The following is a 72089-nucleotide window of genomic DNA, read 5'->3' as shown; positions in this document are numbered from 1 at the left end:
CATAGCAGGGTGCCGCTCCGTCGCTCTACCCCTCCCCTCTCCATAGAGCAGAGCACTCATTCATGCATTGTGCAGTGCTAGTCGTTGGAAAGGATCGTGAAAGAGCCTTTCAAATGAATATTATTGCACGTGTGTATGCGGCTTTAGACTACAGTAGCTACGTCTCAGGTTCCAATCTTGGCCAGGACACTATCTGCATGGAGTATGCATAGGTTTTCTCCAGGTACTCCGGTTTCCTCCTCCTATCTAAAAACATGCAGATAGGGTAATTGTCTTCCCCCCAAGAATTCACCTTAGACTGTATTAAAAGATATATGACTATGGTAGGGTCATTAGATTGTGAGCTACTTTGAGGGGCAGTTAGTGACATAAGTATGGACTTTGTACAGAGCTGCAAATTATATGTCAGCATTAAATAAATACTGTGTAATAATAATAGTGAGGCCTCCAGTTCTACTGCTAGAGAATAAATTGTGTAATTATTTTCTCATCTATTACAAATAAAATTAATGCCTTATACTGCCTGAAATAAGTCCCTTGTATTAATAATTCCACATCAATGTACACCTAGAACTAGTCCTGCTCATTCATGTAAGGTCATGAGAAAATACAGAGGTACAGGCAAAATAAAATATTTCAGATATGCCACAGAGGCACATTCCATAACCACTAGACAAAAGGGAATAACACACAGCGGTGACACACAATAACTTCATCCTCTCCAAACCATGCTAACTGGTAGTACAAAAACCTGGTGATTGTATTAACCTCACTCTTTCTGGCTCTCACACATATGCACTAGAAAGAAAAACAATAATGAAATGAGAGAGATAGCCCCACATAATAACAGAAAAAACAACAAAAAAGATAAGGATACAAGACATTGAAATATTTTATTAAAGTACAGCTGTATTTATTAAACCTTCCAGAAGCTTCCCAACTGTGAAGAAAATGGTACATCTGTCTGGCCTTTGCAGCGCTTGGGTTTCAGGTTGAATTTGGGCCAGGACACTATCTGCATGGAGTTTGCAGGTTCTCCCTGTGTTTGTGTGGGTTTCCTCCGGGTACTCCGATTTCCTCCCACATTCCAAAAACATGCAGTTGGGTTAATTGGCTTCCACCCAAAATATGTCCTTAGACTGTGTTAATGACATATGACTATGGTAGGGACCTTGGATTGTAAGCCCCCTTGAGGGACAGTTAGTGACATGACTATGGACTTCATACAGCGCTGTGTAATACGTTGGTGCTAAATAAATACTGTAAAATAATTTAAAGAAGTCCTCTTTATTTACCCTTTAACCATTGTTGTCATTTAATACAGTCCAAGACCAGTGGTGACCTCTGGCTTTGGATTGTATGTGTTCCCTAAACAGTAAGTACATCCTTAACAAATTTTTTTTTTTAGCTTTAAGGAAAACAAATATGTGGTAGGTATTTCCATTAACTGCCGAAGTTGAGATGCCACCAGCTGGCATTATTCAACTATCATATTGTGAGCCCAGGCTGACATGGACATACCCTTCTTGGAGTGTGTCTTCGTGCAGTATTGGCTCCCAGGAGAATATTCCACATTATAACATGAATGCTGTTTTATCCAGCAGTGATGAACCACAATATCTGAGAAGAAGAGGAAAGACCTGTTTGTCACTTGACCAACTGGGAAAAACTAAATTTATTCTAAGTATGTTAAAATTTATAGGGTGGGCAATGTGTGCAGGTGGCAGGGGTACGTGGTGGTGGGAAGAAGCACAGAAACACAGATTGTTTATTGGATGAAATTTGGTATTATTAACAGGTGTTCTATTTTTGCTTACATCTGATAAAAAATTTGACAGTGTATGTCCAACTTTACACCCCCACCGTGAAAACATAATCGCTGTTTAAACCCTATCATCAGCCTGCCAGCAGACAGTGTCTGGGAACATCCCAGGGCTCATGTTGCAGTCAGCTTTCTTATTCATTGTTGGCACACAGACAAATGAATAGCTGCAGGCAATATTCTGATCTTCCTCATTGTTTTGTTACTCAGTATTCTCTTGTATGGAGGCAATACTTCCATAACACACACTGTATCACTATATAGCTCCAGTTACTGGGAAAGTTTACTTCAAGACCAGATTTAAGATTCTGCAGTGGAGCTCCAGCCTCCCAAATTTGAAAATCTATTGAAACAATGAATAAAAAAATGTACTGGAAAAGGCTCTTTATGGAAGAAATCTCAATCTGTGTAATTGAGGATTAAGATTAAGATTAAACATTTCTGACCAATAGGTTTGGGCCGTGGGACAAGACCACCACATCTGCTCCATTGAACCTCTTGTACCACACCCTTTAAAACAGAAGGAGAAGAACAGGGCAAGTATTGAGAACTGATTATTGAATAAACATTGCTAAGGGCTAGCACTCCTTAACAAAGTCAATGCACACATGTTAGATTAAAGTCACTACAAATGATCTTCCCTGATTCTTTGCTGTAACAGTAGGACGAACGAGCACTATTCAATTCTATGAAGAAGCTAGGTGACAGATCTCACATTGCTCTGCTGTTTTTACCAATGGATCTGTCTATTTACAGGTTTCAGTTATGATAAAAAAAGAACTCTTTGTTTTCCAAACAAATAGCCAATTTGAGCCAAAATAGTGTAGAGGGCTGAAATAGGCCAGAGACCTACCAGGGAACAATCACAGCTGGCTGCCTTATAATTTTTAATGAAAAAATATAATCAGAATCAAAATAAACATTTAAATAAAGTCTATCACTGATTTACCAACTTTTAATTAATTAATGAACACATTTTGGAGGCAATGGTTCTTTAAGAAAACCAGCAGGCTCCTTTTAGCAGATTTTGTGCTGATCTAATTACATAACAGTCCACATATGGGTGTCAGGGGATAATTTTCTTTTGTAAGTTCAATGCAATCCATCATATTACATCTCTGCAGCCTGCAGGCAGTGTGAATAGTTACAATTATCGAATATTAAAAACAAAAGGGAAGATAGTTAGCTTGCAAATATATTTTTTACAGAGCAGCATATAAAATGTTCACACTTGGATGAAAATAGCTGTAAAACAAATGTAGTTTTGACTAGAGATGTAATTATGCCAAAATATTCCAAAATGAGATAAAAAGAGAAAATAACACTTTGACTTGTCTGTAGCCTTGCAAGATGTAGCTGCTAGGCATACTGATAAACCCAATTATCTGACAATGAACACATTATTATTCATTTCTGCTGGCTGACATCATATCACTGAGCCTACAGATTGACATAGACAAAGAATGCCTGGTAGTCACCCAACCCAAAATGGCTTCGGAGCTGTGGTACAGGGCTGTGGGCTGTGATTTTATATCAAGATATTTGAAAAATGTAACACTGTGAACATGACATAGTTTAACAACAATAATTAGAAAAAAACACAAAACTGAAAGAATAAAATGTTCTTCTTGTCTAGTTCTGAAAACCATTACAAGAACCCTTACCATCAGCAGGTATATGACATAAGAATATTTTTCTGTTGTTCTTTCCATGTAGGAAAAGCTGTACCTTTTATCCACATTGAGTTGTAACTTTGTACTGTATGTCATGGTGCAAATACTGAGTATGGGTGGAGGTTGCAAGTACCCCATTACAGAATCAATTTAAAGGTAGTTATTTTGTATTATTTATATAAAAAAACACCCATGATATCCAAGGCAAGTATGACCATTCGGGCAAAAATTACCTGACATGTATAGGAAGCCTATAGCACTAATGTATCTTGCAGAATGAGTGCAATGAATGGCTCTTATACCTTCTCCCCCCATTTGCTCTTTTTAGATAGCCCTATGAGCAAGCAAGAGCCTAAAGGTAAACTGCCTATGCTCTCTCTCTAAAAAAAAATCATAATGTTCTGTAACAAGTGTCATGGTTGTATACTGTATTTATTAAATGTAAAAAATTTGTTTGTTTTACAAAAAAAATAAGTACATAAATAGTAACAATATATATAAAACATCAACTTTTCTCCAAAACATTAGAGTTTGCTTTTTAACATGTTTATTAATATTCCACTCACCATTCCCTGTGATCATTTGGCCAAAAATTGAGATGAAATTTGTTTCTTACTGTGGCTGTAATAAAGATCCCCTAATTTGTATCTACCGTATATAACTGAGCTAACTTTCACCTTCAGGCAATAATTTTGCACTTGGCTGATCTCTGAAGAAATGCAGGCTATTATTTTAGGTTTTTAGAGAAGATGCAGACATTCTTCAGATGTTTTCATGCATCTCTGCTCCGTTGTTCAGCACCTCAAGTGTTTCCATTAGAAAACCAGGTGAGCTTCACATCTTGCAAATTATCTCTGCCATGACACTCACTGAACCTGGGGCTCATGATAACTATCTCCTTGTGACTCTTTTATGTGTATCGGAGCCAAGCAGAGAATCTTCAAAGAAAATACACTTTTCTTATCATTACTTTATAACTGAAATACAATACAAATGTATATACATATTTATGTAGGAGTGCCCACAAGTGCACATACATTCAAATTTTTGGTATCTGTACAATATGTGTTTTACAACATAGAGCTCTGCTAGCTGCCATGCAACCTTATAATATACCTTATATACATATACACCATAAAAAACACAAATTGGTGATCTTTATTAATGTTTTCTACTATTTTACTAACCCACTTTTTATGAGGAAACCACAATCACTGAGAAAGACATCGGATCACTAAATAATGGTATTTTTGTGTATAAATAAAAATCCTAGTGAACAGCCTGTTCATCCTTATCAAAACAGACTTCTGTCTTATTTTGGAGATCCTATTATGAAGGAAGACCTAGGGTTTTCATCTCCCCAGTGTCACAGTAGCACCCTTTTACAACAAATTCATTTTTTTGCGGCAGGTTTAGTTCTAGGTTGAGAAATACCAGACCAGCCTAGTAATAGTTTTGGATCGTCCTGACATTGTACAGTCAGAGAATTTTCCTTGATGCACCTGGATTGGAAACATACTCATGTTTCTGCTGTAAGTCATCAAAGGGACATTAGCCCAGAGGTGATAGGTGTCAGGCTGACTATAAAACCTGTCTGAGTGATTTGTATGTAACTGGGTTACTCTCTTAGCTTTTACTGCCAAGCTTTTACCATGCATTTGTTAGAAGTTAAATTTGTTTATTTATTTTCGGTATGCATATTATGGAGGAATTGCTCTGAAAAAAGTTAAAAGTAAATCATTAGGACCCATTTGCAAGCTTCCAATCCTGTGTGTTTCTCTACAGCAGTGGGCCTGGTAACATAGTATAAAATATTGCCAAGGCCCGGTATATGTACAGCTTACACTACTCTGCTAATCTTAGCAGCTCGGCTTCCTGTCAGCACACTAGCTAAATATTGTAAGAGAGCTGGGGTGCTGTCAGGTGGCAGAGCTGCCGGGAATGGCAGAATAAGCCTTACATACATTGCTCTGCCATTCTCAGCAGCTCCCGAGTAAGCAGTGTGAGGAGAGGGGCCCGGGCTGCCTCTAGTTGGGCCTTTGCTGTCACATTGCCTCTAGCTTTAGAACAGTGTATAAAGATGGCTTCCTTTGCTCCCACTGCCTGCACTTTTGCCTCATGCCATTTGTGGCCACCAACTCACCAGCCATAGACTGGCAGCGGTCCGTTGCTCGGGGGATGGGTGCCTCTGCTGTAAAGTATATGCACAGGGTGTGTTATAGCACATGTCTTTTGTGCATGGGCTTTAAAACCACCTATTAATTGTGAATGGAATGTCCATGTGCAAGAATGGGCTGAAAATGGACATGCAGCATTTTGTGGTGCATTTGTGTTGTGCGCCAATCAGACCTACTTTGTCCTAGTGCACTGGGGTGCCATTCAAATACATGTGCCAAGTACAAATGGAGCAGTGGATTCAATGGGGATACAGACTGCAAAAAAACCCTGAACAGAAGGTCTAACATGTCCTATCCACTCTATCCAAAACTAAAAAAAAGTTTGACTTAGAGATACACTTTAAGGCTGGTGTAATGTCACTTGCTGTGGATTGCAGTAATTTATAATGACCCCCCAACTAATGCACATGTGTTGCAGCACACCACAATGCACCCTTGCAGTGCAGGACTTTGCATTTCCAGCCCATGAACGGAAAATGAACCTGGCCTAAATGTAGGAATTGTTGTTTAGGGAGGGTTAAATATGTTCTAATAGGAAACTGTAATGGATTTTGATTATCATTTTCATTTTAAATTTAAACAGTTACTTTTTATGAACATATACTTTTATAATTTCATCAGTTTCATCAATTTCATTTAGAATTAATCAGTTCCAAAACATACAAACATAGAAATACCTTCCTCATCATTAAAAATTGCAGTGTACCTAACAAAACTTAGTTGTGGCTGTTGTGCTAACCAGGATGTTTTTTTGAAAAGTTGAGCCCCTATTTCTGTCTCCAACACCACCAATTCACTGATGTATATGGAGTAGAGTAGGCAATTCAGAGGGTAAATTTCCAGTAGAAAGATCTGTTCATGTGACAATGGTGGGATTCCACTTTCTTTTAGAAGGGCTTATCTTAATTCATGTTGCATTTTCCAGACAGACAGTGAAAGAAAATCTTTTGAATGATATAGACAGCACTAATTCCAATAAATTCTTTTTTTATTGACATTGCAAGGTTTAAGCTGGAGTTTCAACAAGATTTTTCCAAAAACATTACCAAAATGCCTAAAAATCTGCACCATGAATCTGTCACAAAATGTTTGTGTTGTCAGGTGATTATTATTCATAATATAAAAATACAAATAAGAGCGAAACAATGACAGTCACCACTTCATAGTGTGAATGCAGAGCATGTCAGTGAGCTGTACAACCAGATGTGTGCACCACAGAGAAAATATGATTATTACTTCTTTCATGTTCAAACCTGCCTGTCCCTCATAGCATAATGGGATTTTTCTTTTAATTACATTGCAAAAATGAGATGTAAAATGGTATGGTAAATGCTTCTTCTCTTTAATGCTTACCGCAACTTTAATTATGGATGGGACAACCATACAAATGAATTTTTTCTTGATAATATTAAATTACATTATATTGACATTGATTGAAACTACTAATTCTATCAAACAAAAATATTTGTACTATGAGAATTGATTTTGATGTTGGTTATGTGCTAACATGTGAACCATTTATTAAAATTATGCTCAAGTCTACCTGGAGGGCAAAGCTAATACTTCCAATTCTATAGAAATGACTACGATTGAATAGCCTGTGGCCTGTTAGAAAGAACTTTTGACAAATATCTGGGTACAAGTTGATATCAGGGACTTAGTACAAGAACACACATTGCACATGTTGATAATGCACTGTCTTAAACATTTTTTTCCAAGCTAAAAAGAAAATGAACATCATCACAAAAGAATTCGGGGCAGGCTGCAATTCCTTTAGGGTGTTGCAGCACACATGCATTTGGGGCACCATTCACAAATAAATTGCCTAGAAGTGTACCAACACACATACCATGTTACCACAAATTACCATAATGCAAGCAATACAACTTAAAGGGCCCTAACACTAAGGGCAAGGGGCACATTGATTTAAGTGTATCTCCAGAACAAAAATGTTTTATTCTAGTTTTGTTGTATATATTGTAATAGTGAACCATTCAGGGGGTTTAAACTTTTCATACTTTATTCAAAACTTTTTTTTTATAAGAGATAAACTTTATAGCTAATCTTCAATACAGATAATCACCTTCCATTCACAACCCCACTGTTCTGGCACTGAGAGTGAAAAGAAGAAGCCTTGTGTAAGCTCCAAGGTTTTACTTGTGGCTCGGGGATTGTCCCCTTAACTCCATGTGGGCCAGTTCTCTTCAGATCTGATAGCTCAATAGAACAATGGGACTAATAAAGTAATAAAGTATATGCCAGTGTAAAGCATTGTACACACGTCCAACGTTTCTCACCCGATAATCAGCTCAGGGCCATAATGGGGTGAGAATCTGGCGTGTGTACAGCGCCAGTCGTCCATCGTCCGAATGACCATCCTGGCGGATCCACAGACGATGGACGACTAACAATCCTAATGCAAGGGAAGGGGGAGAGCGTGCAGAATGGTGCTCTATGTACAGCACACGTTGATGCATTCTGCAGTGCTAGTCGTTGGAAAGGATTGTGAAAGATCCTTTCCAACGACTATTATTGCACATGTGCCTGCGGCTTTAAGCTATGTACACAGGTCAAATGATTCTCGCCAGTTGTAGGTAGTGAATTCTATGTACTGTGATATGTGCTAAATGTTGCCTCTATAATTTTTTGGTGTGTCAGTTGTGGCAGGGCCTTGATTATTTGAAAACAATTGGATGTCATGTAGTATGCTATTTGATGCATTATATTGCACATGTTATGACCCATAACATTACACCTTATAAAGGGTAAAGGTACCTGTGATCTGATCAAAAAGCCACGTTGTAAAGGTTCACAGACTAAAAGTATCATCCCTTGCCATAGTTTAGGCATTAAGCCAGGGTGGGCAAAGAATGCATAGTAATTTTTATTTGCACCAGGAAGATTATCATGTGATATGTGACCAGACTTGAACTACCCCCCAGGCAACTAGAGGACCCCTGCTTCGTACAAAGTAAGATCTGATGGTACATTGTTTCTTCTGTTGCAATAGTAATTCAGTTTTAAACATGTGAATGAACCGGGAACATATAGGAAAATATTGGATACTCTATGTAGTGATGTGTCTGTACTACATTTGTAGAAGTGGAAGATTCAGCTGGCATATAATAATAGAACTGGCTTAGACACATTTCCTTTGGAAAACTGGGTGGTACAGGAAGAGTTTCCATTATGTGTAGTACATTTCCTCTTGCAGAACAATACCTCGAAGACTAACATTTTTTATTGTATTCATATGATTTATAATAATAGATCAACCACTGTATACATATTTACAGAACAAAGTGACTTAATCTCTGGAAAACATATTGGGGTAAGAGTTACCTGAGTCATGATTTTGCCCACTTGGTACTGATTAGATGTGACAGGATACTTACATAAACACATGCTATGGGAGAAATACAGTTACTAAATTATATTTGTGTACAAATTCATTGTTCTCACAGTCACCTTCAACTGAAAGCCCCTACAGAAGATTTACTAGTTTAAGGCTATGATCAGAGCAGGATTGTCTGGCAGTACCACTGCGGTTAACTGCATTTAGCTGCCCCTAAAATTACTAACATTGCAAATAAGTGTTTTTTTATTGTTGTTTTTTTAATTTGCTGCACATGTTTTAGACTCCTTTAGGTTCCACCGCCAGGGCAAAAAGCAGTGGCAATGACAGGCACCCCTGCCTGGTACCCCTGCATATGGGAAAGTATGAAGAACAGTAGCCCATGTACCGAATGAAGGCTTTAGGGGAGGCATAAAAAGATATGGATATCTAAACTAAGAAGAAATCCTGGGGTATTAGTTTTCCTGGGCTGATGAACTAAATGCAATACCCTTGCATTTATCAAGGGTACTATTGTCAAGTCCTCCTCCCTGAAGAACTGTGTTAAACACATCTACCAAGTGAGGTCCAACACATCTTGGTACTATTTATAGTATGTTGCTGTGAACCCATTTGGTCCTGGACGTTTGTTAGGCTTGAGCCTCTTAATATCCTGGGTTACTTTTAGCAAACACACTCTTTCTATCCAGCCACGGGATCAGGGGGACATTAGTGTCACCACATAACACAAAAGTTCCTTGTGTATGTTTATGTAATATTTGCATAAAATGCATGAAAAATGACAGCTAGTTGTCATTGGGTGTGTGGTAAGACACCAATGTTATTTTAGCATTGTTTAGTTCCAAGCTCCAACAAGGATCAGAATTCGACCCTCAGGGTCAGCCACTCTAGAGTCTAATTAAAATGAAACAGATTTCTGGAAACCAATAAATGTGCCCCCTACATTTCACAGAGGCATTAGTCATGTACACCAAAGGATAGGAGGCGTGAAAATATCTTGGACAGGCTGCGTCCCCTGGAGACAAATTAGATCAGCTTTGCGTGCATGGAAGTACCGGAAGGACTGTGATCGCTTAACTGGTGAATTAAATCCCTGCACATTAAAGGAAAAAATAGTTACTACCATTTTATACATGACACAAGCGCCCATTACCACCATTCCAAAGACTATCAAAATCATGTAAAACATATGTTCCTGCCTATAGTTGGATACAAAGGAGAAAAACAAAAACAGGGGAGACAAACATGGCACAAATAAGACAAGACAAAAACACTATGCATTATACACAGGCCTAGAGGGCACAGGGTCGAGTCCTGCTCCTACCTGGCACCCTCCAAACTTGGTATCTCAAAAAAGTAGTGTAACCAAAGGTAGACAGGAAGACTCCTATCACCCCAAAGACATCACTAGATATATTCCCCCACAACAAAATAAATAGCGAGGGATATTTTCAGGTACTAGTGGAGTACAAATTTACTACTACACCACCAAAAAAAAGAACAGTAACAGAGACATCATTCAAGCGTAAGAATAACTCAGTAAAATTGCAGGGCGGTCTACCCTAATTTGAGTTTAGCATCACAGGTCATGTATAAATTAACAGAGTCTGTTTCAACTGAGCATATAATGCAAAAACAGGGTACGAGGAACCAAAAAATATGTAAACAGCAAAAAAACACCATTATTACAGACAGCAATTTGGCATCCAGAACCAACTGGATGAGCAGAAATCACTCAGGCAGTTGTTCCTACCAAGCACCCAAAGGAACCGTAGACTGTAAGTAAAAGTATAAAACAAGGTTGCTTATCTCAAAAATGGAGGTAAAAAGAGAAAAAAAGGAGAAAAATAGGCCAAAGTGTTCTCAGGTATTGCTTTGCAAGAATCTTAGTGGTCAAAGCGATGCAGAGGCAATACCCACGTTGGGACCCCCATGTTGATGTTATTGTTGGTGTCCGTGATGGAGAGGGACGAGATATGCCAGCACTGGGAAGCGTCTGATGCATGTGACTGGTCTGGAGCTAGTAGGCCCAAAGCATGAAAGCAGGCCTTTGCCTCCACTGGAGAAGCAATGGCTTGCATCTTGCCCCCATAGGAAAAAAGCAATTTTAAGGGGTAGCCATAGCCCCATCGATAGGGGATCCGCTGATTCTGAAGGATCTGAAGGAAGTGCTTCAACTCTCTGCGGCGCTGAATGGTCGCCATTGCTAAATCCACAAACAACTGATAAGTGTGTCCTTGGAAGGGTAACAGTTCCTTGGCCTGGGCTGCTCTCATCAGCATGTCTTTTGTATGAATGTAACTTGACAACAGTATCCTTTGAGGGGACCCTCAGGTTTGAGCCGTGCGAGAGTACGGTGTACCCAGTTGAGCTCCAATCTTTCTATGGGTATATCAGGGCATAGTTCTTGAAAGAGAGCAGTGATCATAGAATTAGGTTCAATTATAGACTCGAGCAATCCGCGTATAAGGAGGTTGGAGCGACGGGACCTATTCTCCAGGACTTTTAATTTGTGGTGTAGGAACAGTACCTCTTGTTTCAGATGCTCAACGTCCTCCTCATGACCCTCATGCGTCCCTCCAGTTGTACTGTAAGCTGGCCCAGATCCCTAAGCTCTTTAGTAAAGTGGTCTGTAATCTTCTCAGCTGTTTTTTTTTCAGAGCAGAATGCAGCATTGCATGCATTGGTGCTGGGATGATAGTGGGGACAGGGGGCTCTCAGTAAACAGATCAGGTTCACTAGATCTCTCCACCACATCCTGACTCATGGCAGGGGAGGAATCCATCATCTTGGTTACTGCGCGGGCTAAGGCTGCCTTCACAGATGTGCTACAGTTCTCGAGAAGCCTCCTGGGGCTGGAATCGCTGCATGATGTGCCGAAGAAAACCTGCTCTCGGTGTAGTGCGGAGCCGACTCAGGAAGCAGCCATCCATCAGCCCTGCGCATGCGCACTCCATCACTTAGTCATATTTGTTGGCTCATTTAGCACAAATAGACTTCTATCAGCATGTCCCCTTTTGTGATGGCTAAATTATACTTTTTTGTGTACTGAGATTTAGCATATATGGTAGTGGGGTGTAGGTGTTAAGGTGTCTAGCACAGTAAAACTCTGATTGTCCCTAAAGCTGCGTACACACGGCAAATTTTTCTCGCCCGATAATCGGTATCGGTCAATTATCGGGCGAAAATCTGCCGTGTGTACAGTCGGTCGTCGTCCATCGTCCGACGACCGTCCTGGCGGATCCATGGACGATGGACGACGACCGATCGTAATGAAAGGGAAGGGGAGAGCGCGCAGCAGGGTGCCGCTCCGTCGCTCTCCCCCTCCCCTCTCCATAGAGCATGAACGGTGCTGTATGTACAGCATCGTTCATGCATCGTGCAGTCTTTTCTCGTTGGAAAGGATCGTGAAAGATCCTTTCCAACGAGAAAAATTGCAGGTGTGTACGCAGCTTAAGGGTCAATGCCACTGACCACAAAGATAGCAGTTGGTATACAATCTCCAACAGAAACCTTAAAGTGAAGTTCACAAGACTTATTAAGTCACAATGGGTTCCAAGACCGGATCTCTTCTCCTGTATAAACGATTACATAAAACAAAGAAACATCTACATTTTAAAACCCAGATCCTGGAAGTAAAATGTTCATTAGAACCTGGTCATTTAGAGAAAATAACACATACATTATAATGAATATATATATATATATACACATATATACACACACACATTATTATTCCCTATGGCAGTATGAATTGCTGTTATGAACGTCAGCATTTAAAACTTTAGGTAATTTTTAATTAGGAAAAATAATGTTATGTTGTATGTGTATTGTGATTGTTTTCAGTAGATTAATATATCAATTGACTAGTACAGGCTAGACAAGTGGGATTACTGGTAGTAAGAGTAAATCATAATCATCTATAATCTCATGCAGCTGCATTTTTTTTTTTATCAGTTTACACTAAAACCCAAGTGGAGGAAGCAGGGGCCAGGGACCAGCACTATAAAAGAAGACACAATAGACCTGGAATGGAATGGATTTGTACACTACAATAAGTCTATTTACGCTATGTGACCTCCTGGTGTTTTTTTTATTTATTATCTGTCTACTCAATAATTGCCTGCTGAGTTGAATGTGGAATGAGACAGATCTCTCCAGGATACAAATCTGGGTTGTCTAATTGTCATTAAGAGACAGAGGAATCTGAGGACAGCTGTATGTAAGAGTCTACTAGATTTTCATTTTACCACAAGCTCTTTTTCTGCCTATAAACTTTATAGTAAAAGTATCATAGCCCAATGATTGTTTTGGTGCATTTCACAAATGTGTACATTTCAGATCTCTAAATTACCAAGGACCCCAAAAAAGACTTTCACTTTAAGGAAATGTGTGTTTGTTTTTTTATTGAGTAACACAAATGTGCAGTAAAATAATCATTTCTACAGCTTGGCTAATGGCCCCTTCAACTGTCCTTTTTCCACCTTGTGGGGAGTTTTTTTTATATAGATATTTCTGATGTCAGCAGCCCAGTGCTGTGCTTGATCAAAAATAAGAAAAAATGTCTGTTATATTGTTTAGATGTGCCCTTCCCTCACACATAACCTTCCAACGGAATAAAAGCCTAAAATCTGCTAGAATATTGCCATTGGAGACCTACCATTTACATATGTGTACCCTTAGTTCAGAGGTCCTTTTAAGGTAGAAGGGGTTAACATTCTAGAACATGCTAGAGAGTTTGGGACTCTTTGGTAGTGTTGGGTGGCTGCTCGCTGTAACAGGGGAGGAACTTGGCCTATGTAAGTATTTCAACTGGGTTTTTAGTTGTTTTCCTTAAAGCAGAACTTTAATTTAAAGAAAAAGAAAAAATACTACTTATTTTTTCTGGCATAGACGGGACAGCAGCCCCCACCATTGTCTTACTTCTTCTTCGCAGGCGCAAGATTGGGTGACGTTGCCTTTTGAAAATGTAAAAAAAAAATGCTGATCTCGCTGTGCATGCGTGAGATTGGCACTTTTTTTTACATTACTGGAAAACCCTGGAGCAGCCCAAAGCCTCCTGGGATTTGTCACATGACCACTACATTGACTGTGGCGGTAAAGATGGAAGGGGATGGGTCCTCAAAAAAAATAATCCTCAAAAAAATTCAAAATGTGATGATAGGTCTGCTTTAAGTTACGTCAGATTTTTCTGTATAATTGTCACATTAATACAATAGATGTTCACAGTAATAAGCCTTGTAATTTGACTGTCAAAGGATGATGAGCGTCTGCTTCATTTTATTTGACAGTTAAAATAGTAAGTCAGATTAAAAGGGGAAATTTGTCCATCACTCCAACAATTTATCATATCAGTCATTAGAATGTATCAAACTGTATGTCCTGCAGAATGTTTAAAAAATCAGAACTAACAATGCATTTTAGATCTCCAGTGGAATGGAGTATAAACTTTAGTAAACAGTAATATAAAGATTGAAATAGTCATAAAAGATATCTACTTTTTAAAACATATTCTCCCTGGTCAGTAGAGGAGACAGTTGCTGTTGACATTTTTTTTGGCAATAGCACTCTCCACTATGTGTATGAAAATGTGTCCATTTACACTTCCAGTGTCAAGGCAGACATTATTCCTGGCATGAATATTGGTGATGTGCCATCAGGGTATGTAACCAATGTCACCAAGAGACTTCCTAACTAAACACCACTGATACACAAGTTACTGACTGACACTGTACTTTCCACTGTAACAGTTTCAGCACCATCTACTGCAGTAACAGAGCACTCTGTTGTTGTGCTCTTATCTACTGATGCCAAGGGGCACTTTTCTACTAAACAAAAATTTCAGGTACCCCTGTCTACTGACTACCAATATGACCACTGATTTCTCCAATGATCAACACTGTAAAACATGTTCAAACTAGCAGTGTTTTACCATGGTGTTTACAGCCCCTGTACGCCTACTGTCAAACTCCTGGCACCTTTAAGCAGTATCAGATTGCCACTGCCATTTCATACACCTGTGCAGCCTACCAGAAAATGCATTTTTTTGTTTACCAAAACTGCTTGTACAAAATGTTTGCAAATGCATGTCACTGTCATGATACTATAAACACTGCAGTTTTCTAAGCATAATCTCTGTCTCATAACAAATAAAATGTACATCTACACAGAAACACATCTTCCAAATTAACCTTTCAGGGAAATGGCACTTTGTTAACTTAATGACAGAATAACAATTTAAACAGTTTATTAACTATTCGTGATTAACCTATTTTACCTGCATATTTATTGCCAGAGGAAAAGAAAATATCAGTAAATGGCCTTTGAAAAAGTCACATACATAGGGAAGATAGCGAACTGAAGTGCCTAAGCTTATGCTGCTTTGGAGGTTTAAAGACATTTTAACATTCTAATCAACTACCACTTAAGATTAGTTTTGAGTTATTCTCCCAATATGACAACTTTTTTTGCTAAATCTGCAAATTCCTGACTGCTATATGAGAGGGTAATTTCAAGACACACTGATGGTTAACTTGGAGAATAAAAAGAAGATCCAAGTGAGCCACAAGAATCAGAAAGCCTAAGCCACAGGGAGTGAGGCTATGTACGATCCGTTCCAATGACTAACAACTGCACGATGCATGAATGAGTGCTGTACATACAGAGCTGTTCTGCTCTACGGAGAGGGGAGGGGTAGAATGACGGAGCGGCACCTCGCTGCGCTCTCTCCCCCTTCTCTTCTGTTAGGATTGTTCAATGTCCATCGTCCCTGGATCCACCAGGATGGTCATAAAGATGATGGACGACAAGCCCTTTACACACGAACATTTCTCATCCGATATCAGCCCTGAGCCGATTATCGGTCGAGAACCATTGCACGTGTGTACCTAGCCTAAGAAGAGGGGTCTATTTACAAAGCAGTGAATCTAATCTGGTGGGGAATGTGCCAGATGCAGTCCTATATGAGAAAAAATAGTCTACGATAATGGGGACCTTAAAATGTGTTAAAGTGTTTCCAAGCCTATATACATGTCCTAAAACCAATAAGGGCCTGTATATTACTTTTGACGAATGTCATTTGGATACATTTGTCCCAATGTGTTTAATAAGAGCAAAATGTATCCATCCACTCTGCCAGAAAACTAGTTCATGACAATGCTGCTCCTCCATGTTTTCCCTTATGTTAGCCTTTACACAACAAATTAAATATTTAGACACTGCATGAAATATTTGGAGCACAAAAACATTAAGAAAATTAAAAGCTAATAGCAGTTAAATAAGTCTCTAAAAAGATATAAAATTCACAGCTACGGAGGAAGAAAAGAGAGAACTTGTTCTGTAAGGAGAACAGTCAGGGACAAACCAAGACATTTGGGAGGTATAAAATTGATACCATGCAATGAGTGTGTCACCCTAGGAAAGGAATTGTGTTATTTGCAAGAAAAAGAAAACAAATGCAGCTACTACTTCTAAAAATGGAAACTAATACATTTTTTGGGGAGTTTAGATATGCTTTAAATTGCCAGTTTATTTCTCTTTTATATTTCTCAAAAGGGCTTTTATGACATTTTCAGACACTCAGACAGGTCAATTAAATGATGAATATTTCAATGTTTAAATATCTTTTTTGTTTCTTTGTAGAAAAATGGGCACAGTCTTTTCACTTTTATACTAATCATTTCCAATACAGTCCTAGCTGTCATCACTTTGTCCTTATCCCTATCACCACGCATCGCTTTTTACAAAATTCCCAGAACCTCTTATCCACAAACAAAAACTGGCATGTTTGCTTTCACAGAAGTCATTTGCGAATCTTTGCAAACGAATGAAATTATGAATGCGCTCATCAAACTTAACTTCCTACTGCTGGAAGGATTAAAATTCTTAGCAACAGAAAAATGATTGTAAGACCAAAGGTCAAAAAGAAAACAAATCACTCTCAAAAGCCAAATTTACTGCATTCCAGCCATACAAATAAAAGACTCATTCTGCACTAAATCTACTAAAAGGCTTAACTTGTTGTCATATTTCATTTTATATCTAACCTACCCTGATTCCAGGTGTATGTAAATCTATACTACATTTTCTATTACTACATCTCACAATATGGAAAGAGCCTCAAATTTGAGCAAAATTGACAGTAGTATTTCAGCCCATTTTTTTCTATGCCTAGGTTTTGATCATTTAATTTTGTTGCAGAATTATTGGTCTGATAACTCCTTATGAATCTTTTGGTGTGGATACCAGCTACACCATTTTGGCCCTCCATTATGATAGGGGTATATGTGAAAGGGGTAACCAGAGCTAAAGATGACGGCAAGCTGTTTTTCAAGCATAGATTTCTGGTAGAATAAAAAATATTTTTGACAGTATTGTACACTGATGTGGCTCAGAGTTGTATTCTAGTCTGTATTTACTTGGTGGTAAGCCAAAATTTTAATCTTTAGAAAATAAACCACCCCAATTTTCCAAAATTCCCCTTCCCTACCTTTTTCCCCTTCCACTGTGGAATTACCCTATAGAACAGGAAAGACCCCAGGCCCCGATGGGTTCACATTGATGTATTATAAACCATTTTTACCCCAGCTTACATGCCCCTTTTTAACTGCCTTTAACGCGCTCTAAGTGCCCAGATAACCGTTATACCTAAGCCAGATAAAAATGGTAAATTATGTGCAAACCACCGGCCGATATCGCTGTTGAATTGTGATGTCAAGCTCTTTTCCAATATATTGGCACATAGACTGACACCCATACTTCAGACCCTCATACACTCAGATCAAAGTGGGTTTTGCCCTTTGAGAGAGGCGCGAGATCACCACTGGAACGCTGAACTTAATACACCAGTCACCACACACAAATACACCGTGTTCCTTCCTTGATATTTTCGGCAGCTGCCGAAAAGGCGTTTGACCGAGTAAATTGGGAATATATGAGGTCCCTACATTTATGGGCATACTGGATTGTCTTGACTGGATTCAGGCCTTATACCGAAACCCTACTGCCTCTGTAAAAGTCAGTGGTATTCTTTCCTGTCCATTTTCCATCGCTGATGGAACGAGGCAGGGATGCCTGCTGTCTCCTCTACTTTTTGTTTTACTTCTTGAACCTCTCCTTGGGCGCATTCGCAAAAATCCAGACATCAAGGGCGTTAAAGTGGGTCCCATCGATCATAAAGTAGCTGCATATGCAGACGACCTCCTTTTTTATGTCACCACTCCCTAAATAATCATCCCCAATCTTCTCAAGGCACTGCCTCAATATGCTCAATTTTCTGATTATAAAATAAACCTTCACAAGTCAGAAGTACTGGATATTACCCTTGTCCCCCTCCTTCCCTTTTAAGTGGGCTCTGGGCTCTATTTGATATCTAGGTACCAATATTCCGGCTGATGTAAGTAAAGTGCTGTCCCGTGATACCCTTGAACCCTGCTTCCTAGCTAAATGGGAGAGGGACCTCAATACTCAGTTTATTAATGACCAAAAAGAAAGCATACTATACTATGGGCATAAGGTCTGGATTAGTAACCGGTATCAGGAGACAAATTACAAAGTACTTACTACATGGTATGGGACCCCAGACCGGTTAGCAAAAATTTATCCTCATAAAAATCTGGTGTGTTGGAGATGCGGGGAGAACAATGGCACTTTATTGCACACCTTTTGGAAGTGCCCTACTTTGTCTATATTCTGGTCTGGGGTGGCAGAGATTGATTTGAGATTAATTGGAATCCCCAAAACTGATAAACCAGAGCTAGCCCTGCTTCATGTGTCGACGTTGTCGAGGAAACGCTATATAACCTCTTTGCTACGCCACCTACTAAACGCAGGCAAGGTGTGTATCCCACCACTATGGAGACAATCTACTTCACCCACTTTACAGCAATGGATTTCCAGGGTAAATGATATACAGTATATAGAGGAGTTTATGAAATCAGGAGATCAGCCTACTGGTAGGCTGGTCCGTACCTGGTTTTACTTTGATGACTTTAAGTGTTCTCCAGATTATATAAAACTACTTCATCCCCCTGTCTAGGATTATAGTGCTTCATGGGTGTATCCATGCTCCCTCCTCCCCCCCTCCCTTTACCACTTTTCCTAACCCCCCCCCCCTTCTCTGCCCTTGTTCCCCCCCCCCTCCCCACCTTCTTTAATCCCACTATCTCTTCTTTTTATTCTATTTATTTCTTCTATTTCTCCTTTTTCTTTCTACTTTCTCTCTTTGATTTATTTGTCTTTTAGTTATTCAATATACTTGATAACTGAGACATTATCAGACGTTTTTATACACCAGTGATGGCAAAGTGTATTGATATGTCTTACCATTGTTCTTTTTCTGTACTGTTTACACCTTCTGTGGGGCCTGATGATGTATGTGTTTGTTCTGTTGATTACTTATAAAAAAAAAAAAAAAAAGCAAATAAACTAGCAAATTTAGCAGCTGTTATGTAGGGACAACTTTTCAATTAATCCAAAAACAAAAGCCCAAAGCCCCCCTGTATTTATTGTTCTTAAAGTATAGCGCTGATAGCTTGTTAACTTTACAAAAAAACATTTTTTATCAGGCCGTGCCCCTAATGGAATCTAAAGGCTCATTTCCCTCAATCCTATTCACTCGGCCAGTTAAGATAGATATGTAAATTGTTGGGGGAAATCTACAGTAATCAGGAAAACACCAGAGTTTCTATTCCATGCAGGCGTGTTTAATGATGAAGAAGAGTATGAAACTAGAACTCCAGCGCTACTAGGCACTACTACCAAGAAGGGCCTAATGTGTCCATTTTCCATTGTCACATTTCTAGCTCTAGGTTTACACTGACCTAACAGGAGCATTGTAATGCAATATTTGCACTATTCTAGGAAAACCTGCCATTTGCATGTAAATATGACTTCTCTATTTCACATATATTATTAAAAATGTAAAAAGTAAATACAGTTTTGCAAAGAGGTCATATTTCCCATATCAAAAACATTTGTCTAGGAAATAATCATGCAATAGAAACTATTGTTTCTCTTCATCAGTTTACATTAAAAAGACAATTGGTTATTTCAGTCTGACAATGTAGAATTTTACAATTGGCCCTCTCTGAGTAAACAACAGAACTGCTAAAATAAAACTCTTTGATAACATGGCAATTATTCAAGAGACAAACCTTGATTACAAAGGCAAGTGCTCAGGTGGATTTCAGCAAACAGATCCTACAAAGGATCACCATGGCCTATGATGTATAAACACACAATTCTAATGTGTTCTGAAATGTTCTGCAGAAATCTGTAGCAAAGCCTAATAGGAAATGCTTATACAAAAATGTTTGTTAACTGCATTGAGCTTACCATATTGATGTATACTATTATGTGAAAATTAAATAATTATGTTATCATATAAGAATACAAATATTTGTAATATGTGAGGTGTATAGTATTATATATAGGATATAGGATAGCTATGTGAAGATTTTGAACTCTCAGGTATGACAATAAAAATCTTCTGAACAGCTCCTTTCACAACAAATCTATTCTTTAAAACCCAACCCCAGCCAAACTTATTTTTTTCATGTTTTGTATAGAGTGGTTAGGAACATAACCTGTTTTTTGTTGAGGTCTGGGCAACCACTGGGAGTATTTTTTCACACTTTGGCTGGTTAAAACTGGTGGTGAAGTCGTGGTGTGGATACCACTTTCTTACCCCTCTGAACCACTTCCTCAAGGTGTGTGGCACTTTACCTGCAGTAGCTCAAAGGAAGTGAATAAAGGCAGCAGCAAGTTTAGGTGCCAGCTGCCAGAAGCCACAAATAGCCTAACTGTCCCAATGATCACATGGGAGGGGAACCTACCCAAATGGAATAAAGACACCTAAAAGAACTGAGATTGCCCTCACTTTCTGTATTGTTGACCACACAGAAAGTTGACCATCAAGAATTTAGCTTAAAGGATTGAATAGTTTTTATCTGGTGACTCAAACCTTTCTGTGTCTATTCTTGTCTGCGTGTGCTCTTGTCAAAGACTGTACTAGACATCAGAAAGCTCTAGGCACACGCAAATGTTAAATAGGTTCTGTTCTTGCTGTTACATAATTTTGGTGAAAACCTAATGTGCTAGTACAAGCACCATGCTAATAAAGGAATGCACACCTTCCTCTCTAACTATGACTTAATTTCCACTTTCAAATTGTGCCTTTGTTGTGACTAGGTTCTAGTTCTTTGCTTTGGGCTATGGCCACTCATTGGTTTTCCTTGGCTTTTTTCTTTCATGTATCCTGTGACTCCTAGTTTCTAACAATTCCTGTTATGTCCAATTTCTTACTTTTTAAACACATTCACTGTGCTGCTCCCACAAGTTTTTCTTTCAGTCTTTACCTGTTCTTTTATCTTAAGATTGCATAGAAATCCTGTAATGTGTTCCCCAGTCTAATATAATAGCCTGTCTTCAAGTCTTCTGTTGTCTAAGTACCTGTTCAGACGTTTATTATTTAAAAATTACCTCTCAGAATTTCCTATTTTTTTCTTTCTCCAGCCTTTGGAGTCTCTGACCCTTGTAGTGTTCCAGCAGCTCATGATGTTTATTTTCAAGAAGAAGGGCACAAGTAAAGGCCTACTATAATTGGAGAACAAACACATCCCGATTACTCATCAAATAGTACAGCTAGGATAGTAACATCTGTGCAAAAGACTTCTCATATACTTTGGGGCTTTGTAAAATAAATTACACTGTGCATGACTTGTCTCTCTTTTTAATGCCCAAAACACAAAACATACTTTATTAAGCTGTGGCTGCTGACTTATGCATTTACAACAATCTGTATAGTGTAGAATTATTTTACCAACTGGCTTGAGGTTCTGCTGCAGTCCAACGGCTTATTCCTCTAGAAAACTAGACACAACCAAAATCGCATCTCTAATTTTCCATTTTTTTATTTATTTACTGTCTTGATTGAGGTTATTTTTTCAGTAAATTGGAAAAACATTCTATCCAGAGGTCATACTTGATTATTGACTGGCAGATGTTGTATATCAATAAAAATATTCTGTCTTAAATTTTAGTATAAATATTGCACTAGTGCTGACATCTGCAACTGAAGTTAAAGATTACCGCTCCAAAATGTTTGGTATGACATGTTCTTTCATTTAACACTAAAAAATGATTGCCATGAAGGATCGAGTAATACAGGAATATCCATCATACTGACAAAAATATTTCTCTGCATTGACCAAAAAAAAATCTATACACGTGTAGTTTCGGGGGCTCACTTGACTAATTGCCTACAATTGCTATTGACAACTAGTAAAGACTTAAGCTTAATATTTAAACCTGTATTAAATGACATCAGTGAAGTAATTGTAATGTGCCCAGGGGCTACATGCTGGTATAACAGACATTTAGGTAAATAGCTTGTTTTCAAGCCATGCTTCACTACCCACAAATAAATCTAATGCAGATAATGGATTTACAATGGTCACATGAGAAACACGTGCTGCAACAATTTCAACAGACCATGCCTAGCCTTTGATTTTTTTGTTCCTAAAACAAACACCACATCTCTTGCTACTAGCTACAGGACCCTTTGATTGACGTAAAAGTTTTAGGCCAATTGACCGATTAACCAAGTGGCCATTTCTGTTTCAGTCAATCAAATCTTCTGAAAAATAAAACATCAGTGCTAATCTTTCTCACTGTGGGATTACTTGTGGAAAAGGCATGTGCAGGTAAGAGGGCATAAACATGGAAGCCTTGACGCAATTCACAAAAATGTTTATTCATTTTAAGGGCTTACACAGACTTTTTACACAGTTTTTTATCATTTTTCAAACTGGCATGTATGTACCATGTGCATTTATGAGTATTTACACCCAAATCTTTTTTTTTAGTTTTAGATTGAATTGAGAATTGGGTTTTTTTGCAATCCAGGGCTCTATTAGAGAGATTTATCCTAATTTTCCTCCCTCTTGGACAACTTTTAATCAGACAGAAAGTGAAAGATTTTCTCTAACATAGGAGGCAGTAAAACCAGACAGGAGTTCAAATCTTTCACCATTCTATTTCAAACTAAAACAACAATTTTTGGTTATAGATTTAAAATCTTATATATAATAGAAATCTATTAGAAATGAGGGCATTCTTGAAATATCAATTAAACATTCATTAAAAAATGACAATTCTTTGTTCGATCAGGCATTAATCCATCGGTGTTCTCCAACAACCACTGGGTGCACATCCCACCATTGACGATAGCAACACAGTTCAGTAGGGGGCACTTTCATTTAATGCTGGTGGTTGTTAGGTAGGACTGCTGTCTGAATGTTGGAGGTGCTAGTCAATTTGTTCAGTGGTAATATAGTTAATGATCAAAAGCAGGAACATAAGGATAAGTTACCTGGTCATGCACTCATCAACTAGGTATTAGTTCGGCCCAATGAACATGGCAATTTATTTGTCCTGCTGTAAAGCCATAGCACAGTTCCAAATCTCTTTTCTGGGTAATCTGAATCCACATACTGCAGGGGTCTGAACAAAACTGTACTTAACCTCCCTGGTGGTCTGATTATGACAGTATTTTTGAATGTCAAAGCAGTAAATTCTGTTTAATTTTCCCGCCAGGTCACGCCCCCCAGTGCACTGCCACAGCATGCTCACACGTCTCATTGATCAGGCTGGGGACACAGATGCCTGGGGAGATCGCGGGAGGACACTACAGGCTCATGGGGACTAAGTAAGCTATTTACAATGCCACCCCAGTTGTGGCTTAGGGTTATCGCTTTTGGTATTGAAAATCAACTCAGGAATACCGTCAGGGAGGTTAAAGTCATAATTCAATATTAGCACTTTTATTATATAAACATCTGTGAAGAGTGAGTTGTGAGAATTCACTACAATGTCAATAACAAGTATACAGTATACGGAACAAATTTTAAAGATTTTTTTATTCTCAACCTGCAACAGTAAAACCTAAATAAAGTTTAGTTCAATTTGTGTTGTATACTCAATATGCTTTTTAGACATCATAAAAATGCATTCTATTCTTGGGTTCTATACATACTGTACGACCTCACATTTGCCCCAAAATGTCCTCAAAAATCATGCTGTGAAGAAGCCCTTTTGACCCTGTCAGGATTCCAACCAACTGATTGCCTACAGATGTGAAGCACAACCTTTGTTGTATCAGGGATTTCTATTGATCATGAAGGTGTTTTTGTGATTGGTCTTCTGTAAACGTCTAACCATCTTGGTCTAAGATGTGTCTGCTATCTTAAGTTCAGTGTAAGTAAACCAGCAGAGGTAAACAACACCCAGGTTTTCAGTTCACTACAACTATTCTGCTACAGATTGAGAAAAGGAAATTCAAAACCAGCCATGCTAATTTATTCACCATCCAAGGTGAATGATGAATGAACTGTACATTCCAGTAAGTCAGTTCTGCATTGTATACCACAGCAGGACATTTTTTTTCTTGCTGTTTGTCTATCATATCATATATTTCCTTTTGTATATAATAAAGCATGTATATGTGAGCCTCATCATTTGCAGTGCAATACTTTTTGTATTCCCCAAAATTTGTGAATATTAATTATTAATTTTATTATTTTATTTTAGGTGGACAGCAGTAAGTGAATTGCTTGTGAACTACAGGATATGGTAAGCACTCTTCTAAGTATTCATTAGGGCTAGTAAAGGTTTTTACTTCTAGTCTAAATTTCTGATCTACTAAAGACTATATATTAGGTCAATCTGATAGGAATTCAGCAGGTGACTGTTTATAGGAGACCAATTGTTTTGGATTCCAATCTGATCAAATATGATGGTAAATATCAGTGAAAAATGTACAGATTTCATCATTCTAATTACTTTTCTGTGTGTAAGGTCAGAATCTTGTACACCTGTTTAGTCTTTCGGGACCTCTGACTTGTCAATTGTGATTGAAATATCGATCAAATTGCTCGGCTTAGCACAAAATTGGTAGGGGATTCTTTTATGGACTTCTTAATACTTTTGTTTTTTGCAATAAGTTTTTAATAAGCAGATTTACTGTTCAAGACAGCTTGAAAAACTGGTTAACATTGGTCCAATTTGGTCTTTTTATTATCATTTATTTGTCAGATAGTAGGGGGTGGCAGCATTGCTATTCATTTTTTTGGACACAACATCCCTTACATGCATTTTGGTGCCCCTGCTGCCTCCATAGACCTGGAACAGTAGTTTAGCAGAAGTTTAAAAAAAAAAAAGAGTACTGCTAAACTTTTGTAGCTTCTTGCACTCCTTGGATAGGAGTAATTACCAGTAGGCATCTGGGGTGGAAAATGCAAATAATAATGCCAGACCTGGAGCAAGCTTCCTAATATTTCTGCTCTAACAGGTCCCTTTGAAGTTTCCGTTAGAATCAAACCTGAGGCTTATGGTTATATAGGCAAGGGTTGGTTGTATAATATTTGGTTTCTATGTATATTGAAAAAATAACCAAAAGTAGCCAATTCTGAGAATGATGATTAGCAACCCCCATCTTTTTTTATATTTGCTATGTTCCCATTTTGCTCCATTTGTTGGTTTAAACCAGGGGTCCTCAAACTTTTTAAACAGGGGGCCGGTTCACGGTCCCTCAGATTGTCGGGGGGCTGACTATAGTTTGAAAAAAAACAGGAGAACATTCTTAGGCACACTGCACAAAACGTATTTATTGCATAAAAAACATGAAGAACAATACTATATGCACAGCGCACTTGCCGATCATTAAAAAAAAAAAGTGGCGTTTACTTTGGCTTTAAAATTGCTTGAGATTATTCCTCAATTCCTATGTGCATTGGAAAATGCACAGATAAATTTGAATTTTCACTGTGTGTATTGAAAATGCAAATTTATCTTGCATTTTCCATGCAAATGAATAATCTCAAGCAATTCAATAATTTGCTTCTTTTTATACACCCTACCCTACACCCAACACTACCCCACACTTTTTATTAATTAAAAAGGGCTGCTAAAAAAACTCTGTCAGTGTCTGCTACCTGTCACTCACTGCTGCCTTCATACATCGGCTGGATCACACTACAGCACATGTGTACATGATCAATGTGCATAGTATGTTTATATTATTTACAAATGTACATTGATCATGTACATTTGTGCTGCAGTGAGCAGGGAATGAAGGCAGCAGTGAGTCTCTTGCTCTGCTCATACCTTCTCTGCCTGATGGCTTCAGCCCGACAGCTCCAGCGTTACCCCGGCAACAGTGGTGTCACGTGACCGGGTTCCCTGCAGTGCAGATGGCAGGCAGCCAGAACTCAGGCAGGAGAAGCAGGAGAAGCAGCCTCAGCAGCCGGCGGGCCGGATGGACGACCTCAGCGGGCCGTATTCGTCCCGCCGGCCGTAGTTTGAGGACCCCTGGTTTAAACCCTAGAAAATACCTAGCATTTTTTCATATAGTGGAACATCTAATTTTTATCTAATTGGTTGGTTATATAATATTCGGTTTCTATGTTTATTGAAAAAAAAACAAAAGTAGACAATTCTGAGAATGATGATTAGCAACCCCCATCTTCTTTTATATTTGCTATGTTCCCATTTTGCTCAATTTGTTGGTTTAAACCATAGGAAAAATCCATGCATTTTTTCATATAAGGGAACATCTAAGCTTTATTCAATTCCTTGCACAATGCAGTTCTCAGACCACAGTAGCTCATCACCATACCTGGACACTGTCATGTAGGGAAGAGAAGGACACATTAGCTTTAAGAACTGCAAAGCAAGCAGGTTGGTTGGCAAAAGTAGAAGTATTAGAATAGTTGGAAAACCTATCCAGAAAAATTAAAATGACACATTCACTTTCACCATATTCCAAATGTGCATAGCCACATACATTGTACTTACCGTACCAATTACACGTGACCAAGGAAAATTTGCAGCCAAAACAAAACTTTTTTTTGCAATGGTGTTCCCCATCACCAGCAGAAAGATGTGTAAAATGAAAATAAATTATACAGGTTTGTAATAAACACTTGTCATGGTACTTTATTAAAAAAAAACAGTATAAACAAGTGTTACCTCAACTGCCCCAGGGCCTTGTTAATTTTGCAGAGGAGAGGCGCTGCATGTTTTCTGTATAACAAATTGCTTATCACACAGGTGCTTTTGGAAGCACTGTTAAAATGAATCAGATTTGCTTGACAGTTGCCATATTTCAAAGCTACTTAAATAGAAAGCTGAATATTGGATTACTTACACAGAACAGTCTGTCATGAACTTGATTTAAATTTTTAATTAAATTTCTCTCCCTTCACCCCCATCATTCATTGTGCTGACAGTTGCCAGGCAGAGTCAGAATGATGGGTTTTGGAAAGATACATGTAACCTGAACACTGAAAATTAAACACAGCTGAGGAAAATCCATTATCAGTTATTGTAGGCACAGAACTGGCATAGTTTATCTTATCACACAGTTTGGGAGAGCTTCAGTTTGGCCCAACTAACAGTGTTACATGATGGTTTGTTCTTGCTAAATAGTTTAAAATGGCAAATTCTTTTATTCCGCCCATTTGGAGTTGGCAGGTCCTAACTCAAGGCTGAATGTGAATCTTGTGTCTGAAGGTGCCTTTTATGGCAGTATGAGAGAAGGCTATCATCTTGCATGCTGGATCCTTAGCATCCTTTTCATGGAAACTTGAAAAACAAAGATGCCAGTTCTACATCTATGGATTCTTTTCCAGGGTCCCAGGAACAGCAGTATTATCAACGCTTTACTACCAGATATATGCTGATGTTAAGTTGACTAGTTTGGCAATATGACATAATAAACAGGCTGTAATAATACTGATGCCGTCACTGCCCCAGAACTGCCCCAGAACTTCCCCAGAACTATGTATCACAGAGAGGCAAAGAATATGTTTATTTAAATATTGCACCAACATATACTCCAATACAGACATTCACAACCAGAGTAGTGTTTCTGAACCAGGGTTCCTCCAGAGGTTGCTAGGGGTTCTTTGAGCAATATAAAATTTGTGCCTCTCGGGTCAGTTTAGAGCAGCGGTCGGCAACTGGTGGTCCGTGAGAAAATTTTTGTGGTTTGCAGCTCTGGCCGGGAGCCACGGACCATGTCTCCAGTACAGATTGTAGGCTCAGGGTGGTTGGCGGGTTGTGTCTCTGTACACAACCTGCCCAGTCTCCCATCGCAGGCTCAGACCTGCGATGGGTGAGTGGGTTCTGGCATAATGACGTCACTCTGGGGGAAGTTTCTTCCCCTTTGAGTGACACATGGCTCCTTGTGCATGCACGGTCCGTGCATTTAGAGGTCCGTAGGTTCAAAATGTTTGGCAACCATTGGTTTAGAGGACCCCAATGATGTTTCTGGCTACCTGTAAGGGTGGCATTCTTCCCACTGACCAGCAATGTAGGAGCCATTCTTCCTACTAACAACTAAGCTAATGTCCTGAGATAGTATTTCATAACGGGAGTTTCCTGAAGACCAGAAAGCTGTTTCAAGGGGTCCCCCATATTAGAAATGTCAAGAAACACTACTCCAGAAGTTACTAGGCATTTCTAAAACTGGCTGGTTGATATCGAATTTGATGATCCCTGTATAGTTCTGATACCAATGCCACTTTTAGAAGCCTGAGCCACCACTATGTGGGGCATTCTTTCCAATGGCCACCAATTAAAGAGGTTTTATCCCACTGACCTTCAATAAACTGGTTTTTATCAGGGCCTCTATGAAGCCTGAAAAGACCTGAAAATTTTTTTGGGGGTTTGTCAAAAAGGTTGAGAAATGTTGCTCTAATACCTTTTGCCAAGTTTGTAAAAATCAGTGATAGTTGGATAAAAGAAAACCTTATGTATGCACCCAGCTGGTAATTTTCTGGCAACTCCGCCCATATGTGTATATTAGGTCTAAATAGATATTTATTTGCCAACATGCAGTATAAATATTTGCATCCTATAATGAAAATATCAAGGTTTATGGTAAATTCATATACATTTTATGGTATAAACTTTTTAAACTGATATTTTTGTTACAAATATACAAAGAATGCATTTAGTAATACATTTCCATTTTTAAATTTCACCAAGTTTTCGTGTGAAGATTTTTTTATAAAACCTGCTACGCATCAGGTGACTCCTGTTTGAAAAAAATGCTATAAACCCAAAGCAAGGCATTTTATTTTACAGGGTTAATCATTACACTGTAGACAATCCTCATGGTCTCTGTGTAAAATGTTTTTTATTGGTGAAGAGTCTCTGAGAAATTCAGATGGATACTTTTATGATGAATGTATGTGCACTCACGAAATACTTTTGCACATACTTTGTGTGATAAAATGTTCATATAGTAAGTCATCAAAGCTGTGCCATTTTAGTGAATCATGTTTATTTGATAAAAGTTACCATGTGAAAACATGCGGAAATTAGATGTGCAAACTGATTTAACTTTTTGAGGAATTCAGAGACTCCAGCTTCGACCTACAAAGGGTGTATGGAGTGTACAAAGCTGTATTGTCATACTTTTGCTATGCAAGTCATCTTGTTCAGCTAACTAACAAGGTCAGCCAAAATGTATCATTTTTCCCTTTCTTTAAATTACCCCAGAAACATCAAGACTGATCAATGCTACTAAACGTATGTTAGGGCCACATAATTATTACAAATGGTCCCATGGGAATGCCTCCCCCCTCCCCACGCACCTCACCCTATTTCTTGGTTTAATACATTTTATTTAATTTAGAAAATTAAAACTGAAAAGGGTTGTGGATGTCACTGAACAGAGTGATGAACAGGGTGCAGCAGGGTTCCACAGAATCGTGCTTTGAGGAACAGTGGGCTACTAAGATTTCAATGGATTGTAGGAATGGATTTTAATATATGCAATAGCATTCAAGTTTTTATTCTACACCTCTAGGTTAAATAAATTAAAATACAGGTTAGTGCCTATGAAAGGAATAAACTCAATGTGGGAGGTAATAAAAGCATAAAACAAAATTACAGTTAAAAAGCATTGCCAATGCCAAGTATTGTGCCTCTGCTTTCTGTCAAAACAAAGGGGCCCGAGTATGATTCAAGGTCATTGGCATCCCCGGGAAAAAAAAATCTTTCATTTTTTATTTTCATATACCTAGCAGATAAATATTTGGCTGCAATAAACATTTCTGTAATAATAAATTATAATTGCTCTTTATTAACTTCTAATGCTTGTAGGTGTCTTTTTTACTTTGAAATATGAACCTGTTTGTACAAGTCCAAGTTAGATTTGGTGAATCAGGTGTTTCTCTTTTGCTGAACATTCAATTCTTGTTTGTATACATAGAAAATGATAAGAGGAAGACAAAGTACCGCCAACACATACCAGCCACATGCTTCAGGCAGTTTATTATTGTGGGTTGTATACTGGCACAGAGGCTGATTTGACTGGGTCTTGCTAGGCACAAATAGCAATTTGCTGTTTTCAAGGTTGTGATATTATTAGCAGACAGACTTCAAAGCTAAATTCTAGGAATATATACCGTATATGACACAAAGCTAATGCAGTCCTGTACTCACTAATATATCATAATATATCAGTATCTTTCTTTAGTATATTTATATATAAAATAAAGTGATGGAAATACTGTATAATGATAATTTTAATACTGTATAATAATTCTGTATAATATTAAAACCGAAACAATGCTCAGAAATATTGGTCCATATTGAAATGACCGCATCAGTTATTGCCAACTTGTCAGCGACACATCCATGATGTTAATCTCCCATTCTAGCACGTCCCAGAGATGCTCTATTGAATGAGATCTGAACCAGACCAGACAAGTTTTTCCAATGTTCTCTTTTCCAATTTTGGTGAACCTGTGAAAATTATAGCCTGGTCTTGGTTTACAATGGAAGAGGTTTGGTCTTCTGCCCTTTTATTTCAAGGTTTGACATGCTGTGCGTTCAGAGTCGCTCTTCTACATACCTTGGTTGTAAGGTTATATATACAGTATATATCTATACAGGTGTATATATTTACTGTATATATTGCTTTTTTTACTGTACAACAGAAGAGGATGAGAAAGTGTGAAAGACAGATGAACTCATTATTGAGTGGCTTTTCCTTCACTGTACATTCACAACCTGGGAGTGGGAACTGAATTATGCTGACTGTTCATCAACCTTCAAGACCAAGCTTTTCTGGTGAATAACTGTGGCACATATTGCAGCAAAATCTGTTTTTACCTTAAAGATACCTGTCGTTCTATCTTGGGAAATTCCCTGTGTAGTCCTTGGAAGACACATAATCCCTGACCACTTCTTTCCTGGATGGGATTCGTCTGCTTAGGGATCTCTGTTCATTGTAATAGGGGGGCCGTTTATTGTGTGTTCCATTGGTGGACAGCATTTGGGAAAGAAGACTTCTATTGTAGCAGCTGTGAAGCTTCCATTACACCAATGCTTGTCTCCCTATTCCTACTGCTTAAACATTTATATGACATTTTGGCGAATTATACTGCATCCTCTTTGAAAGTGGAGTGGCCTTGATTTTTTCCATGGCTGGAGAAGATAAACTTTCATCAGTGAAGCTTGGTGATCCAGCAAACCTGGAATGGATTTCCTAAAAGTCATTAGCTATTTGTTAGCAAATGTTTTACATTCTGGACCAGATCCATTCTAGCTTTGCTGGATCTCACAGCTTCACAGATGAAAGTGTATCCTTTCCAGCCTTGGAGAGCTATAATAAATCAGGGACAGTGTATCTTACACACTTTTTATATATAATTGCAAAAATACTACAAATTTATATAAAAGGTAATATAATAAGCCTTTCTTAGCCCCTTAAGAATGTGAAAGTGAACTGGTGACATTCCAGTAACCTTTGTTTGACAAAAGAAAACTATTTAAATAACTTTATTAATCTCATGGAAGGCAACCGAGCATTCCAGTCATTCTTGCATTCTATTGCTTTATCAACCATCCCCTTACCTTTAGATGCTGTGCAGACATATCATTCAAAATTCTTAACTGCTGATGGTGCAGAGCGAGAAACAGGTAGCGCCTGAGGGCTGGATTTGTTACAGGATATGTTTTGTTTTTAGGGTTTCCTAAAATCAGCATGCAATTTTCTTTTGTTAAAAAAGCAGGAAATTATGATTTCTAGTTTAAGGGGAACATCAGTTTATTTTAGATGAATAGGCAATAAAGGTTCATTGTGTTACCAGTTAAAGGGGGGATTTTATTATCAATTAAAAGCAATCATCAGTATTATGTCATATCCAGTAGTGCGACAAAAGTGTGTTCCAATAAGTCTCGTGTTTTTTATTTTGGATTTGCAGACATTGCCATTTAGGCAGGAATAAGGAGGCTGTGACCCTACTAGGCCATACAGAAAACTACTAAGATAGTCATTACCAGTGTTCAATGCCAGCCAGACGAGTCCAGAAGAATTAAAGTTACAGGTTGAACCTTGTCTTATGTCTACACCTTGGTGAAGATAAAAAGGTGGTGTTAATTGAGATTGAGGGGTCACAGTACTCATAACTGCATCAACAAATTACTGCTAATACATCTCCAGAAACATAGCTGTTCTCTCCTGAAAGTTATGTGGAGTTGGTACACTGGGGTACCTGAGAAAATGTACATTTGATGTGCTTGAAACATTTGTGTCCTTCTGAGGAAGCTTACAGGTGAAACGTCAAGGACTCTAAAATGCAAAATAATCAAGAATATATAAATGGATTGTATATTACAATTATGGTATGTGTACTAATGCAAGTTTTTGTGATATGTTTTAATTAGTTTTTTGTTGATTATTTCTTGTAAGCTCCTGAAAAATCAAGGATTATGATTTAGACATTTCAGTTTGTCAAGATGCAGACATTAAAACAACCATCACTAAAAGATATTTAAACTTAAAATCACCCATAGATAATAAATATATAATGTAATTATATTTTATTTGCGTAGCCATTATGATATTTCATAAATCACATTCAAAAACAGAAACTAATATTTCAAAAATCTAATGAGTTTTAGTGCCTTATATTTTTTGCAGAATTCAGCGTTATAAATTTGGAAACAATACATAAAAAACTATACCAATGACCTGGCTTTCACTACCTAAGCAGTGAGTCTGATACTATTGGCAGTTGTTTACTTAGGATCTGTTGCCATTGCAATGCCAGAAAGCCAGATCCTTCCACTTAAATGATTGCTTCAATAACACTGCTATGAAATCTAGCACTGGTTGTGTGATAGGGTACCCAATGGAAATTAAAAAACTTTGGTAATATCAAAGAAGAAGATTTTTGTTAGTATGGATTTTTGGTGCAGGCTAGGGAATCATCAAACTATCCTAATATAAAGGTCTGTGCTCTGTGTTTGCTGAAGAAAGGTAGGGTTGACCACCTAATGTGATGGTAATTAAGGCATTTTAACAACTTCAGGGTACCAGTTCATAACAATTTTCCTAATTGTGTTTCAGGTTGAGGTTTGTAGCTTTCACCAATGGCTGTGAAGTAGAATGACTGGAAACTTGAATTGCTAACCATATACTGGAAGTTCCCTTATTGAACATTATAATATATTAGTTGCTGTTGTTAGAAGTTAGATACTTCCCACTTATTACATCACTTATGAGTTAATAAGCACTGTCCCAAACATTTTTCCCTCCTTTACAAGTTTGCTGCAAACAGTACTTGGATTACTGGCATCTCTTGCAACTGTTGGATTTGTGTTCAGGTCAGAACTGCTTCTTCAAAGTTAAAAGTAATCCAAAAGCAGCTTGAAGCAGATTGATGCAGCTTAAATGAAGGCCAAATGAACATTAGAAGATCAACTGCCGGCCAAATGCAATTGCCAATGAGCTCTGAAAGATCTCAGAAACATCTCAAACTGATATAAATGCTGGCTGAATGCACCCTAAAGCAACCTGCAAATCCACCCATCAACATGAACACAAAGGTTGCATCAGGGAAATGTAGGTGGGTCACAGCCCGATCTGGCAACATCTGCATGGGTGTTCCTTTGTATTCCCTTTTTTTCCCATCATAATTCATCACAAAAAACTGAGCTTGTTGAGTGTATGTGCAAACCTGTACAACTGTAGTTTCAATACTACCTGCTGTTTTGTGGGACAGCACCGATATACACGGTTTATTGTCCCCTGACCATACTGACCCACATACACACAAGGGTAAAGCTACGTACACACTACCAGTGGTTCTCCCTGATAATCAGTTTAGGGCTGATATCAGACGAGAATCTGAAGTGCATCGTGGAGTGCTTAGTCGTTGTATTTGTCTGTCGTTTGCAACCCCTTTTTAATGTACAGCGCTGCGTAATATGTTGGCGCTATATAAATATTGTATAATAATGATAATAATAATAACAATATTAATATAATAAATCAGGTTACTTGGACACATACCTAAAGTTTTATACAGACCTGCTACATAAATTGTAAAAAATGTACTATTTATTTGATTGTTCATGCTTCCTTGGGAGCTCATTCTACACAAATGACAAGTTTGTCAACGCCCAATATTTGTTCTGAATATGAGCTGATAATACAGATGAAACATTTACTTTTTTCTTCATTATACCATATGACTATGTAAAGCCTGTCTTCCCCTTTTCTGTTCTATTTATTTCTGTCTTTCCTCATCACAGTCATCAGATAGCTCAGATAGTGTTCTGATCTCTTTGTCACAAGATGTTTACTATTCAGAAAACAGTCCTACAGCTCAGTTCAGTGGCTGTGTTCCAATAGCTAAGGTAAAATATTTTCCCCTTGCAAAGCTAGGACAATCATTGACAAAAGATGAAAAACTCTTAAAGTTAACATATCATTAAAGATTATGAGATGGCATTATGAGTCAGTGACCTAGTTAGTGGTTGAGGGAGCATTTGCTGAGGTCTCTGTATTAGTAACCCTGGCTATACTCCCAGGTGGGTGATTCATTTGTCTAGCATCTATCCATTTTCATATTCATAGTAGGACACATATGCACTACCAGACAATTGTATTCTTAGTACATTGTAACACAAAATCCCCTACCTGTGAGGTATAAACATTAGAATATTAGACTAGCTATCTTAGTTGTACCCAATACAACATAGTTTCCCATTTAAATGTATTTCTGGTGAAAACATACTCTCTTTTTTACCAAGGTAAAGACCCCTGGAAAGCTATATTAGTTTTGCATTATTTTATTTGTGTTTTTAAACTCTAGCTTTATATCTACTTTTAACATTTAATATAGGGCAAAGGATTGGCAGAGCACTATGGGTTAGCTAAAAAGATAGCACAGGAGTAAATGCCTTGAGACTGGTTTTGTCTGTATGAATCCTTGGATAGAGCCATGTAAAAAGGGATGACACTTATACAAAATGCTATATTTAATACATAGGTTGTGGGGGGATGTTGGATGAGGAGTGTCCGGGGCACTGGTGTAGTGTCATGCTTAGCACCTCCCTATGTCCACCCTTCCTTCAATGTATTCTGAATACAAGATTTCCTAATATTACTTAGACAGAAAGGATCATAACCTGAAACATTACTCCTATTTGGTACTTGATCACATTTGCCTGCCCCTTCATACACTGTACCCTTTGTACTACACACATTTCACCCCCCTCCCTTTCCCAATGCATTATTAATTTTTTTTCAGAAAACCAGTATTTATGTATGTTTTCATACTACAATAGGAGAAATAGAACTTATCAGTTGCACATGTATTAACTTCAGCCAGATGCCTTGTTACCCCAAAGTGGGAAGTGGCCCTGCACTACACACACTGATCTGTTAGAACTTCTGGAGCTTACGTCAAACTCATGGCTCCTAATTCACGTCCTAATGATCATTTGGTAAAACACTATGATATTTGTCACCAGCCCTCTGGGTTTTTAACTTAGCTGATACTTGAAGCGGAAGTAAACTAAAAAAAACAAAAAATCACTGACCTTTACTTTTTCAGACACGTCAATCCCTCTGAAGGTTTTCTAATTCGGGTCTCGCGTCAGCCTGGAATCCTCCTTCCTCCTGGAGCGGAGAAAGTGCAGACGCCACCATCTTCTTTGCCCCTCTTCCACCTTCTGCCTACGTCCCCCAGTTCACATGGGACGTAGGCAGAAGGGGTGACGTAGCCTTTGATGGATGGGGGAAAAAAGAGTCCTGAACTCACTGCACATGCTTGAGATCACTATTTCTTTTTCCCCATTGAAGAAAAAGCTCCTTCTATGTATGTGTGAGGTTGGGCATGCACAGAAGGAGCAGCCAGAAACCTCCTGGGATGCATGACGTACCGTTTCCCTGAAAATAAGACCTACCCGAAAATAAGTCCTAGCATGATTTTTCTGTATTTTTAAAGATGCTCGAAAAATAAGCCCTACCCCGAAAATAAGCTACAATATATTTCTCTATTGTCATGTTTGACATGCTATCCCTTTTCCCTTGCTTTATTATAAACACATATTTATTTACCTTTTGTTTATTGTTCTTTTTAAATAAATCCTAAACTTTTCAAAAACAAAAATACATAAAAACATGGCAGTAAACAGAAGGTAAAACTCAGCACCTGATAATGCTTGCTTTGAATTAGGTTAATTTGTTCAGTGCGGTCCAAACATTAAAATATTATTTTTACTTGGCTTATGAATTATGTATTCTGCACACCGCACTTTCAGATGAATGATGTTATAATTCTACATATGAGTGACCTAATTAACTGGGAAAGCTGTAGAGGAATCTTACAGAAATTTTACTCCTATGGGAAGCAGCAACTAGAAGCTGAATAAAAACTGTTTTCTTTTAAATAATTTTTGATTATCTGGTAAATGCAGATATCCTATACGCTGTTATTTGCTATTGCTTCCAAGAGGGCAAAGAATGATTACACCTGGCGGATATTGCTAAAGTTCAAAGAATTCTAGGTGTGCAGTATGAGTTTTAACATGATAGCAACACATTAAATTACTTTAAAATAACTTGTACAGTCAGATGATGTCAAATATAGCAGAATTACCTTCTCCTGATAGATAATCTTGAAAAAGGCAAAAAATAGTATAGTAATAATAATAGTTGTAAAGCTTCTGCAAAGATGACTCCTAATATTCAAGATTGTGGTAGACACATGGCTGAGCCCTACTTGTTTTACTGGAAAACAACAGGAACACATAGAAACAGGAAATTATATTATTTCCAAGTAGCTCCACTAAAATGACAATATAATATACAAGTAATAAACATAACACTACCACCTGGTGGCACAACTTCTAATCACAGTACAATATGTGAGAATTGTTGTTGACCCTATATCTGTATAAACAGTATGGTAATAATAAGAACGATGCTGAAAATCAGGGTTGTGTTCTTTCAGTTGTATTGATTTCACATTTATTCATCATTTGTTGCTTCTTCTTGACAGCCCCTTACTGTCTACATGCATTGACTCTGACTGCACAGAAATTTTAAAATGCACATTTACCCATAGTATGGACGTTAAATGTTTTTTCACAACAGGACGTAAAGGGCTTTACAACAAGACCTACTAAGACCTATCTAGGTGATTTTAATGTGAAGGTATTTCTTCTCAAAGACGCTAAAATAACAAGAAAGAGTTTGGTTTTGGTTGGTTCCTGACAACATACAAAACCCCACTAGATGTGTACATTAGAGAGCTGGTAAAATCTGATCAAAATCTGGTCTCCAAAGGATTTCAACTATTGTCTGTGACCTTTGAAAATGTAACCCCTCCACAAGATAGAGAAATTAATTGCTTAAAGGTTTGTACATGCTTCTTACAGTTTGTTCAGAGTATGTTAATACTTTAGTGTGCATTATCTAGGCACATGTTCTCTTTTAAGACAATTTCAGATAGTGATGACAGTGGGCCATGCCAGTGTAACCAGAAAGGACTCGGACAATCTGGCTTGGGGGTATATGTGTCTGACTATTTTATTGCCCCCAATATGATGGTGCAAACTTTACTTACAGCCATAGTGTGTATGAGTGTTCTTTTGCTCCTTGAGTGTGTTCCAGTTTTACATGACCCTAAAATGTGTCCTATGTTTTCACCTCCCCCTTCCCCAGTACATGATAACATTTGTATTACACCCTGTTATGTGAGCTATAGTTTGTGTTCTTTTATTGACAAAGCCTGAAATCACACTGTTAACATGGATTGGGGCACCACATTGTCCAATAAAAGATTGCAGGGGTGCTGTCTTTTGACTAAAGTCGGGGGCCACATTTAATTGCTGCAGATGTGTGTGCCCCATACCACAGATCATTTTAGTTGACAGCTATAAGCAAATTCAAGTGGTATGAAGACAAATGACTGGCAATTTCTAATAGCAATATTAACAGGACTAAACTATAGGGGAGTCCTAACCTATCATATTATTATATTAAGGATATTACTTGGATATTATATTTGGAAAAACACCTTTCACCATCGCTGTCCCATGTGTCCCTGTGTGAGAAGAGTCGTATGTCCGCATAAACTAGGTACATCCATTCGGATATTGATGATAATGTTATTGAATGATAAGAATACTTTGTAATTGAAGAATAACAAACAGGATTGAGAATGAATTATGCAAATTTTGTTATTGTAGATCTCCTTGCTTCCTGAGGAGGCCGACTAGGTCCACGAAAAGCGTAGAAAAAGAGCTGGGAAATAAGGAAAATATCCAATAGGAGTATCTCACATGTAAATGAATGTTTTTAATCATGTTTGTTTGATTTGCTTTTTAAAAATGCTTTAAGGTAATCAATAATTTGTGCAGTTATGCTCTTGCTTTGCCTTTTCTCTTGTGGGAATGACCTGCCTCATGCCACACTCTCCTGATTTGTACCTTGCCTTTAAGCAGAAGAAAAATTGCAAACAGACGGGCCCTTGTTGCATGCTATATCTTTGCTGCAGTAAAAATAACTTATCTGTCATACATTTGTCTGTCTTGACCAATACAAAACTTTTGAGGACTCTGAACCCGGAAGAAGACTAAATATGTTCTGCTTTAATGGCAAATCCAATGGCTGCAAGATAAAAAATATAACAATTGGGATGGTTAACTGTGCCCCCTGCACCTAATGTACTGGCCCATTTTGCTGAAATGTTGAATATAGACCCAGGGTGCAAATGCCCATCTACTCAGTCTGTCCTGGCTGTAATGTTGATGCAGCCACTTGTAGTCTCCATCACAGGATGACAACACAGGAGCTCAACTAGGAGAAAGGGATAGAGCATTTTTTACAATACCTGAACAAATATTATTATATTATATATTATTATATTATTTTATAGAAATTTGCAAATGTAAAAATATCAGCTTTAAAATTAGCATGGTTAAGCATAAAAGAGATTTTAGGTGATTTTATTCACACAAATTCTGACCAGAGCTAATGGAAATTATTGGTTCACATGTCAGATTGCTAGCTCTTCGGGGCAGGGTCCTCTCCTCCTGTATCACTGTCTGTATTAGTCTGTCATTTGCAACCCCTATTTAATGTACAGCGCTGCGTAATATGTTGGCGCTATGTAAATCCTGTTTAAAAATAATAATAATAATAATGTCTTCACTAATCCATAGATGCTTTTTAGAGATTACGGATGCTGAATATAAACTACACAACAAAACAATACTTTCCTCATTGTGGCACAACAGTACTTGTTATAAGTGTAACAAAAGATTCCAAACTGATCTACACATATTACCTTCACAATATAAACACAACTAAATCTATTAAATCCAGTCTATTCTTTAATCTAATAAATATAATAGTATAATTCATCCAAATGTGGAAATGAACTGGCACTCTTGATGATCAGTGATCACACCGGAATCATCTCTGGTAAATACAATATGCTTGAAAAGTTTAAATACTTACAAGGATCCATATAAAGGATCCCCAATCACACCCTAATGTAGCACCCTATGGCTTACTCAACAATGGTAACACCTCCGTCTTCTACGTGCAAGGGTCTGATTCCTCAGAACCAATTATATTTCAGCAATTCGAATGTATGTTAAAAGTGCCCAAAGAAACAAATGCAACATAGAAAAAGACTCACATTGCATATTTACTAGAATACTTCATATGTGTGCCCTTGTAGCAAAGCTGCCAACATTAGGTAGGTGTCACTGTATGTCTATTGGTCTATGATGAATATGGGTGCATTTATATTGTGTTACTGGCTACACCCACACACTGAAATCATAAACTGGTGGATATAGATAATACCCTATGGAAATGACTTTCCACACCCTACAAAACTTTTTCCATTATTTATCTTCATCATAAATGATTTTCAGCCCGAGTGTTTCCATTTTCCCTACATATGAGTTGGTCCCTTCCCCCTGGAGTTTAGACCACTGTGTATATTTCTGATTATTTATAAGTGAACTTGAATTATGGATGGTGCTTTAAAAATGTATTTGTAAGTTCTCATCCAAAGCATATTTATCCATATACCTATAATTTGCCTCTGTGAGGCTCCTTTCCTCAGATATTCCTTTTTTCTGCTAAAAGACTGACGTAAAGAGCCAGCTCCATTCCATGTTTGCTGAATCACCCAGCTTCACTGATGAAAGTGTGTCTTCTCTAGCCTTCGAGAGCTTTAATAAATCAGGACCAAAGTCTACAACTCATACTTTAAAATATCAGAGAACTGGGACAAAGTAATACCATTGTTTGTGCTTTGGAGGGGATCACACAAACACCTTGTATTGAAGAGACTTTCAGGGCTCAGGCACACTTTTAACACCAACTGTAAAATGCCATAGCTACATACTTTTAAAAAAGTTAAAGACAAGGGACTCAAGGGACTATAGTTTGGAAACTGAATTAAAAGATAGAAAACCGTAGCTAAAAATTAGCTTCCCCTTATAATGACCAACCAGATTTTTTCTGTAGGTAACAGCTTTTCCTGGATAAAGTCATGCAGTGTCTTACCACAGAAATACCAGTGCATCATAGCCTAATCGGTGATATCATCAGGATAAAAATTACCCTAGATGACCCTTATTTTAATGTATAAATTACAATTTATTTTTAACAGATGTAGTACAATGTTAAATGATACTGCATAAATAATTTTAGAAAGATGTAATTTTTAGTCTTACTGTACTAGTCCGGTTTTTCTCATATAAAAAAGATTTTTGATTAAAAAGCTTAGTTTTGTCTTCAGAACATTTGCTATAACTAAATAAAACTGATTTAAACATGTAATAAAAAGAAATAAGAAATATATTCCAAACCTAAAAAAACAAGAATCAAAGTTTGTTCCTTGGGTGTCAAAAGGACTGAAATTATTTAGATTGTAATATACTGCCACCTAGTGAACGTTAGGTGAATGTCCGTTTTATTTTTCTAGTTAATTGCCGCATGTTCGAATTGCATTTCTTCATATTGGGACTTTAAGGCTCCAATAAATATGGAATGCCAGAGTCCATGACAAAAGAATTGCATAGTGCTGTTCACTAACCCACACCAGCTAAAAGTTGACCTATTTTTAGTTGCAAGAAGATACATCTGTGAAACTAAACATTCCAAAAACATGCAGTTAGGTTAATTGGCTTCCTCCCAAAATTGACCTTAAGCTACGTACACACGTCAAATTTTTCTTGCCCGATAATCGGCTCAGGGCAGATATCGGGCAGGAATCTGGAGTGTGTACAGCATGCACCGACCATGGATCCATCCTAGCGGATAGCCGCACTGCGTAATATGTCCGTGCTATATAAATATATAAACTATATAAATACTGTGTATAATAATAAACATTGTGTGATACTTTCCTCACCTCTTAGATTGTAAGCTCCTCGGGACAGGGTCCTCTCCTCCTATGTCACTGTCTGTGTCTGTCTGTCATTTGCAACCCCTATTTAATGTACAGCGCTGCACAATATGTTAGCTCTATATAAGTTTGTTTGTTAATAATAATAAAAAACATGAAAAAACATATCTTAATATTATTGTTTTTAAAAATGATAATTGTTATTGCAGAAATATAAGTATAAATGATTAAATATAAACATAAATGAAATTGAAAAATGAAATGTATTATTGTTGCTTGTACAAATATGCATAAATAATAATAATGAATTAAGTGTAAGTCCAGCTATAACTTTTTTTAGTAAGTTAAATCTTTAAATGGTTCACTCAACAAATTGCCAAAAAACGTTAAAGGAAATTGAAGAGGGGTTAAATCAACCAAAGCTGAACAAAGAATAAAATATCACTAGACAATCAATAGCCAAAAATCACTGCAGCAGACCAAAGGGATAATCCATAGAAGATGTAAAGCACATGCCGTGGGTGCCAAGGACTACCAAGGGGGCCATATTCTGTTTTAGCAGCGATTGTGTCAGATCAGAGAACCTAGTGATAGTTATGATTACAGCTTGGGCAGTGCCATAGTAGGGGATTTCCTCTAAGGGGTTAGAAGATGATAGTGCATGTAGGAAAGGAAGCAGGGACAGTGATTGCATATGGAGAAGAGAGGCAGATGATGATTGCAGACTGGGAATAGAGGGTAACAGTCCCAGGCACCAAGGATGACAGCTGGCAAGGGAATGTTTATGGGAAATGTTTGGGAGAAATTACTGATCAATATTAGAGGGTGATTTTGGTAAATTCTCATGCCAGTGTCCTCCTGGGCCATGAGGAAATGAATACTAATAACATGAAGAGTGACTAATATTATTATTATTATTATTATTAATAATAATAATAATATTAAACAGGATTTATATATCCTATTTATTGTACAGCGCTGGATATTATGTTGGCGCTATATAAATCCTGTTTTTTATTATTAATAATAATAATAATAATACCGGTAATAATAATAATAATATAGCGCCAACATATTACGCAGCGCTGTACATTAAATAGGGGTTGCAAATGACAGGCAGATACAGTGACACAGGAGGAGGAGAGGACCCTGCCCGGAGGAGCTTACAATCTAGGAGGTAGAGCAAGTAACACACAAGGAGGGAAGATGAATGAGGGTGATAAATGTCTGCCCACTGAAGGAAAGAATTCCAGTGACTTCTGCATGACGCAGGTGAACCCTTGTGAGTGCTGGATTTGTACCAGAGTTGATTTGGGTCTTCTATTATCCAAGAGGGAGAATTACTACTGACTGCTAAATAAGGGAGAAAAGGTAGGTGTTGGTATATATTATTATTTTTAATAATAAACAGGATTTATATAGCGCCAACATTTTACGCAGTGTTGTACATTAAATAGGGGTTGCAAATGACAGTCAGATACAGACAGTGACACAGGAGGAGGAGAGGACCCTGCCCCGAAGAGCTTACAATCTAGGAGGTAGGGGAAGTAACACACAATAGGAGGGCCGATATGTAGTGGTGGGAAGTAGTGACAGTTTCAAAAGACAGAAGGAGATGGGTAAGCAAGTATGAAAAAATTGGTTTTGAGGGCTCTTTTAAATGAGCAGAAAGTAGGAGCAAGCCGAATAGGACGAGGAAGAATGGGGACAGCTTTACAAAAGTCTTGGAGACGTGCGTGTGATGAGGTATATATATATAGAGGGTGCAGGTTATGGGCGCAAGGTTTTTTGAACCAACTTTATTGACCATTTATAATCCTGAATACCCATTTTTCTCTTGAATTACAATGGCCTTACAGAGGCTGTATTTAGGCGGGCGACCTCTAGCGGTGCATTGCTGTAACTGCAGCTGTAGGCATGACAAGAAAACACATATCATTAGACATTTTTCCGAAAACCACGATTCTATGTAGTATTGTCAGGGACGACACAAAAATGTCTTCTTGGCTGGACGAAAATGTAGCCCTTAAACGCTTCTAAGTGATACGCGTGCGCTTTAAAGACCTTTCAGGCCGTGACGCACTGCGCATGCTCCGTTCATTTTGTGTTGAGCAATCTGGGCGATTTATTGTGTCGTGGAATTTTCCACAGCGACATCCGATTGGGTTTCCTGCAGTGCAGCGGCAAGATTACTCGGCTCCGCTCATCGGAACAGTTCGGATTCTAGCATCGGATTTTTAGTATATTGAATACATGTGATTATAGTTACGTCATGGAGCTCCCTGTTATGTACGCTTTGTCCTCCGAATCCAACAGGTGGCTCCGTGGCGCAATGGATAGCGCATTGGACTTCTAGAGGCGGAAGGCATTCAAAGGTTCCGGGTTCGAGTCCCGGCGGAGTCGGGTTTTTTTTTATTCTCATTCGCTAGGTTTATTTAGTCAATGATTATTGTGTATGGTAAAATGCCGAATCTTTACTTATTTTGCATGTTATCTAATGAAGACAGATACAAAGCTTATTGTACATAGCCAGGGATCTGATTATGTTCTACCTGCTGCAGAATTTCTCAGCAGATCTCACATCATCCTGTTGCTGGGTGTCATTTTATTCTAATTAAAGGGGAACTTTTAACAAAAAACACTTTTACTGATGAAAAGCCTTCAATCCCTCTGAAACCAAGCCCATCAAGTCCTGCGCTGTCTTTACGGCGCAAACGGAACTGCGGGCGCCACCATCTTCTTGCTCACGTCACCTGATAGCCCATGTTAAAAATTTGGTGATAGGTCCACTTTAATTTGTATTTAAGGACTAAAAATGCAGAGGTATGTGCTGCTGTATATTTTATGGGCTCATGTGACATCTTGTGAAGTCACGTGACAGCCGTGCACATATATAAAATGAATGGTGACCTGATTTAAGGCCAGGTAGACATGGGTCACACCGCAGGTCATGCACAGGTCATGCACATTCCTGTGCTGTGCTGCATTCATTTTTAAGAGCACTAAACACACATGTGCTACAACACGCATTTATATTCTAATGTGCTGAAAAAAGGGCTCATGCATTGTGCCAACCCATTCAAATGAATGATAATATAGTTGAATTTGTCTTAGTATTAACCTTTTGCAGTCCCTGTACAGTAGACCTCAGAGGGGGAAGTATTATAAGGAGCCCAGTAATAGAAAGAGAGAGCAGAGAGATGAGCTCATTAGTGTGCTGCTTCTCCTTTTTCTGTCCAGTCCAGAGAGTTGTAGGTTTTATTGAACTCCAGCAGCTTCTCTCCCTTGCCATACAGGGCTGTGCTATGTAATAAATCTTAGATCTGGACAAATAGAAGAAATACAATCAAATAGCAGGTAAAACATTTCTCATTTGCATGTTTCATCTGTGGATATAGCAGGTCAGGTTTATGTATAGATAAAGATCCTTATAGGTCCATGGAAATCAGAATTGGGCGCATGTGGAGGTGTACATTTATCTGGTCACAAATGGGTCCATATGTCCCATATCAGGAAGTTGAGAAGTTTATTGATCAGTCAAAATGTTAAAGCCACCTGCCTTATCTTGTGTAAGTCCTCTTTGTGCCATTTAAAAAGCCTTTCAACCATCAATAGATAGATGCCGCAAGGCCTCTGAAGCTGTCATCTGTGTCTATACTATAGCAGCGGATCCTTTCACTCACACCACCTCACCTGGCCATCTCTTCCCCCAGTAAACTATGTGCACACACTTGTTCATCCACATGATGTTAAAGAAAATGTGAATCCTCAGATTAGGCCACTTCCTTCCAATTCTTCATCGTCCAGTTCTGATGCGTATGTGCACATTGTAGGTGCATTTTCAGGTGGCGATAGCACAGGCACTGTATGGTGAGATCACATGATGCAGGGGTATGGTAGAGCCTGGATCTTCAAGCAGACTAAACAATACAAATTAAACAAGTGCAACTAGCCTGATCCTTTATTGTGGAAGGGACAGGTGATGTCCCTTGTGCAATAAAATAGACTTGCCTCTCTGATCACAATTTTTATTTATACCCACCTGTAATGAAATGACTTGCTCCGTCATTTCGTCCTGTCCTCTTTTGGGTATTGAATCTTAAACCTTGATTGGTCAGGCTGGGATAATGTAACTCCCATAGAAATGCAGACGTTCAAGAAGCCAATGGATTAATAAAGTCACCAGCATCCATACAATTTAGGGTTATCACACACAGTCAATGTTTATACCAATAGGTCCTGCACAATATTTCAGAATGCAGCACATTTTAACACAAAGGGTAATTCCATCTGTGCAGGTTTTGGTGCAGTGTGTGTGCACATGATGGAGTTAAAAAATTAATTTACAATCTAGATTTTTTCTCACCACTCCTGTGATAAAACTATTGAAAGTAAATGAGCTGAACAAACAAAAAAAATCTTGTGTGAACATCAGGTTCCTTTCAGTTGAAATAACTCTACTAAACGGAGACTAAAGCTTCTATCAATGTAAAATATGAAATTTGCACGACTACTATTCATTTGCTTTAAAGTACACCGGTCACACAAGAAATATCCCAACTCACAGTGCTGACAAATTAGAATCAGAGCCTTTTGGTTTTGGATCAAGTCTGACGTTTTTAAACCATTGGATCATCGTTATGACTGCCAGGCAAAAAGCATTTCTAAAAAGACCAGAAATGGCAACCCACAGAGTTACCGAACAAGTAATTTCCTTTATTAAAGTTCTCGCAGAAACGTGTCAAGTTTAGTCTTTTATTACGCATGAAAATACATAAATCTTACAGAACACAAATATTTCAAGGTTAAAATTTAAAATTTCCAAAAGGATCAATTTTTTTGGTGACATCTATTGAGGAAAGGAATAAAGCTAAAGCTTTAGTCTACAATGAGAAATGGCTAAACTACTCCAAGTCAGATAACCCCTCTACCAGCAGTAAATATAAGTTTTTTTTCAGCCAGGTGGCAAGCCCTGTATTGTGACCCAGCTCTTCAGTAACCACCCGAAAACAGCTGGGTGGACACTGAAAAGTGCTGGGCAGTGAGGCAGGCTAAAAGGGTCTGTTGAGAACACTGTATAACACAATCACCTCTGCTCCTTGCAATATATGCTCCCTGATGATTATTTGTGTGAGAAGTACCTTCCCCTTAGGGGATGATGGTACTGTAAGGTGCAAGAACCAAATACAACTAATAGTATTGAAGCATTATTATACAGACCTGAGTATGAGTGTCCATGACACTGTATAGTAGTAGAGGTGTTTGAAGGTTAGGACATATGTGCTACATACACATACCAAATAATCATTGCCCAAGGTCGTGCTCAACTGGGGTGAGGATCTGAAATGAGGATCTGTGTACAGCGATCATCCAATGTAATTTATTAATCCATCACCGCGGATCCATGAACGATGATTGGGAACGAATGCTATGTAAGTCAAGTGAGACGAGCACAATGGAGTGCCGCTCAACCGTCCTCTCTCCAGTGAGTTCAGTTGTCTGTCAAAGGAAACAATCATGAAAGACTGTTTCCAGTTGTGTATTTAGCCTAAGAGACAATGACTGCATCAAATCTGTACTTATAGTACAGATAGTAGTGCCTAAGGCAAAGGACAAACAGGTAGTGATCTAAAAGGGCTACACTAACGGATAACAGGAAAGTGAAAGATATACCCAAAGGCAGCTTCACAACAGGGGAAAAAACATAACACTACTAAAACCTAACAATATTTGGGATAATTAAAGAATCATTGGTATTGCTCCAGTCTTTAGCTTTGGTTCAACTATAGCTAGTATGATATGCAGATATGTGCTGCAATCATGAATATATGCTTTGTGCACCGAGCCCTTTAAAAAAATATGTCCAATTACCAGCTGACCTTGGATGCCAAAACAATGACTGTACTCACATTGAAGCCAAAAACATTCATATATTGCAGCTCAACTTTATAAAAGTTGCATATATTTACATGCAGTTCATTTTGCCTCACTCCAGGGCTGTGGACAGTTGACCTCCTTCAGAAAATGCTAGTTACCTGGCAGTAAAAGCATTGTCAACTTCTAACCTGTAAGCAACAAGTAAAATCAGAACTTGATCCATATATTTGTTCCCAGTTAGTGACATGGAAAATAATGAATTCGGGAGGGGGCATTTGTCAAAAGGAGGTCAAATAACACAACTTTATATATTTTCAATAAAGGTTTCCTTTATTGGGATCAAGGACCCATTTGGTGGTTTGAATATTGCTTCATCCTACAACACATCTGCCTAACATTTTGGATGATGATTAAAGCGGGAAGCATGTTTAGTCACCTACTGAGTGTGTGTAGCACCTTTACAGCTTTATATACTGTATACCTTTTTTTTATTTTAGTTTTTTAACACATCAAACACCATTTTTCATAAACAAAAAAAATACCTTTTTATTGAACAAACAGCATATTACCAAACGTGATTTATACAAATAATTTCAAGCTTTACAATACATATTTTCATACAAAAATCAACTACATATACATAAACATGTTCTCTTTGATGACATATTAATATAATACCATACACTATTTTGGTGCCACAAGATTCTGGCACCACGTTTGGTTCTCATATACATAAAGTCAGCCATATTAAACAATTAAATAACCTTAACCATATTAACAAGATCTGATTTAAGAGAGTTACATTGTAACATTTGCAGCAGCCTGTACAAGCACATTGACTTACTGCACCCAGCAGTCGCGTTGGAAAACAGCCGTACCCACGGTATGTTCCCTTCTTAGTTGACTAGATGAACTGCAGAGGGTCAAGAAAATCTCTTTAAAATATACGTTTTAAATCCGCAGCAGTCTCAAATGTTAATTTCAAACTTGGAATGCAACAGCCACAAATATGTATTAAGCTGGCTTTGTCTAAAAGGTAATAGCAGCTTTATTTCTTTACTTCGGTTTATGCCAAGATGGCTTTTAATAAAAAGAGGTTTAAGTCCTATTTGTTTTACAGTAAGTTTCCTTGTATTCCAGTATTTTGCACGGTGATACCTCTAAGTAGATCATTTCAGTATGAATAGTACCTCAACATTGATGGGCACAAAAAAAAAAAAAAAAAAATTCAGGTAATTTTGCTATCTCAGGAAAGTTTGCCCAATCCCTACCGCGTGATAAATTGGTGAGGTGCACAACACTCCATTAAAAGAGAATGAACCCACTGGGAGGTAACTTAGTAAAGTTATTTTCCAGCCAGTACCATAGTAGGACTGGAGTGATAAACAACACATATAAGCCAGGACAAATAAAAATTAGTTGTCAGTCAGGTCCTGAAATAATCAGACTTGTTTTCCCAGGTAAGCACCAAGTTCATGATATTAACATTGTACGGCTTTAGAGATAAGGACAATAAAACCGGAATAACCTTCAAACAAAGTGCAATGTTTACATTGTACATTAAGGCTTCCTGCATAAATACAAATGTTAATAGAACTGTTTACTTTGAACATGTAGTAGATAACTTAAAACCCCAAAACCAGATAATAGAAGCAAAGAAAGGTTTCTTTTTTTTTTTTTTTTTTTACAAGAAGAGCTTTCCATAATTCTTAGATGCTGAAAACAAGCATGCTAGAAAAAGCTTACAAGTAGATATTCTGCTTGAAAACCAGAACAGTTTTGTAACAGATTTTGGGGGTGCCATTTTAAGGTTTAAAGAGACATGATATCTTGCCTATTCTAGCCCCCTATAATCACCTCAATACTTCTCCTTCCAAGTTGAACTAAAATTGACAGTGTTGGCTGATCAAGGAGCATGGCACGTGGCTGCTAGAATTATTCACATTCACTACATCCCCAGAAATACCAGGTATTGTTGCATGCCGAGTTCTAGGAAGATGCAGGAGGAAGTATCAGTTTGTCAGGAGGCTCTCCTTGCCCTGTCTTTACAAAACAAAACTTGTACCAGGGGAAATATGTCAACCATTGCTGACCTTTCCTTCTAAAATGCTAGTTGCCAGGTTGCTAATCTCTTGGCATCATTGGTACCTTTTGAAACGCAGACCCTGGTTTGAGTTAATACTGCAGGCCAATGACTCTGGAATCAGAGGCAGTCAGGCAACTAGTATTTTCCAGAAGGATATCATCAGTGGTTGCCTACATTTTGTCTCATTACAAGTTTCTTCTCATGTATCTCAATGCCAATTGGTTTTGAGTGGAGGAGTTTAGAAAAAAAGACCACATTTAACATGCGGGGTATTCTAAAGCTATTAGAAGGGTGTTGTATTAGTATTCAGTACTTAAGTTAAAACTTGTATACTTGTTACGTTACACAAAATCATTGAACAATACAGCAGCACAAGTTCTGGAGATGAGGTTTTTTTTCCGTTAAAAAAAAGTAATGCCCTGAACATGAGGCTGTTCCCTCCAACATTAGCAATTATTTAAACAGAGGCACCTAGTGAAATAAATATGAACACAATGGACCCTCAATGGTCACAAATTGCCCAGGGAAACTGAAATTATGTGTGTGTTTGTCATATTTTCTTTTATCCATTGGCAGATCTGAATTTGTAAACATTATAGTGGCTGCAAATATTGCTTTGATATGGGTGTCCCCGTCATTTGGTCTTAGAAACATCTCTTTCTTTGAATGAAGAAAAAAGAAGATTTATGTACATCTGGTACAAATTTATGTGGTTTGTCCAGAGAAATGGTTAGTGGGGAGCTTTCCTCTTTGCTTGCACAATGTATCCTTTAGATTTGATAATCCCTCGGGTTTTAACAATGACCGAGTATCTGAGGATCCATACAGGAGACCATGCATCTGCATCACTACCATCGACACTGTCTCTCATAACTTCTTGAAAACTTTCTTCAGACAGGATTTCTGCATTGTAAAAAAGGAGATGTAGAAACAATGTGTTATATATGAGATAAATACTTCCTACACTCAGCCTTACCTATTAACATGCAAAAACTAACAAGTACATGCAGCACGCATAGTGTTATTGATCACAAGATCGTACCTAACCTGCATGACAACTACAAGTGATAAGAAAATATTAGAACATAAAGGCTAACTCAGGGTCTTGAAGATATCTATTTAGGACTACTTGTGTTAGCCTGTACCTAGTACAGTGAAAATACCAAGTACTGTTTCTAATGCTCACTGGACTCCAACAACAGCCACCCTGCAGTTTGCAGGGCTAATCACAGGTCAAAGCCATCTGGCAAGGAACATGTCTTGATTGGCATTGTAAAAAAAAAACAGCCAAGCATGCATAGCAGGGACAGAAGCCATATCAGCATCAATTAACACATTTTTCTTAATTACCTTTAGAATCACTATGAGTTAGTAACTGAATGTCAAACTCCTTTGCAAATGCAGTTAAATCAGGAGGCATTATACAGCATGAAGCAAGATTCACTTGGTTACTATTTGGCTTTATCTGTTAAAAAAAAAAAAAAAAACCCATTAACATGAAATTAACCTTACTAATAAAACTTTTTATTAAATAACAGGTTTTTACACAATGTAAATTATATCACTATTGAAGAAATCTAAAAAACATTCTGGTCCTATAGTAAATGTATTCCTGCATTATGTTGAACAGGGCATAAAACTTATAAAGTTCCTGGTAAACACATCAAGGTGTGTATGTTGAAACATGTTAGAATATTCTCCACAAGTAGGAAATGGCCTTTAATAGGCTTCATAATTAGATAAAAATACAAGTCTATTGGGTTCAAGCAACAGGAAATAAAATATATACTTTAGAAATTCTGCATGTAATATTTAGAAGCTTATGCACACATCTCACCCAGGAGAAAGAATGGTCCAATTTGCGCCACCAAAATCCTTCCTAGTCCCCTAAGGAAACTGAAAAATCCCTGGTTTGACAGTACCTGGTGTAATTAAGTATAAGATGTAATACGCAGGTACATTCTGTGCTGCTTTTTTATGCCAACAACCCCCCCCCCTCCCCCCTCCATAAAATATAAAGAAATGGATATGTTTTTTTGTTCACTACTGTGAAGATCGGTGGGTGCTGAGCCTCACCTGTGCCCAGAGGTAAAGCTGTTCTAATAATGGTTTATCTAAATCCGATGTTCCTATAGCAACAACTTTATTGTCTTTGACAAGACTTTCCAGCTCGATCCAGTAAGGCTGTAAATGCTCCAAGGTAAGAACGACTCCATCTTCCAAAGGAGGTGGTGCAATGATGACTGAATCCAGCTGGGCAACAGCCAAGGTGGAACAAGCTAGAAGAATAATCAGAGATATAGAAGTGGATTATCAGGTTTATCATAAAGGACCTTTATACATTCATTTTTGTGCACAGACAGAAAAAATGTTTTTCTTATGGCTTTCTCAAGCGTTTCTAGTGCTTGTTATTAATCAAATCAAGCAGCCTCTGAATTTGTTTTATTAGGAACCCTGCACAGATATGTTGTTACATAAAGGATGCCAGCTATGACACAGTAATGGCAACTGGCAATATTTGGAGGTGCTTTGCATTATAATTGATATAGTGAGACTGACTTGCAATACAATATATGAGATTTTCCTTAAGAAAAGTTTATTTGGTTGTTCAGCAAATCCCGTCAGGAACTAGAAACAAGAAAAAGAGGTCTTCCTGTACAAGATTACTAAAAGAACAAATAACAGAGCTAAGTGAATGAGCTATCTATGAGGGTGACAGTATGTTGGCAGACAAGGAAGCAATGACAGATTACAATTACAGTGACAATTACCAAAAATAATACTTCCTTACACTGGCTGCTTGCCTGACAGTTTTAAAGTATATCTTTAAGAAACACCTTTCTTTTTAAATTTTAGAATTAGTGAGGAAGGGTTCTCCACTCAGCCCTCAGTCAAGAGAGTAGTAAGTTTGTATTGGTAACCGTTATCAACAAGAAAGAAAGTGAAGGCAATCCCTTTTTCAGGGTATGCACTAGCATTTTAGTTGTATCATGTCTGAGCATGTAAAAGAAATAGAATAAATGTTTACAATGGAGTGTAGAAGTTGCCTAGTGAGTAATTGTAAGTTTTTGAGAGAACAGAATGAAACATTTCACCTAGGCAATAAAATTATTTGAGTGTTGTAAGTTGTAATTAAAAATGTAAGGAAGTGAAGAGGGAACGAATGAGTATTAATTACAAACAATGAAAGGGAGTTCAGGAGCTGTAGGACAACTTTAAGTTACATACAAAGTTTAAATAAAGGATATGGAATAGTAAAGAATAATGAACAGTTTTAAATTAAAACTAAAGATCCCCTTCCTCATCCCTTTCCACATATAGTGTAGATATTTCAGCCATATTTGCACTCAATTTTATATGGGAAAAAGTTACATTCTTTCAGGAACGCATGAAAGTGTTGTAATGCTCAAAGTTTTGTGCATAATTCTTGTTCCCTCAATGCAGATCACTTTTGGACATGTGCATACCATAACTTCAGTACTCGTTCAGATAAGGACAAACAAAGGTCAAAGGCCTCAAAGCTAAACAAAGAAGGATTATAGAATATGTGACTTGAGAAAACCAGTGGGACAAGTATAGCTGCCCATATACCTTGGCTCAAGAAAATCGTCTATAGTCATGTATATTCTCGGGAGTGACTAAATATGATGTGTCAAACTGCAATGCAACGGTCCTTGTGCTGGTGCATTGCTGATGGGGGCATATGCTGGTTTAAAATTTACAAATGTCATTCAAAGTTTTACAGATAGTTTAGAAGTTTTCTAAAATTTAAAATGATTGGTATTCCAATGCATCACAGTGACTATACAGAGAAATTATCAATTTGCTTTAAACAAAACCAGAAATGTTACACAAAGTAATTTATTCAGGCTATATTCGGTAACTATTTCTATACATTAGTTAAGGATTAGACCTATATCGTAGATAGATTAGTAACGGAATTGAAAAGGCTGGCCAAAATTCTATTGATCCATTTTATGGTATTATATTCCACAGGAAACAATTGTTCCCAGTATATCAAGCTCGCCACCCTGTTTTTATCACAAAGGCTATAGAAACAATGGCCTTCAAGCTTTTTTGGCAGGCGTTCATGGAATCTGAACTCGTATACGGCATTACAAACATATGTTTGCTAATCTTTGGTGTTCTCTGAGTCTTTAGTGCTGGAGCCAGCCACATGATCTGCCAAATAGCTGTTTATTTTCAATGTGGTTTACATCACCATTTCCATCTCTCTGACCAATAAAGGCTTTAGTGTAAAACGAGACAAAGTTCAAATGAGGTCAGGCTTGAAGTCCTCAACAGTATACAACAGCACAAGAGAATTTTGTCTATAATAAGTACCCATTGGCTTCTATGTTATCTTGCATACATAACTAACTATATATAAAACATCCTCATCTTTATATTAACTTACCCATATCCACAGCATTCCTGATTGATGAAACACCAGAATCTAAGATAAACAGTTTTGCTGTAAAGAGCAAAAAATGTAAGACAAATATTAGAAGCACGAATAGTATTTTGCTTGTTCTTTGGTGATTATATAATTGCAAAACAGCTACAAAATCACTACAAGTTAAAGACGGATATTATTTATTCATATTTTAGATGTGTGTGTAGGTAGGATATGAGGTAAATAGGCACAACCCTTAAACACAAGGTAAAAGAAAAAAAAAAACTCTACATACAAAAAGAAGATATAGTCATAGGGGAAACAGTAGGAGCAAGTTGAAACCAGTTTCAGGAATGAGTGATCCCATGTGGCTCCCAGTGGCTGGCAACTTACCAACTGCTTGGTCACACTCAATGCAGCACTGGGTATTAAAGAATGAGGGTCTGCAGATTAACAGCAGGCAGCAGTACTGTACCGCTCACTGCCACCCCCGATTCATTCTCTCTATGGAGCTGCTGTGGGAAGATGCTACTTGTAGTGTCTCTCAGAGGCAGTGGTAACTGCACCGCAACCTTATTGCCAGTCTGAACATTAGAATTAGGTGGTCCAGAATTATAAGATAATTGATTAGGTGCCAATTATTAGAACCTTGAAGGGAGTATGCAGATGAAACCTATTCTTTTTCAACCTTGGTTATTGAAATATTAATGTTCTCTTTGCTATTTATGTATATGGTGTAATTATATCAAGGTAAAGAATGCTTATGGGTCTGGTAACCTGCTAAAGGATTACCAAATATTTGTACTGTGCAAGTCAAAAATTCTATAAAGGGTAATAAGAAATATTTGTCCTGGAGCATCTAGCAAATTGAGTGCAAGTGATAACCATTTGATGCTAAAAGTCTCCAAGAACCCCCAAATTTAATTGCATGATTTACCAACAGAAAAATAAAGATTGCACCAATTTAACTTGCATAGGAGGTGTGCCAAGAAAAGGGCGCTTCAAAGGGAACATCAGAGCAAGACACTGCTAGGGACACTACTATGCATGAAACATAGTCAAAGACCAGGCAACCTTTTAATTATGTGTTGAGAACTTAATTAAAGATAGTATATCTGGGCCACACTAACAGGAAACACATTTTCTGCAAACCAGAGAATTTCCATATAAACATTTATTTCATTTTATTACCTTATCTGTGTGAACTGTGTAAATGAAAATTTAATGTTTGCTTGTTCAAATATGTTGATAAGTAAGCAAGTTCCATGTTGTGTACTTATGTTTTCACATAACTGGATATAAGGGAACACAACATCTCAAACATCACATTTCCCTTCCAGACACTTGACTGGACAGCTGCAAGATGCATTTAGCCGAATCCCTTCCCTTCCACAATATTATTAATATTCCTGAATACAGATTTTACTTAATTCAATACTTTCTTCCTAGTAAATATAACACTTCTACCTCTAAGACTATTCATTGTCAGTGCAGACACGTAGAAAGCAAAGAGCATCTAAACCATATAGACAGTAAGGTACAAGTGATTTATACAATACTTCTATTGTTAGTATTTACCGGATACTTTCATCTCTTCTCTCTCTTCAGGATTTATGGTTTCCATAGCTTGGGTAACAGCACACTCTAGGGTCTGTGAAGAGTCCTGAAATGGGAAAAAATACCAAATATTGACTGGAAAACAAAAGTGAAGATGCATGTTCATTAACTCTTTCATATGAACCTATTATATTAGCACTAAACATGTTGCATTCCTGATATTTGCCTCATGTAGTCCCCAGAGAAGTCTAGAAGAAGAGGTAGTATTGGCAGTGGGAGCAAATGAGACTCTGCTGCAGTACAGATGTGAAAGAGTGAGCATGCCGACAGAACATTACTACTACACAGTATTTATATAGTGCCAACATAATATGCAGCGCTTTAAAAACTCCATAGGACATTCCTTTTTTTCACTCCACCCCACATTTGGCTACATTAGAGTACAGAGAAAACATACTATAGCTATTCCTCAGTAATCCACTAGTTTTTGAAGTGTACAAAAGTTTTCCTACGTATCACTGCAGACTTCCTGTGCATTCAATGGGTGTCAGACAAAACAAAGTTTTTTTTTTTAAGGGGAGAAAGGGTTTAAACTGTAATTAGATTTGTTTGTACTTTTGCCTCCTGCTAGGGAAAGTTCCCATCACTTCCTGAGTCAGACCAAACAGGAAAATAAGGTAAAATGATGTAGGATTTCGGACTTTAGCACAGTTTCAATGTTGGCTGTATACCAATAATATCTCACTAATTGTTTTTTATAAACTGTTCCTAAAAAGATAAAGAAACAATATAAGACAGGTTAGAGCTGACCCAGAGAAAGAAAAAAAAAAAAAAAGAAAAAATTCCTGAGAAACACAACTGCGAATATTTACCCTATTTTTCTTAGAAGCATGCTTTTTGTTGAACTTCATAAAGCATGGTCTTAAAACTTTGAGAACATATTTCTGTGGCATTGTCAATTGATGCATGATCCAAAACAGTGATTACAATAGAAAGGTTGACAAATAAACCCTCCCTTTTGGCTAACACCCACTGACAACCCATACCTTGGCAAAAATAACTGTCTGGGCTGAAACAAAAGACCCGCTGCATACCAGCTATCCATCACTGCAGACAACCTCTCAGGAATGGACAGCAGATATGAACACTTCCAACTACAAGAAATTCTAGTTTATGTGCAGAAAACACAAAGTTGTAAGGCGGGAGTAGAACAAGTATGGAGTGATACACATAATTAGGACCCAAGTAAAGAGGAAACCCTGACAACAAAACTACACTCACACCATGGGAACACACTTAATTACTGGTACTTGCTAGTCAATGAGTTTAGGGTTTAAAAGGGGCGCCTGTTTTTTAGATGAAGAAAAAGCCCATCACCTAGAACTGCATTTTAAACCCAAGGAACAAAATTGCAATGTATTACAGACTTGAATGTGATGGCTGCCTTCCCCAAAACGAAAAAATGTTTTTAGCAAGTAATGCAGTGTTAATGTGTAAATGAGAAAATACCCACATTTCCCCACAAAGAAAAGACGCAGGCCTTTACTGCTTTGATGTTTGCCTTTGTCAATACTAAGGCTGAAATCACATGGGATTGGAGCCAAAGTTAAATATATTTTGTTATTTAGTTTTAAGCCAAAATTTTGCTCAAAAGCAAAATCTGAATACTTGTGTTATGCAGCACAAAGTAACAATACTCCAAAGGTCATAGCCTGTCCTTCCAATGCAGAATTAGTATACACATGAATTTGGCAATTTACTTAAATGCTACTGCCAAAACAGCTATGCTGTATAAGCAGCATTCCATCTACTGCAGATAACGTGCAGGGAGGTCAATTACATTCCTACATAAATACTACTTTTTCTTGTTCTTCACATAAATCCCTAATCCATGCACCTTTCATAAAAAACTTATGACAACAGATCCCCTGTATAATATAAGGGTAAATTAGGATAGTTGTATTAGCAAAGGCACCCATGGCCATATTAAGGTCTGTCCTTTACCATCATGCAGCAGAGCTGGCCTTGCTGTGTAAGGAGCAGTGCTCTCCAATGTCATCGGACATGCCCCCTGAAAGTTAGACACTATTGAATGTAAGGCTCCAAATCTAACTTACCGGGGGCATATTAGACACCAAAGAACGCCAAGCCTCAGTTTATTTACTATTACAGTGCACAAGGAAGCTTTAACACAAGGGTTATCTTGGGTGTTAAAAGTTTTCCTGTATTGTCTTTTTGAGATTAATAAAATATGTATTACATGCAAATAACTGGAACACACAGTTTTTCTTAAAAGGCAGGAGAGCCAACTAAACCAGGTAAACTGAATTTCAGGTAAATATAAGTAACCGGACAGCCAGTTTGGGTTGGACTGAACTACTGCAGCCAAATGTACATTCTTGCTCACATTTCCAGAACAAAATCTAAAAAGATAAACACCACCCCGAAGAATCAGAATCTAATAGTAATATATTAGTGAATCCCCAGTACTTATAGCACCAAAGCTCATAGATTTTTTTGAAGGTAGGAATAAACAGGGGCCACTAAAGAAGGGCTGATGTCTCACAATGGGACATCAATGGGACTGTATTGTAGTGGAACATGAAATAAACTGTTGTAAAGTAACAAAAGCCTTAACTGGGCTTCCACCCATATTGATTTGCAAATACACTCAGAAGCCAGCTGGAATCATAAACCACACTGCTGGCAACAGAACAGACAAAACCTACTCTACTCCATGTCCACCTATATTCAAAACAATGCTAGCAATAACACAAACTATAAAGACTTCATGCACAATGTTTCTAAGACTAAGAATTCCCAGAACGTTCCTTAGATTGAAGGCAAAATGCAGATTACTAGTTAAGCAACAGGTTTCACACACGATAAACATAGATGTGTTTCTAGGCAACTTAAAAATTCTCATATATTTAAAAGACTCTTAACTATCTAACTAATATTTAACAGATACACGTTTACCAAATCATTAAGTTGACCAAGAAATCACAAAGCATTTTGCATGTTAATTTGTAGCCAAATAGGGCATACCACGTGTAGTTAGCATGCATCTGCCTTCTGAATTTGTTTACCAAAAAAGTGGGGAGCTCCAATGACCTTGGCTTTGGCCACCGACTGTAAACCCGCTGTTGGTTGAATTGGTAAGCCAAACCTTATTCTGATGGAACATTGCATGAATTATCCGTCATGTACAGTACCTAGCAGCCCACAATCCAACACTGCACATCATGATTAACTGTGATTGAAAACTCCACACTGTCCATTTTTAGTATTAGTCTACTTGACAAATTTGTCCATCGTAGGTTTAAATTCATAGGAAGAGGTATGAGGCCGAGCTGATCCGGGAACCCGGGAATGGTTGCACATTGCTGCTTCTAGGCCTAGTAATTAAGGTATACCACTGGGAGAATAAACTTGGCATTCTAGAATATGAAAGTGATTGAAGAGCAAATAGTTACCTTGTTTGCCAGTTTTGTACAGGTTGACATTCAAAAATCCGGTAACCCCTGAACCTGAGGAGTGCCAGATTTTAAAGAAATTCCGCATTTTTTACCGGTATATATGACGTATACATTTAACAGAAAATGACTATCTGTACAATCATTTAAATGCATGCTGAATCCATAATGGGGCTATAAAGCAGCAAATAAATGAGAAGGAATGAGCAGGAAAGCAAGACCCAACAGCTGATTCTGTCTGGAATACAGCACCATCAAAACATAAACGGTGCCTCCGAAAACAGTGTAAATTTGAAAATGCGCTCCAAAATCCATAGCAGAAATCTGAAGGATCCGGATTATCGATGGCTGGATTTTTTGAATGTCAACCTGTATAAAATACAGGAGTAGATGTAAACAATATTTCCTTAGCAGCTCACCCAAACTGTGGTCGAAAAATGTAATTCTATGTGATCATTTGAAGCCTAGGAATAATTTCAGGAAGAGTTAGAAATGTTTTTTTCTACTTTTTTATTGTAAATTTTGTGATCTTATCTTACGAGTACACTTAAACAGACATTGTAGATATAGCAAGTATCTTTAAGGGCAACAAGACCAAGACCAAAACCAAAACCAGAGGAAAACAAAACCATAACTATGTGGCCAGCCCCCAGGGAATGAAAATAAAAACACAACCTGGATTATTCATCCACCAGATAAGAGCATAGATGTAAACAATGATTACCTGAACATGTTCTGGACTAGCTTTTGAACTCCATTCATTCAGTGTAATCTTTATGCAATCACCCAACTGTAAAGAAAAATACTTTAGTAAACAAAAATGAATCATAAGAACTACACAGTATATTACGTAATGTCTAGTGCATACCAATAAAGCCCACTGGCAGCTTGTTTAAAGTGATGGTCGCGTTTCTAATAGGGATTTAATTAACGTCTCCAATGCTAAACTTATTCTAAAGGATTGGCTGACAACTTTGCAGCAATTTAAATGTGGAAATTGGTGGTTTTGACGGAGTGCAAGGAGATGGGATTGAGACAGCCCGAGTGTTTTTTGATTGGAAAGATCAAATGATCAAATTCAGGATAGGGATCCAATTTGTGGTTGGCAAATTCCTTGCTTTAAGACAACCACTTTAAATCATATGTCCGATTCCTTGTTGTTCAGTTGTTGAAATAGCTTGAAAGTTGCCAAGAATTTACCAACTTTAACGTAACCTTTTTAAAGTCAGGGTGGAAAACTTTAGTCAAGAGTAAATTGCTATTGCTCTCCCAAGATAAGGTAGCACTAAGCTGTCTGCTGCGTTTCTGTACATGCAAGCTTTCTTTAAGGATATACAAAAGAAAGGGATAAATGGAAAGTAAATGACAATAAAACCCTTTTTGTTTTACGGTTTGTAATAACCTATTTCTATGCGGCCAGAACTTTTGATCTTCTTATCTCAATGTTGATTAAAAACAACAGACTCAGCAATAATGATTGACAAGTTGAAGTTAATGCTTAGGTAGAGTTTTATTCAAGGCAAGGCGGTTAATTTTTATACTCTTTATATGTGTAATACTGGCACATGTCCTATGGTCATGGTTTTTGTATGCACATATCTGACTACTATAGGTCTAAGTATACGGGATCATGCGACTCATTACAATTTTTTATATCCATGACAGTAATTAGAAATGAACAATGGTCAAATGCAGGAAGTAAAAACTGTGCTAAGAAAACTTTACTGTAAACCAAGGTGACAAACTGCTCCATGTGCTGTATAACACAAAAATAATAATAGTATATTTACAAAAAACAACCAAATTGCTGCTCCAAATGATTTTATCACTAGCTAGCACACTGAAATGTTCTACTTACAGCCTATTTACACAAGTGTGTAGTAGTAAGGAATAACCTACAGTGTGAATACAGGTCTAATAACACTTGTGTGGTGGTTGGTTGGCAGCTCATCTCTTTTATGCCATAAGGTCTGTCTGTCTACATAGATGGTTGCCAATATACAAATATTTACCAATCATCAACAACGCAATTGAGCAATGGTCAAATTTATGGGTGATTTTTCTATATTTTAAATAATATAATTACAACAAACCAATGGAATTGTTGTAACATTTCTAAGTTATCTGACAATCAAAATATTTTACAAAAAGACAATATGACAGCTCCAGAGCCCTAATCTCTGAAACAGCTTAGCCTTGGTTGCTTTTATATTTCCCCCACCATAGTGGTATTATAATTTGATGTAAAGCCATGAACAGGCACCGAGGTTACTTCTGCACATGTGCCTCCCAGTGTACATATCAGAACAAGGAGCCGACATGCAGGCAGAATGATCTTTGACAGAAGATATTTACACAGTCCTTTCTGTCCTAAAAAATCTTTCTCAACAGCCTTTTTTTTTAAACGAGAGTTACATTCCATGTTAATCTTCCTCCTGTATGTACAATTGTTGCGAGTTATAACTGATGTAATTATAGTAATAGCTTGTCAGTCACCTCCCTCATCTCTATAAAAAAAATTTAAAAAATACCGTTCCTAAAATGTTCTTTTACTCACTAAAAGTGTAGTTATATGACACTCCAGTCCTAAGTCTTCTCTCTCCCGTTTATAGGAGGTGGGGTACTTCTTAGGTGTCTATGCCATGCACACTGTGACATGGGGACTTCCTACTGGTTGACTGGCAGATGGGTCCTCTCAGGATCAAGAAGAAGGATCTGCAGTTGCCTTTAAGTTTGTAGCGCTCAAATACACTACCTGGTTCAGGCATAGTGCCATTGGATTGCTAGGTGACTCCAGATTATTGGAGTAATGCTGTCAGATTTTAGTATTTGTTGCCAATTAAATCTTATTTACTGTTTTTCATGTGATACTGCAGTGGTGCAGTACAGCTGATCACCTACAACATCCCACTGATGTTAAAGCAGCAGTTACATGAAAATGCAAGGTCCACTTATTTCCTAGTAACTCCTCTAACATACACCCCAATAATAAAAACTTCTGCAAAATAAATATAAATGCTATTAGAAAAAAAAAAAACACTCCGCCTGGTCCAACTTTTTCTTCAACTTTTAATTCATTTCTTCATTCAGGAGTAGTATTGGAGCTAAAAATTAGGCTGACTTTGTATTCGTATGCCAGATCCAAGATAAATGCATATATTATCTGGCTGTCTGGATTAGGAAATCGGCCAGTATGAAAATATGCAGCTCTCAATGATTCTGAAAGCAATATATTATTACATTTTTTAATTTTATTCAAAGACCTAAACAAAAAACAATAATATCAGAATTCTTCTTTAATTAAAAAAAAATGTACCTACAGAAATATGCATGCAATACACAGCACATAGTACTGTGCTTAAGAAATATTGTTAATTGAAAAGCACTGACTATAAGACAAGAAAAAACAGCAAGTCATCCTGACAGAGGAAGTGACTATGGAAAGTAAAACTAACAGCTTCACCAACTTATTAAAGTTTGATGTACTGCTAAATGTAGAGATTAAACAATCCTCAATCACTCTATCCCTATGTCTGGAAAAATAAATCTACATTTAGAATCATAAGCGATCAAACACCCCAACCATTTACACATTCTCAGAGAGTCTGTGTCTCCATTCAAGCTCAGATCCCATAAGACAACCTGATGGGGAACAATCACAGATATGTTTGTTGGAATTGGGGAAATATTAGTTTGGGGTGCAGCAGTTCCAAGCAGTGCATGCAGGAAAATAAAAAAGGAAAAACCACTCGTCCATTATTTTTAATGCCCATGTACACCACACATGTAATGGTTGGGGCAGATCAAGAGGTGAGGTCTGTACACTTTTCTGAGAAAAGGAGGGACATCTTAAATTTTAAAAGAAACCATTGCCACACAGAATTTCTCTTAGATATGATCCTTTCATATCCGTGGTCGCCAACCTTTTTGGTCCGGTGGACCTCTATTATTACTGGTTGCTGACCGCGCATGCGCGGGGAGCCAGGTGTCACTCAAAGGGGAGAAACCTCCCCCATAGTGACATCATAAACCCACCCACTCTCCCATTGCAGATCTGAGCCTGCGAGACCACGGGTTGACAACTGCTGCTTTATATAACATCCAAACAAAATGTATCAAGCTGAAATGATTTTGATTGGTTGTGAAACAATTAGTAAAGAATTAGAAACTCTCATAACTCTTTACTGCAGTGTGCCCAATTGTTAGAGGGAGCTATGAATACAAAGTGAGCACATCACAAATATCAAGATAACTTGATAATGAAACTCAGTATTGTTATACAGATCACAAGAGATTATGATACATCAGACGATACAGCTATATGTAACACCCTGGTAGATTGTAAGCTCGTTTGGGCAGGGTCTTCTCCTCCTATGTCATTGTATCTGTCTGCAACCCCTATTTATTGTACAGCATTCCATGATATGTTGGCGCTATATAATTACAGTTTTATAATAATGTGCCATCCCGGGGACACTTGGTCATCAGACTCCGGTAATACTATGCGGGTGTCACACACTATATAACACCAGGCATATATCAGCTCTTCATACATCCTACAGAAATAAATGTGCCTTCAATGATATCTGCTACTGTACTGCTCATCACATAGACAGCCATGCTTATCATTGCATGCACTTATCTCCAGGGAAAAGATCACCCATAAGTGGGTGTGTCTACTGACAGCCAATGGGTGAGTCCTGAGAGATGGCACCACCCCCATTGTGTTGCATAACTGTATGTGTATAAATACAACACAAAGATATAGATTTATAAAAACACGAGGCTGTTTACACACACACTCGTGTGTGTACACACTATATATACATATATATATATATATATATATATATAATATTCCCCTTTACATTCAAATTATTATTATAATTAAACAAGATTTAAATAGCGCCAACATATTACGCAGCACTGTACATTAAACAGGGGTTGCAAATGACAGACTGATACAGACTGTGACACAGGAGGAGAGGACCCTGCCCCAAAGAGCTTACCATCTAAGAGGTGGAGGAAGTAACACACAATAGGAGGGGAGAATCAAAAAGAGCAGAATAATTATGTAAAGTTCACCAACTAATGATCAGGAAAGATGAAACAACATAAGATCAATCAAAATGTACATTCCTGGTCATCCTTCCCTAGAAAGCAATCATTTGACACAAGCGGTCTATTCATGAATCAGTTAATCTGATATTCAATGAAATATACCCTGGTGTTGAATCTTCCAGGTCCACGCTTGTAATTACAGTGATTGACTCACCAGGGAATACTTTAGTGAATGTCAGATTCCCTACTTTATAAATAGACCCCAAGGAATGGTTGGGTAAAACTGGATTAGAAGTCCTGATTATTTATTCTGTGTCTGTTATCCCTATTGCTCCGTGTATGGGCAGTGTGGGCAGTGGGCAGTGGGCAGTATGGTATGGGCACATATTACTATTATTATTATACAGGATTTATATAGCACCAACATATTACACAGCGCTGTTTAAATAGGGGTTAAATAGGGGTTGCAAATGACAGACACAGGAGGAGAGGCCCCTGCCCCGAAGAGCTTACAATTAAGGAGGTGACAGCCCAATATTGCACATTTCACATCTTCATGTAAAGTGTCAGGAATAAGAAATGTACGAAAATCACATAAGTTACTGCCATTCTGACTTTTTTGTAGATTTTAGATGATAAGGTCATTGGGTGGCACTGGGGGTGACTTACCTCCTCACCAGGGCTGACAGGGCATTTCTTCTTCAGGCGGCCCCAGTTCATCAGGTTGCCGGTGTGCAGGTTGAGTGTGCAGGCTGCGGCCAGCAGGCTCCTGGCAGTGTCGGTGCCCATGTCTCGGTGCTGTGTCAGTGTGTATAGAAGGCTGAGCTGCTCCTGTTCGTTCCTTTGCCGTACTCTGACTGCTCACCGGGGCTGCACCTCCCGCTGCTATAAAAGCTGCACCACGCACGATGACTCTACAATAAAAGTGCTGCGTAACAGTGAGTCACCAGCAACCCCGCTCCCTGCCAGCCCCGGGCACCGAGACATGTGCGCCTCACACTGACATTACACACTGATAGGATTACATGACGGGCATGGCAGAGCGGAGCAGCGACTCCTGCTGCCCGGGAGTGTATATTACACCCTCTGTATACAGATAACGGGTTTACTATATTATAGGAACCATTAAAATTTGTTAAAGAGGAACTAAACTCAAAAGTCCCCCAAAACAAAAAAATGCACTTACCTTTAATCCCACAGCGCAGCAAGTGGGTCTTCCATGGGGTCCTGCATTGTCCTTGCATCCGTCTTCATTTCGACGCTCCGGGTGCCGCCATCTTCTTCTCTTCTTCCTACGTCACCGGGCACAGGCGCGAGATCAGGCGACGTACATGGGAGAAAAACTTGCAGATCAAAAATTTTTTCCCTTTACACAAAAAGGCTCCTTCTGCACATGCCGAGATGGTTGGGCATGGGCAGAAGGAGCACCCAAAAGCCTGGGTGCCGTAGGTATCCCAGGTGGCTTTGCGCTCTGTGCTACTTGACATACCGTGTTACTTGTCATGCCTTGCTACCTGCTACCTGTCATACCGTGCTACAGTACCATACGGTTCAACCCTGTCACACCGTGCTACCTGTCATACCATGCAAGCTGCAACCGGTCATATGGTGCTACCTGTCATACTGTGCTACCCTGTCACACTTTGCTACCTCTCACACCGTGCTACCTTGCCAGTCCGTGAAACCCATCATAACGTGCTACCTGCTCCTATCATACTGTGCTACTGGCCATACTGTGCAACCATGTGACACTGTGCTACCTGTCATACCGTGCTACCATGTCACTCAGTGCTACCGTGGCATACCGTGCTACCCTGTCATACCGTGTTACCCAGTCACAACGTTCTACCCTTTCATACGATGCTACCCTTTTATACCTTTACTACCTCTCATACTGTGCTACCTTTCATACTGTGCTACCTGCTACCTGTCCGAAGGTGCTACCTGCTACCTGTTATACTGTGCTACCTGTCACACCTGTGCTACCTTCATATAACAAGCTACCTGTCATACTGTGCTACCTGCTACCTGTCATACCATGCATCCTTTCAACCCATGCTACCTGCTACCTGTCATACCGTGCTACCTGTCATACTGTGCTACCTGCTACCTGTCATACCATGCATCCTTTCAACCCATGCTACCTGTCATACCGTGCTACCTGTCATACTGTGCTACCTTCTACCCGAAATACTGTGCTACCTTGTCAGATCGCGCTACCTGTCACACCATACTGTGCTACCTGTCATACCGTGCTACCTGTCATAGCGTGCTACCTTGTCAGATCGTGCTATCTGTCACACCATGCTACCTGAAATACTGTGCTACCTGTCATACCGTGCTACCTGTCATAGCATGCTACCCTGTCATACTGTGCTACCTGTCATACCGTGCAACCTAGTCATACCGTGCTACCTGTCATACTGTGCTACCTGTCATACAGTGCTACCTGCCATACGGTGCTACCTGTCAAACAGTGCTACCTGTCATACTGTGCTACCTGCCAAATGGTGCTAACTGTCATACGGTGCTACCTGTCATATCGTGCTAAATGTTATACTGTGCTACCTGTGATATGGTGCTACCCTATCACACCGTGCTACCTGTCATACGGTGATACCTGTCATACTGTGCTACCCTGTCACACCGTGCTACCTGTCATACTGTGCTACCTGTCATACCTACCCCCCTCCCCCAATATCTCATGGGGTTCAGGCATGTCCCCTCTTCCCCCACACCTCACAGACCTCCTCCCTAAATCCCCCCCCCCTTCCTGTCCAGGGATTCACCCGGTGATATCTCGGCCTATAGATGAATATTTCTGGGAGGAGATAAAGAGAAGGAAGAGGAGGAGACATCCAGAGACTGCAAGAGAGTGAGTACCAGGGAGAGACCGCCATGAGACAGCACAAGGGGGGGAGTAGGGGAGACTTATGTGGACTGCGCAAGCTTGGGGAGGCGTATGCCACTCAAAGGGGAAAAACTTCCCCTTTAGTGATGTCATGATCCCAGAACCCACCCATTCTGCCCTGAGCTTGGGTTCCCTACAGGGGACATGGTCCGCAGCTCTGGCCAGTGCATCTCCCCAAGGGGGGTCGTTCCCCTGACCCTGCTCGGGGTAGCACCGGCCAGAGCTGCGGACCACCAAAATCTTTTTACAGACCAACGGTTGGTGACCACTGATTTTAGGTACTTTTGGCTCTGACTACCAGGCTCATCAGATTTAGGGATAGATTTAATGATTTGTGCTGCCTTATGCTGGAGGCTCTGACAAAAGGAGAAGAAGCTGTGCCTCAACCAAGATGGCCACCTCCATACAGTTCAGGGAAAAGGCATGGCAGGTTCATAACAGGGAAAGAGCAGCTGCTGGGAGGTCACAGGTAATACAGAGGGATAGACCATTGCCTTCTGCCTGCCTTTTTGGAGCAAAGCTTTCAGAGTTTCATTTCTCTTCAATATTGATGGCATGAAATATGCACTAATATGTTCTCTTTACTCTAGCATGTGAAGGAAACTACACAATAATGAAGTTTGGCCTGTTAAAGTGGCCTTGTCAATCTCTGCAATGGAGCGATTGTTCTACTCGCCTCTTTGACAGCCTTTTACCTTCCTCTCTCTTAATCTGTACAGTCTATGAAAGACTTATTGGCGTTTTACAATAGTTTGCAAAGGAAACTTCAAATCAAATTCAACATTCTAAATTTAAACTTTTGACAGCCTGACTGTTACAGTTTTTCTATTTTCTTTCCTTTCCATTCTCCTTTTCTTTTTCCTTTCCTTTCTTTTTTTCCTGTTTTTTTTTTCTTTCTTTTCCAGTTTCCTTTCTATTTCTGTTTTCCTTTTCCCTATTCCATTTCTTTCCATTTTCTTTTCCTTTCTAGTTTCCTTTCCATTTTCTTTTCCTTTTTTCCTCACCTTCCTTTTCCCTTTCCATTTCTGTTTACCTTTCCATTTCCACTTTTCTTTCCTCTCCATTTTAATTTTCCCTTCCTTTTCTTTTTCTTTCCTTCTTTCCACCTCTCCTTCTTTCTGCATTAGCCACACAATAACAGTATGCCTTGCCACTCGGTGTACCCACATTTTAAATTCTGTTACATTCACTACAAAACTGGTTATATATTCCATTTCCTATATAAATAATGTTTGCAATGTGTTCTTATGAAATCTAATAACATTTCCCAACTTGATTTTCACTTTCAAATAACATGACCTTTCTTATAATTCATTGCTTGGTATGTATAGTGGAATAAAACAGCTGCTAGTATGTCTTATGATATCTGCTCAGGAAATGGATTATATGTCACAGAAATCTGTTATTCCAATCACTACGGTTGACTGTGCTGCGTAGAGAGAATAAGGAAATGGAGAAAAATATTTTCAGTGTTATATCAGAGACACCTCAAACTTTTTACAATATTTTCTTGGCTGGGCCTAGTGTAAGATGTAGCAAATGTTAGAACTTTTTATTCTGTCTTCTTCGAAGGCCATTAAAGGGTCTGACCCTCTACTGACTCTCCTACTGATCCCTATAGTTGAGAAGGGTCACTACTATAAAGCACAACAGCTGTCTTAGAAGCCACCATTGCTTAATATCCATTCAGGATATTGGCCACACTCCGTAAGCTTAATGGGTTCAGTTTTTCCACCAATGAGTCCGGAATAGAAGTTTCCATCAGAAGCTTCTACTTCTAATGCAGGTAATTTACAGGAATGGAATTGAATCTACTTTCATACACAAATTTACTTATTGTGCTGGGTGCAAGGTGATGTGGAGCACAGGTAGAAAAAGTATAAGGAGGTCAGAGAATGCCCTTTCCAAAGATAATGTCACCATATTCTGAACTTCACTAGTAGGATATTTTTTGACATTTGTAGGATTTTGCAGGAAGCGTAAGTAAGACCCTGTAAAAAAGTTTTTTTTCAGTTGCAGTCCCACTTTTCCTGTTCCGGTCACTGGAACAGGAAATAAATAGGGACATACCTGACAATGGAAACTTGTCAAAATCTTCTCCCACGCATCTGTAATGATAAAAATGTGCCCATATAAATTACCCTAATTACACCTTTACAGTTTACTCATTTATACGTCCCACGGCCTAAATTCTCCTTTCTGTTTATAATATACTCTTGCACCTTTTCAAACCATTTCCATCGTTATGTTTTTTTTTTTTAAGGGTAATTATTTTTTTTTTTTACTTATCATCTGTTTATATCTGATCCTACCCTGATGACTGACAAAGTCCACACCCCTACAACCTCTTACTTGTATGACATTTCTATTGCTCTTGTCTATCATCAAATGATTTATGTGGTTTACATTCCTTATTCATTCATGTGGTTTACATTCCTTATTCATTCATTATTCATGGTAATCCATGTATCTTAATGTGCGATTATTTTTTATATCCTCCTTTTATGTTTAGTAACAGCTAAGCCATATATATATATATATATATATATATTATATAAATTCTTACAAATATTAGAATCAAGTGTGTATTCATTTATGGATAAGTACACAGAGAAAGAGAGATTCAGGGTTTTGACCATGGAGATTTAGTGATTTGACTACACAGGGCCGGACGACCTAGAACTCCTGGCCCAGGTAGGCTCGAATATGGTTCTTGGCCTGCAAGGAAGAGAAGCAAAAGGCCTCCCATGTTGTTTGCACTCTGCCTGCAGATCATCTGTCCAGCAGCTTGCAGAATCCTCAGCGTCCATTTTGCTGTGTCGAGAAGTGATTTTCTTAGCATTCCCTGCACTTACCCTGTGGCCGTGCACAGCTTAAGGGAATTTCAGAGTATGTACAACAGGCAATGAGCAGAGTAGTTCCTGGTTCCAATATTGCTTTTCCTAATTTATACCTCTCTTATTCCAGGCTCTGGGTGCTGGCTCCTCGGCCCTGATACTTGAGATTTGCTTGGCTATACTCTGCCATATTGTGCCTTTTTGGATTCTTGACCTGTGCTTGGACCTCAACTATGAATGTCTGCTGCCTGCCCCGACCTGTGCCTGGACTTTGACTACACTTGCCTGCCCTGATCTCAGTCTGCCTAGACCTTGCCTCTCGCTAGCATCATACTCAGTATCTAATCTTGGCTGTCTCTACGCTGGAGCCCTCTGTCCCACTCACCCCTGGTGGGTAGAGCCTGGGGGCCATGTCTTGGTGTTCTCGCTGCAGCAAAGTAGTTTAGTGGCCAATAGGGCCACCAACTCACCATCTCTTGCAGGGTTCTCTGGTGAAGACTCTGCACCCCAGGTAATCTGTGTCACCTGCCAGGAGGCATAGCCCTAACACATGGTCTGGGACTTTTCTTTTTCAGCATCTGACCCCCTCCTCTCCCCATTGCCTGCATTAGTTCCATCTAGCAGTCCATCTATCATTCAGAAGTGACAAAGGCTAGCAAAGGTAACCATCAACTTGTTGTTTGTGCCACTCCAGAACACACAACATACTTTACAGCAAGCTCCAGGTGTTGATTTCCATTCTCTTTTACCAGTATATTTCACAAGCTTGTAGATCAAGAAGAACCAGCCCTATTTGGATAGAAGGATGTCGTATCCTTCCCCTGCTTCAATAGGCTGTGACAGTATAAACTAAGTTCTAGCTATCTGGTTAGTACAGTACATTTGTAGACTGGCTATCCAAAATTTTGACTACCAAACACATGCCCCTTTTCCTAATGCCTGCAAAGTGAAAAATGTGAAATACATGCAAACAAAATTCCATATTTAGCTGACTAAAAATATGAAACAAAAACTTAACATTTTGTTTTATCTCTAAAAAGAGTAAAAGTATAGATATAAGTTTTAGCAGCATTTTAGGCGATACTTATAAAACAAATATTCTGATATTCTCTCAATCATTCCCTGGTGGTAATCTTCCAGGTCCATGTGTTTCAATGGTAGTAATTGTTTCCCACCAGGGAAGTGATTTAAAAATAGAGCCCTTTAGGTTAATTAGAAGTTAATGATGATGACATTTCATCAAAATATCTATACTGCTAATAATTAACAATTCATTCTCATTCTGAGTTGTAATATTTAATTTTATGTAGTATATATATTTTTAGCCATCAACTCCTAAGAATAAACTAGGTGGCTAAACATATAAATTACATTTCCAGACTCATACACCAATCTATTTGCTTAGAGAAGCACTTCACATTAATATGAAAAATTATTAATAAATGTGCTAGAGGGCCAAAATGTATTAAACCCAATGCCACTAAAGATTTACCAATTTCTTTATCTGTTTACAAACATACACTTGACCCTGTTTCAAAATTTTGGAATTCAGCACAATGTAAAATGGAACATTTGCAAGAAAAACTGTTTAGTAAAAGGGCATTTAAAGGAGATCACTGTTTTGTTTTGCATGTACACTGTTAGTGCAATAAAATATCAATCAGTGTTAATATTCCAAGGAGATGCCCTTTAGAAGGCCTGTGGCTAACTAATGCAGGAGAAAAAAATGTCAAAGTATAATAAAATAATTAGTGCTTGAATGATTAATTCTGTGAATAGTCAGAGCACTGTAAAATATGTCAGTGTACTTGGTAACATTAACGTTCATGTAAAGCTTGAAGAAATCTTCCCCTTATTGTTCTCATTTGGCTTGTTAAATTTAGTACTGAAAAAGTGTGTTATATCAGTTATTACTACAAAAAAATGCTGTACATTTCTGCAATACATACATAGTGTTTTTTCCTCAAAATGGCCATCGAATCCTGCCTGATAGCTTGTTCTGTTAAACGGAATAAAACTAGGTATTCAATGTTAGGGGAATGACATCAGAGACTGTTGATCCAGGGAATATCCAGATTTGGGATTCAGGATTTTTTTTCCCTGTTGGAAGCATGGGT

General features: G+C 38.2%; 1 protein-coding gene, 1 long non-coding RNA gene and 1 other non-coding gene across 4 annotated transcripts; 2 read left to right on the top strand and 1 right to left on the bottom strand.

Moving 5' to 3' along the window:
- Nucleotides 1-44089: 44089 nt before the first annotated feature.
- TRNAR-UCU (transfer RNA arginine (anticodon UCU)) lies at nucleotides 44090-44174 on the top strand. The gene is given in 2 exon segments: nucleotides 44090-44126; nucleotides 44139-44174. It is a non-coding gene; the product is annotated as a tRNA-Arg (tRNA).
- A 3993-nt stretch (nucleotides 44175-48167) lies between these two features.
- On the bottom strand, nucleotides 48168-65223 carry GCLM (glutamate-cysteine ligase modifier subunit). Its single transcript, XM_072419863.1, has 7 exons — nucleotides 64894-65223; nucleotides 59888-59953; nucleotides 55709-55793; nucleotides 54152-54208; nucleotides 51811-52013; nucleotides 51085-51199; nucleotides 48168-50637 (listed from the first exon to the last, which is right to left on the bottom strand). The coding sequence occupies exons 1-7, from the start codon at nucleotides 65011-65013 to the stop codon at nucleotides 50465-50467; spliced, it is 819 nt and encodes a 272-aa protein (XP_072275964.1). The 5' UTR covers nucleotides 65014-65223; the 3' UTR covers nucleotides 48168-50464.
- A 1728-nt stretch (nucleotides 65224-66951) lies between these two features.
- On the top strand, nucleotides 66952-71941 carry LOC140336624 (uncharacterized). Of its 2 annotated transcripts, none has more exons than XR_011921923.1 (2): nucleotides 66952-67099; nucleotides 70103-71941. It is a non-coding gene; the product is annotated as an uncharacterized lncRNA (long non-coding RNA). The 2 variants fall into 2 exon arrangements; XR_011921924.1 differs by lacking the exon at nucleotides 66952-67099 and adding an exon at nucleotides 67323-67413.
- The last annotated feature ends 148 nt before the right edge of the window (nucleotides 71942-72089 follow it).

The sequence above is a fragment of the Pyxicephalus adspersus genome, chromosome 8 (genome assembly GCF_032062135.1).
Source record: "Pyxicephalus adspersus chromosome 8, UCB_Pads_2.0, whole genome shotgun sequence".
Classification (NCBI taxonomy): domain Eukaryota; kingdom Metazoa; phylum Chordata; class Amphibia; order Anura; family Pyxicephalidae; genus Pyxicephalus; species Pyxicephalus adspersus.
The sequence above is the reverse complement of the archived record's forward strand: the minus strand, read 5'-3'. Positions and strand labels throughout refer to the sequence as shown.

Bases quoted from the DNA above. Each gene is read 5' to 3' on its own strand.
- GCLM (XM_072419863.1), bottom strand. From the start codon at position 65,013: ATGGGCACCGACACTGCCAGGAGCCTGCTGGCCGCAGCCTGCACACTC. The intron at 55,794-59,887 runs GTAATCATTGTT...TTCCCATTTCAG, and splicing joins CTAGTCCAGAACATGTTCAG to GACTCTTCACAGACCCTAGA. The intron at 52,014-54,151 runs GTAAGTTAATAT...TTATTCTTCTAG, and splicing joins CAGGAATGCTGTGGATATGG to CTTGTTCCACCTTGGCTGTT.